General features: G+C 32.4%; 4 protein-coding genes and 1 non-coding gene across 16 annotated transcripts; 2 read left to right on the forward strand and 3 right to left on the reverse strand.

The window, feature by feature from the left end:
* The first annotated feature begins 10,363 nt into the window (after positions 1-10,363).
* LOC112757387 (uncharacterized) lies at positions 10,364-13,843 on the forward strand. The gene is made up of 7 exons (XM_025805974.1): positions 10,364-10,500; positions 10,700-10,856; positions 11,349-11,458; positions 11,693-12,116; positions 12,267-13,134; positions 13,224-13,595; positions 13,692-13,843. Exons 1-7 carry the CDS (start codon positions 10,364-10,366, stop codon positions 13,841-13,843), a joined length of 2,220 nt encoding a protein of 739 aa, XP_025661759.1.
* A 6,687-nt stretch (positions 13,844-20,530) lies between these two features.
* On the reverse strand, positions 20,531-23,561 carry LOC112754687 (structural maintenance of chromosomes protein 3). 9 transcript variants are annotated; one of them, XM_025802399.3, is made up of 7 exons: positions 23,291-23,561; positions 22,836-23,072; positions 22,620-22,709; positions 21,817-21,985; positions 21,238-21,384; positions 20,915-21,010; positions 20,531-20,800 (listed from the first exon to the last, which is right to left on the reverse strand). In XM_025802399.3, coding segments are annotated over exons 3-7 (498 nt in total). In that variant the 5' UTR covers positions 22,622-22,709; positions 22,836-23,072; positions 23,291-23,561; the 3' UTR covers positions 20,531-20,716. The 9 variants fall into 9 exon arrangements, with proteins under 9 accessions (XP_025658184.1, XP_025658189.1, XP_025658187.1 ...); XM_025802404.3 differs by having other exon boundaries at positions 20,531-20,835; XM_025802402.2 differs by having other exon boundaries at positions 22,620-22,676; positions 23,291-23,528.
* Positions 23,562-36,051: 12,490 nt separating this feature from the next.
* On the forward strand, positions 36,052-36,123 carry TRNAM-CAU (transfer RNA methionine (anticodon CAU)). Its single transcript has one exon. It is a non-coding gene; the product is annotated as a tRNA-Met (tRNA).
* Positions 36,124-40,582: 4,459 nt separating this feature from the next.
* On the reverse strand, positions 40,583-57,771 carry LOC112754688 (uncharacterized). 4 transcript variants are annotated; one of them, XM_072220957.1, is made up of 5 exons: positions 57,326-57,771; positions 56,272-56,338; positions 48,966-54,431; positions 48,630-48,702; positions 40,583-40,796 (listed from the first exon to the last, which is right to left on the reverse strand). In XM_072220957.1, exon 3 carries the CDS (start codon positions 52,159-52,161, stop codon positions 51,190-51,192), a length of 972 nt encoding a protein of 323 aa, XP_072077058.1. In that variant the 5' UTR covers positions 52,162-54,431; positions 56,272-56,338; positions 57,326-57,771; the 3' UTR covers positions 40,583-40,796; positions 48,630-48,702; positions 48,966-51,189. The 4 variants fall into 4 exon arrangements, with proteins under 4 accessions (XP_072077058.1, XP_072077056.1, XP_072077057.1 ...); XM_072220955.1 differs by having other exon boundaries at positions 48,954-54,431; XM_072220956.1 differs by lacking the exon at positions 40,583-40,796 and having other exon boundaries at positions 47,541-48,702.
* LOC140172853 (uncharacterized) lies at positions 47,570-48,298 on the reverse strand. The gene has a single exon (XM_072220613.1). It carries the CDS (start codon positions 48,296-48,298, stop codon positions 47,570-47,572), a length of 729 nt encoding a protein of 242 aa, XP_072076714.1.
* Positions 57,772-72,089: the final 14,318 nt, after the last annotated feature.

Here is a 72,089-nt window from a genome sequence, read left to right on the forward strand (position 1 = left end):
CGCGAAACCATCGTTCTTCCCTCTGCCGTGCTCATCTGTGTCGTCGTGGAGTCGCGTGGCTGCCCATCCGTCTTGGTGTTGTGGTCGTTGTCTTCTTCATCCTTCTCCCTTGCCCTATTGTGCGCTACTCGATCACCCTCTCCCTTCTCACTGGTTCGTTCCTCCCTTGCCCTGTTGTTCTAATTTCATCCCTTTGTCCCAATTTAATTTATTTGCTTGTTGTTCTACTAATTTTGCTCCAATTTCATCCCTTTATCTTCTGCCTTTTGTTCGACTTTATCCTGATTCAACCACTATTCTGTTTCAATCCCTATTCTTGGTCTAGAAACATCGATTGTGTTCCAACCTAGCCCTCTATTCGTGTAATATCTCTATCAATTTCTGTTATTGCAATTTCTTTTATCCATTTTCTATTTGCTGTTACTGAGTTTTGTCTTGTGAGTTGCGTTTGTTTTGTGTTAGTGATCTTACTCGTACCTGGACTCCCTGTGGTAGCTTTTCTTCTTCCCAGGTTTGCCTAATTGAATCGCTTTTAGTAATTCCACTTAGTTATTGGACGAAACAAGTTTATTTTATTGCCATGGTGTCATTTTCCATTTCATCCTTGGTGGTATATTTAGGAGGTTTGTTTACGAAACTTTATTTACCTTCATCCTGTTTAATATGGCTATGCAGCCTACATCTATTCATAACATATATTTTCAAGTTTAATTACATGTAAAATTGCATCAGTTGAAAGGGTTTATTCCTTTCACCAAAGCTGGTTATGAGACTTTAAAAATATTTGTAGTGTTTAGGATTTGAACATTTGTGTACGCTTGATATTTTTATATTCCCCCCTTTTAATGAGCATGGAATTATATGAGATGTTATATTTTGATACGTGTATTCCATGATGAAAACTTAAGTCTTTATTTATCTTTCCACCATGTAAAAAATTTTGGATGCAGATCTTGAAGGCAAGACAGATCTCAAGATTCTTACTTTAGAGGTTGTGGAAGAACTTAGAACTAAAAGCAGAGAAGCTTATTAGTTATCACCCTTAAATGCTAAGATCCATGTGTCTTGTCAGTATTGTAAACTCTGGATCATTGTTTGACCTTTTTTCTTTTGTTGATTTTCCTTTGTTATTAAACTATTAAGATAGTTGTCTGATCACTATTTTAGAGGAGCATACTAATAATTCTTTTGACTTTCTAACAATTTCCAAATAGTCCATGCTCCTGTTAGATGCCTTTAACAAAGACAAGGCATTTTTACCTCAACCTCTGCCAAATCCACCTCTTTTGGCTCCCATTCCTGTTGCTACTCCTGACCCTTGAACACAAGAGATGATAAATGAGAAGTTGAAGAAAGCCGAGGACCTTGGTAAGCCACTGATATGATATTCTTTAGCTCATTGGTAGACTGAGGAGAGATGCCCTCTTTAAGAAAAAAGCCCTTTAATTATTTTGGATTAATGAATAGGCGAGCAAGGAAAGGTTGATGAGGCGCAAAAAGCATTGGAAGAAGCCGAAGCACTGAAGAAGGTCCTTCACTTTTTTAATATGGTTTTGTTTGTCTTGCTATTGAAATCATTTCGGGTACTGTTTGCTTATTTAAATCGAAGAGTTCATATATACCTACTGTGATTTTTTCTTGTTAATTTTTATCTGTGTGTTAATAATCTGATTTTGTGTCAGCTTCCGACAAGGCAGGAGCCTGTAGTGGATAATTCAAATTCTTCAAAATATACAGCTACTGATGTGCGGATTGTGAGTAGATTTCCTGTGTTTTATAACTTTAATGAGATAATATGCACTCATATTTCGATTACATTTCAAATGATGCATCAAAATAAATAAAATGTGTAATGTCAAGTCTTTTTCCATATTCTTGCATCCAACCATTTCACTGCAACTTGTACTCATGAGCATTTTTCTTTTTTTTTTTTTTCGATGTGAATGGCTTTCCTTATATTATATCAATTGATTCTTATGTTTTCTTATTCATATATAACTACTCAGACTGATCAGAAGCTACACGTGTGTGACATATGTGGAGCATTTTTTAGTGTATATGACAGGTAACAACTGATCCTGTGCAATACATCTTTTTACCCATCTTTAAGTTTTGATAGGAATTTATGGAGTTAGAATTTAGGGTTTCAAGTGCTTCAGCTTTGCCTTAAAGTTTCTTGCCATTTCAACTAAATCCATGAATGAATTGCTTAATGTTTCTTTTTATCTTTTTTTTAAGAAAAACATAAAAGGAAACTCCATCTTCCAAATAAGAAAAGTGTGAAAGTTCATCCTTATCTTTAATTGAGGATTGAGTTTACATATGATTGTGCATCTGATCTATTATAACTTCAGGAAGAAAGCCAAGGGCCGCAAGGAATGAAAGGCACTTATTTTTTGTTGGTAAAATTTAATATTAAGACTGTAAGAAGTAGGAGAGTAAAGAAAGTGAGGAAGTAGATGCCTCAAAGACTTATTTGATGTTTCTCTCAGTATTTACTTTTTTATTTGACTACTCTTTGGTAGTAAGTGAGATTTCTTCAACAAGATAGTATGCTAGTACCACTTTCTTATCGATTCACTTGTTTAAAAATTCAATAAGTAACCAAAAGGCTTGTCACAGGAATCCATGATAGATCAGAAGATGGCATTACGGAAGAAGTGAAGATTTATGTTGGTGCAAATATGCTGAATTAAAAAAGCCACTGTATATATTGAAAGCGTTCAAGCTTCGGATGGTTCATAGTTTGCTACTCCCTTTTTGGAAACCACTATTTTCAAGTTTTTCTATTGTTATAGTTGAGTTATGCATGTTGTGATTTTGCTCTCTTGCTTTTAGCATGAATGGAACTTTGTTAGTTTAGTAGACCTTTAAACCACTCAAATCTGCTTAACATGTATGGTTCATGGGGAGTTTGCTTCACCTATGCCACATGGTTTGGGATAAATGAGTTGATTGCTTCTGGAAAGAGTTATAGTGATTCCCCAACCATTCGTAAAGCTTGTGAATTTTTGATGGAGTTGTTGCTGTCTCCAATCTCAAAAATTCTGGACATGGTGTGAGGTTGTCATCTGCTTAATTACTATTTACATAAATTTTTAACTTTCAGCTAAATCTGTTCCCGAGATTGATGATGTTGAACATTTTAGTGAACTTAATTGATTACTCTTATTTGAGTGAGACAAGATCCAGGAGGATATTTCTTCAACATTATTTATATTTATTTTTATGTGTGGCTTTGAAGTATTGATAACGTGACAGAGTTAATGAAAAATGGCCTAAACAATTTAATTAGTCATTTTTTAAAGCACATGTATGAAATTGTGGCGGTTTAAAACTGTGCATTTTTTTAAAAAACCTCACAGTTTTGGGGCGGTTTTAAAACCGCCGTAGTTTTTTTTAAATCCACTGACCAAATAGTGGCGGTTTCAAAATCGCTGCAAAATCAATTATCTGATTTGTAGCGGTTGTGCCAGCGGTTCCTTAGAACCGCCGCTAAATTATATAACCACCCCTAATAGGCGACGCTTAACGAACTACTGGAATTCCGTTTCGCGGTGGCTTAAAACCGCCGCAAATCACTCCAAAAAGCGTCGCAATTTTCCGTTTCCTTTGTAGCATGAAGAGCCCTCTGGTGTTAAGAAGTCAAAAAATGTAACCAAGTTGAAGAGAAAATACAAAGAATTCACATGTACTTACTGTGGTACGAGAGGACATACAAAAAGGAGTTGTGCTCATAAGAAGGCTGATGACCTTGCTAGCAGGTACAGACCCAACTTGTAGCATGAGGGGGCACTTGCCCCCACTGTATTTTCATTTTTTTTAAAATAGTTATATATAATATATTTTTATTTTAAATTTTAAATGACTCCATTACAAGTAAATTAAATTCAATTGGCCAAAATTTTAAATTTATTTTTTTTATTTTTTATTATTTTAACTATTATTTAATCTAATCAAATTTAGTTTTTAGGTCATCACTCTTTTATTTCTTTAAACCATTTTCTTATTTTTATATTTTTAACCTTCTTTTTCTATTCTTTGTTTAGTGGTTATCCTCTCTTTATCAAAAAGTAAATTTTAAATTCTTTATGTTTTTTTTATATAGCTCTCTATGACTCTATGTATTTTTCAATTTCATTGATTTGCTTTTTAAAATTTTTAATTGCAAATTTTAATTCAAACAATTATAATTTAGATATTAATCTAATATTTTATTTTCTTCATGACTTTATATATTTTATTTTATTCTCAATTTATTCATTCTTATTACTTATTTTATGTCTTTTGTTCTATTATATGTACCTATGTTGCATATAAAATTTTAAAATGAATTGATTAATTTACTAATTTTAGAATATATTTTTTATTTTTAGAAATAATAATAAAAAATATTTAAATTACAACACATAATTAAATAGATGCATAAAATCTTTCATCTAACATTATATCAAAATTAAATTAATTAAAAAATATAACAAATTTAATTATTTTAAAAAGAAAGAAAAAAAATTATAAATTATGTTTCTATTATTTTATATAAACATATTCTTTATATACAAATTTAATTTTTTCAGTATTCATTAATAATTCTAATTTTAAATTATAAATACTAGTGTATCATTAGCAGTTAATGTGCTAATTAATTTAATCTTTTATTATTAAATATGTATAAAAAATTAATTAAGATAGAAAATTTTTTATAATTTAATTAAATTATTTTTAAGTTCAAGTTTTAAAAATAAAAAAAAAATATTTTTTATAAATTATATATAATGAATAATATTTTAAAAATAAAAGTGTTCACTAACTTGTTTAATTTTTATATCTTTATATAATTAATAATATTTAACAAATTTTATTTTTGAATATATATTTTTTTTCTCACTTCTAAAATTTTCTGGGTCCGTCACTGCTTGCTAGTGTCCTTGCTAATGCAGCCACAGCTATTGTTACAAAAGAAAAAGGTTTCAAGGCTAGGGAGACTACAGACCCAGCAAATGTTACTACTGCTGACACACAAGCTGCTGAAATTAATAAAAATGCTCCATTAGCACCACCTTAAGCTGTTGATGATGCACACGCTTCAGAGATTGTACTCACCCAATCCACTTACTCATAGCCAGAAAATAAAAAAATAGATAGTGATTGGTTTCTAATATTTGATTAACTGTTGACTGATTTGTATTGGTTAATCGATTAAATGTTGGTTAGATCCAATTGATTGATACTATTTGCTTATATATTGATTGATTTTTATTGGGTTGTATTAGTTATTAATTCTGTTAATAATTTCATTAGGTCTTTCCATCAGACCTACCTCCACCTCCACAACAGGTGACAAGGCCTGACAAGCTGCAAACTAAGAGGAAAATAACTTTTAAGATGGACCTAATGCAAAGAGCAACTTCTGGAACAGCTACACACTTGGCAGTGTTCATAAAATTCATCCCGACCCCTGATTCAAACCACCAACAAAAAAATAGAAAATGCTTTGTAATGTTGCCTATCAGTTGTGTAGGACATATTTTGTAGAGAGCATTTGATCAGACTATGTTCTTTTGCTATTTTGATGTTTTGTTATGTAGGGTAATTTGTTTTGGCTTGGGTTTTTTTGAAACTATGTTATCTAGGATATTTAAAGTATATTACAGATACTGCTATTGCTAATGCTGTGATATTGATAATGATTAATGACTATAAATTACTAAATGAATGACTATCTTTTGTTTTTTAATAACTTATTTGGTCAAATTTTATACCTCCTCTTTTATATAATTTCAATTTTAAAAACTTTTACAGGATACATCATTACCCAAGAGAACATAAAATTCCATTTCTATTTTATCATTACATTCATAATAATGTTTCATTCACATAACTGATATCCAAATTACATATATTTCATCCCACCTAATTCATAAGCTACAATCACAAATCCAAAAATAATAACAAATACAAACAACATAATATTTCAAGTTTTTAAGATTCTAATTTCAGCTTTAACTGCAATAATTTTTTATCCAGAAAAAGTTTCCAATGGTCTTCACTAACTGAGATTTCATTTCTGCCAACTATGGATTCTTCTTCTTCAACATCTGTCTATTTAAAAAAATCGCACCATCTCTTACCAGCAGTCTACAATACCAAAAATAAAAAAAAATTGAGACAAAGAACGACTACAAAACCAACAAAAATTTGAGAAATAAGACACACAATCAACTTGTAGCAATTCAACCAACTCACATTATAGTTAGGGATTGGAATCCGTCCCAAACCACCGAATAATAGGACGCGACCCACAACCGCACCAATGCGGAACCTTTCCACCTCAGTTACGGTGTGCGTTTTTCACCCAGCCACCATGCGAACGAGCTCTGCTAGAACTACCTGAGTCTTGGCTGCTGCTCCCCAACATCTTTCCCAATTCTTGGAACGATTTTTACGATTTGAAAAAATTGGGGCTACGCTAGGTTTTATTTTCATACATTGTGAGGGGTAAATTTGAACCCTTGAAATATTTGGCCACGTCATCTAGCCGTTATAGTGTCAGGTGTAATTTAAAATTGTCAGGTCAGCTTTTCGGTGACAGAAAACGATGAAAATGCCAAATTAAGACACGGGTCAAATTTTCAGAGTACAATTAGAGTTAATTAAAATTTTGAGGGCTAAATTAAATTAGAGGGTCAAATTTCAAGGACTATTTTGAGTATTAACTCGCTTAAATACCCATAAATACAATTTGTGTTAGCCGCAATAATGTTAAAGTGCCGATTAATCTTCTAGGAACATAATATGTTAGTGAAACACTAACAATTAACTAACACATGATTGATAAAAAACTAACCTATAAAATATCATATAGGTAAAATATTAAAAATACACTCAAATAATTTTATTGTTGATAAAAATTTATTCAAATTTTGTTATTGACAAAACTTCTGTCAAATAATTTAAAATTGCGATAAAAATATCTAAAAAAATATTTTTTTTACAAATGATAAACTACTTTTATATTTGACAAATTACTTATGCATTTGATCCAAAATTCTATATGAATATTTAGATAACCGGATAAAAAATACACAAAAAAATATATATTTAGCAAAAAATTACTAAATTTTAAGGATAAAAATATCTTATTTTTTAAGTAATACTTGTAAAAAATTGTATCAAAATTCAATCTCTAAAACTTTTAAAAATACATATATAATGTTGGATATTTTTGTCGCGTTTTAAAATTATTTAAGGATACTTTTATCGATAATAAAATTTGGGTACATTTTTGTTAACGATAAAATTATTTAAGTATATTTTTTATGGTTTACCCATATATATATTTGATACTTAAAAATTTTAAAATTAAAATAGAATACTTTAAAAAAAAAACCAAATTGAAGTTTTAATCTTTTAAATAAATACGTGAGATAAGCTAATGAAGGTTGTGAGAGTGTGGAGGTTGTAAAGAAGAGCTGAAGAGGAGAGGTTATGGGAATGTGAAGAGAGGAAGCAGCATAACTGCATAAGCATGTGAGGAAACGGACAAACTCATTCAAAGGCACATGTATTTTATGCATAAGAATCCGCGCGTGCATTCCACCGAGGACCCTCTCCCACGTGCACCTGTTCTTTTTCTTCATTCCTTAGCTTCTTCCATAATCAACACATTCACAACACAACTAGGATTGAACAAAACCTAGTCCAATCTCCTCCTAGGATTCACCATCATCACTTCATCACCACTATTAAATAATATGATAATGGCGTGCTCTCTCATCTATATATTGTTCTCTCTTTTTCTCCGATTTTTTTTTTTTATATATTAGTTGTCAGTTGATGTAATGCATGATTATAGTGCAGTTGTATATTTTACTATAATATTAGAGGCTACAGTAATCACTTCCTGTGATTTGTATATAGTGGGAGAAAGACAAAAAATATCGCCAAAAAAAAAAAATAGAGGTAACTAGAAATATGGTAGCGCAATTTGATGTATGGTGGTTGGTGGATATAATTTGTGAGAAAGATAAAAAAAATTTTGAACTTCAGCGACTATAATTATGTCTCAAATTTTGTCATTTTTCTCATAAATCGATCCCAGTCTCCACCATACTTCTAGTTATCTCTTCCATTTTTTTCTTTTCTGTTATTTTTTTTTGTCTTCTTACTACTTCTTACTACTGTCTACAAATCTCAGGGAGCGATTTATGCTAATCTCTAATATTATAGTAAAACACACAACTGCATCATAATCACGCATTACACTAAATATCATCCAATATTAAAAAAATTTAACCTCTTTTTCTTTATCACGCTGAGTATATATTTCTGTTGATCTGTGATGCCATGTTGCATTAGTTCTAGGTATGCTATCTGTCTTAATATATTATTATTAATAATCTTTGGTATGAAGCCATTTGATAAATTAATTTCAAAGCCGTACCCTTGGCACGAATGTGGAGATTGATTATGATTTATACTTACAACTTGGAATAAACCAGTTTAGATTTCAACAAGATTTTGTTAGATATTTTATTGGCTCGCTCTTACCTTGTTGATTTTATTTTTCAATTCTTCCTATGTAGTTTTTTTTTCTAATTAATTATTAAAATTTCATACACATATACTGATGAAGTGATGATCATCAAAATTCATCAAAAAAAAAAAAGGTTGATAATTGAAGGTTCATAGATACCTGGTGAGGATAGTCGAATAGAAACAAAAAAGTCAACATTTCCAGAATAAATTACAACAAAATAAATACACAACCTAACTAAAATTTAAAATTTACATAAATACGTAATGTTATAGTACTTTACTTTTATTCTATTAGTACCAAATGTAAATAACATCACTTTAGAGAGAAAGGATTGCCTGCAAACTGCAATGTATGTGTCTACAACTTTTTCATTCTATTTTTAACAAATAAATGAAGAGATAAAGTCACACACTTGTCTAACTTGAGTGAGTTGGAGGCCACTCTTGTGTGTCAGGCATATGAGCACGAGTGTTAGCGGCTGGCGGCAGATACTAGAGATTCCCATTCTCATCAACACAAACCTTTTCGTCTCAAAATCATAGTCTTCAAAATATTAAATATTAATGTATTATATAAAATGGTATTGTACTTTATCATATGTATGACTGCGTCCATGAGGTGTATGAGTCCCATGGTTATACGAAATTTGAAGGTAAGTGTGATTGATGCAATGATGCTTCATAGTTTTTTAGGGAGGGAAAAAGACATATAATTCAGTTCTTGGATAATGTTATGATACATCTGATTAAATTTAATTAAGTATTATTAAAATAATCATTGTTTACCTAACTCTCCCCTATTAATAATATGTGTTAAAGTAATTTAATGAAAAATTTTAAATTATAATAATACTACTACTATTTTATGATTTAATAATATATAATTAAATTATTATAGCAGTATATAATAGCACACTATAATTATACATCTATGACATGCGTTTCTTAAACTATAGCTTGCAACTTTTGAAGTATGATTAATGTTTTATTGAAGAAATAGAATTAGGAATAGAAAATGCCTTATGGCAAATATTTTTTAATATGAGACCGTTATGGTTTTTTTTTTTTTTTAAATATGGGTATGTTTTGTTAAATTTAACAAATATGGAATTTGTTATAAGAAAAAACAAATCATTAGTGTTGTTTTGACTCACTATTTCATTTAAAATTAATTTCTAAATTTTTCTTTGAAAACAAATCACTAATAGCGATGAAAATAAAAAAGGTTTAATTACTCTGTTGGTTCCTATAGTTTCACCAAATTTTTAATTAGGTCCCTATACTTTTTTTCCTTTCAATTGGGTCCCCACACTGCTTTTAATTTTATAATTACATCCTTTTCATGTTAAAAATGTTAAAATTAACATAATATTTTTACCAAAATACATGCGGTCAAAAATTTAATCGAGTTTTTAATTATAAATACCTTCAATTTGCGAAGAAATGTTCAGTTAACTCTAATATTTTTTACACTAGGAAGGACTTAATTACAAAATTAAAACAGTGTAGGGACTCAATTGAAAGGAAAAAAAGTATAGGGACCTAATTAAAAATTTGGTGAAAGTATAGGGACTAACAGAGTAATTAAACCAATAAAAAATTATTGTTAGAAACAGGAGACTATTTGTGTATTATTGAATATATTCAAGTTGTTTGAAATGATACAATATAGAAGGGTATTTATAGGTGCTAAGAAAATCGTAATAATAAAGACGTAATATTCTATAATAAATATTCAGATATACTAAATAATTCTAATTGATCCTAATTGATCCTAATTATATTCTAACAATCGTAAATTTAAAACAATGAAGTGGTGATGATCATGGTTCTGAAAACCGGACCGGACCGGCCGGTTCAACCAGAAAAATCGGGAACCGATTACCTAGCCGGTCCGGGTAACCTCAAAAAACCGAATAGCAAAGAACCGATGGAAAAACCGGTCGAACCGGCAATTAACCGGTGAACCGTCTGGTTTTTTGGTGGTTCAGTGGTTTGGAAATTCAGAAGCCAAACGACGTCGTTTTGGCTATTTAAAAAAAAAAAAAAAGAAACTGGCGTACGCGTTAACCAACCTAACTCTAATCACTAATCAATCAGCCACCCACCAATCACCCAAGCTCCCAGCCTCCTCCCCTTTCTTCCCCCCTCATCCACCAAGGCCACCATTGCCACCGCCCACCAAGCTCCAGATTCCAGCAGCGCTCCTCATTCGCCACCCAGCAACGCTCCTCAGCAGCCGCGACCACCACCGCGTTGAGCCCGCCTCCTCGTCGCCGAACCTCGACGAGCTCGCCGAGCCCGCCTCTCATTCGCCGGTAAGACTGATTTTCTTGTCTTCTTGATTTTGAACATGCTTCCTTCTAGCTCGCCTGTTCTGTTTGAAAAAAAAAATAACAGGACATCTGAGTTAAAAAAAATAACATATAAATCCAGTTAAATATGCTCTATGCTGCCTGAATATGTTCTGATCTTAATTTTTGTTTTTGATTCTCTATGCTGCCTGTTCTGTTTGCTGATTCTGTTTGTTGGTTCATGAATATGCTCTATGCTTCTGTTTGCTCTATGCTCTACCATTCTGTTTGCTTCTGCTTTTTGTTGCTTCTGAATGAAAATAGTTTTAAATTTTTATTTTACCTGAATCAGTTGATTTCTGTGACTGTCAAGCTGCATGAAGTTGATCTATGCTGCCTGTTCTGTTTGCTGGAAATAGTTTTTTATTCTCTATGCTGCCTGTTCTGTTTGCTGCTTCATTATTTTCATGGTTTTTTGAAGTTGATTTCTTGTCTTTGATTTTCTGATTGTTATAGATGGAACAATCACAAAGTAACTCACAGCCACAAGATAATGCTGCTCAAAATTCTCAAACTGGTTCATCTAGAGGTAAATCTGATCCAGCTTGGCAGTATTTTACAGTGAAGTATGACAAAAATAACAAGGCTCAATATACATGTATTTTCTGCTTGAATACTTACAATGGAGGGGGGATATATAGAATGAAATATCATCTTGCAAAAATCGCTGGACAAATTAAAGTTTGTAACAAAGTAACTGAAGATGTTGAGCTTCAATTCAAAAGGCTTTTGGAGGAAAACAAAAAAAAAAATAAGGCAGAAAAAAGAAAATTTACATCTGATTGTTATGATGTGGAAAGTGAAAGAGAAGCGGAAGAAGAGGGTGAAGCGCCTAATCTTGTACAACCTCCGGCTCCTGCAACAATGGGAGACAAAGGAAAGAGAAGAGCGATTGCTGCTACTCCAATTGGAAGTTATTTTAAGGAAAGGACTACGCCAGGCTCTCAACCAGCTTTGAAAAGTGTCTTGGCCAGTAAACAAGTTAAACACAAGGTTAAGTTGGGGCTTGCAAGATGGATCATTGATGCACGGATTCCATTCAATGCAATTCAATCGCCTTACTTTCAACCTGCCTTGGACGGCGTTGCTGCAATTGGACCTGGTTTCAAGGGACCGTCGTATGACGAAATGAGAGTTCATTTGCTGGCCGATCTTAAGAAGGAGTGTCAGTTGCTTGTTGAAGGTTATAGGAGCTCCTGGAAAAGGACTGGTTGTACACTGATGGCAGATGGCTGGACTGATCAAAGGCAGCGTACGTTAATTAATTTTCTAGTTTATTGTCCTGCTGGTATGTCATTTGTTAAGTCTGTTGATGATTCTGATATGATAAAAACTGCCGATACCTTGTTTAAATTGTTTGCTGAGGTTATTTAGTGGGTTGGGTCTAGTAACATTGTGCATGTGGTTACTGATAATGCTGCGAATTATGTATCTGCTGGAAAACTCATTCATGAAAAGTATCCAAACATTTTTTGGTCTCCTTGTGCTGCTCATTGCATCAATCTTATCTTGAAAGACATAGCAAGTCTTCCTCACATAGCTGACCTTGCCTCTCGTGCTTCAAAAGTGACTGTGTTTGTTTACAATCATATGATTTTCTTGTCATGGCTTAGAAAAAGAAAAGAGTGGAAAGAAATTGTTCGACCAGGAGTAACACGTTTTGCTACTGTTTTCATTACTTTGAAAAGTATATATGATCATAAAGAAGACTTGCAATCATTGGTGATTGACAAATATTTCACTTCTCATAAATTATCCAAGAGTGTCAATGGGAAGATGGTTAGTTCAATTATCTTGGATAGTAAGTTTTGGGAGGATTGTTTTACTACTGTTATGTTTGTTGGTCCTCTAATTAAGTTATTGAGGCTTGTTGATGCTTATGAGAAACCTTCTCTGGGTATCGTGTATGCGGGCATGCAAAGAGCCAAAATTAATATCAAGACAATGTTTAGAAATAGGAAATCTGCATACACACCTTGTACAAGTATCTTGAAAATGCGGTGGGATAAGCATTTGAAGCGTGACCTCCATGCAGCAGCATACTTTTTGAATCCAGATTACTTCTATAGTGAGGGGTTTGTTGAGAAGGCAAATATCTTGAGGTCTTTGCTTGATTTATTTGATATTGAAACTCTTTGCGATGACTCGGTTGCCGCAATGCAAGAGATACAATTGTATCGAGATCGAAAAGGAAGTTTTGGAAGAGAAAGTGCATTGAAAGCAATTAAGAGACTTGAACCTGGTAAGTATTTATATTTCTATGTTCAATTTACTTTGAATTTTTTTTAAATATTGAATGAGAATTGATGGTTGAATTTTATATTTTGGTAGGTGAATGGTGGAGGCTACACGGTGGGAGTGCTCCTAACTTGCAAAAAATGGCAATTCGTCTTCTTCATCAAACATCTTCATCATCCGGCTGCGAGAGGAACTGGAGCCTCTTTGAACAAATCCATTCAAAGAGGAGGAACCGATTAGAGCATCAAAGGCTAAGTGACATTGTTTATGTCACTTATAATCTACGCCTTCAATCTAGAATGCATCGCAAGAAGAAGAATTATGATCCAATTGACATTCAAAGCATTAACACAGTAGATTTTTGGGTAATGCCGGATGAAGATGATCCTGAATTTACTAATGGAGACATCGAAGGCATTGAAAATTTAATTTATACGGATAATGCTATGCCTTCATATCCTACAGGTTATTGAAATAGCAAAACTTGTTTCATTTCCTCTCAATATCTGATGTAAAATTCTAACTTTAATTTTTTCTTGGTTTTCTATTTTATTTTATTAGATGGAGGAGATGTGGAACTTGATGTGGATTTTCCTAATGTTGCTGATTCTTCAAATACAGCTTCTTTTGGTGGTACTTCTGATGATGGTGGCTTTGGATTACCTGTTTATGATGGAGATGTTGGAACACTTAATGATAATTATGATTTTTGATGAGTTGCACCTTTGATTAGTTAAAAACTTGCTAGTAATTGTATCTTTTGAATGTAGAACATTATGGGTTTGTCATTATGTACGTTTTATTTTTTGTTTAGTTATAAACTTTGATGTTTGAAGTTGTTTGTAAACCTCTAATATTAAGTAATGGATAATTTATTATGTGAAATATTAAATTTTATTAAGTTAGAAATTATTGAATTTATATACTTAAGATTATTTTAAGTTTTTTAATAATTTTATTTAATATTTAATTAAACCGGTTGAACTCCGGTCGAACCCCAGTCGAACCAGTAAACCATTAAACCAGTGACTTTACCGATTTATTGACCAGTCCGGTTCTCGCAACCTTAGTGATGATAGACGATTTCATAAAAAAAAAAAAAAAAAAAAATAGAGCCATTGATCTCTTTTTCAAATCGTGACAAATGATCATATCATTGTGTGTACAAACCATAAATTTTTTTGAATAAATCGCTATATTTGAAATCAATATATTTCAAATAAATTTTCAATTAAAATATTCGTACGTTATCTTTTCTTCGCTGCTACCTCAGAGTGGCGAATATTTTCAATGCGGGTAATTTAAATTTTAAAGTGATCAACATTTAAAATATTGCTATATTCTAACCCTCTTGTAAAATTAAGTAATTAACTGCCAATGGTAAAGTGGGGCTATAATTTTTATTTTCTTATATAATATAATATATATAACATTAAAAATATATCTCTGATCTCAGATTTTATACTAAAGCTACAAGCCATACCTGGAAAGGGAAACTAATTCAAATGAATTAATTAATGAAGATGCTTTTGGCTCATAACCCAACTTGTTTACGTCATCTATCTTATTAATTTTCCTATTTTACAAGCTTCACACGGGTGTCTAAAATCAGTCCAACTATTTTGTGCGCATTAGATACGCCACTTTTTATGAACTATTAGATTTTATTAAATGAAAATCAAAGGTTATTATGAAAGAGGAGTACTGATAAACTTTATAAATATAGAATATATTAGTATATACATATATAAATACATTTTAATACATAATATTTTAAAAATGATAAATATAATTTTTTACTTTAAAATAAATATAAAATATATAAATACGTACAAAAATATTTTTTATTTATTAAGATTAATTATTATACAGTACTATTTTTAATTACATAATATAAAAATTAAATTATTTTATATTACTTGAAAGTAATTAAATTATTTTATATTATTTAAAAATAATTAAATTATTCATTAAAAAATATTTATTAGTAGTTAATTTTATTAAAAATATATTATTATATGACATAATTTTTTAATCAAATATTTGTAAACATACATTTTATTCAAAATAGTATATATAATATTATCTTAACAAATTAATTATTATATAATATTTGAAAAAAACGTGTAATATTTATATGTATTATATATAATTTAAAAAAAATTAATTTTAAAAATTTTAAACGTATAATATTTTCATATATTATATATCACAATAAATATAAAAACAATAAACATGTAATATCACAATCTATGAAGTACGGATTCTCCTATGGTGCCGGCGTATTCGTGTCGGACACAAATCCGACACCGACATTCGACGGATACTTCAAACGAGCGTATCAGTAACGTGTTTTTTTTGCGGTGCAGAATTTTAGTGAAGCTGTCACGAATCCGAACGAGTTCGACCCGATTTTGTGGTTTTATGGCCCAATTAACCGATTTTTTTTTTCATTTTAAAATATTTTAAAATAAAAACAAATCAAAATTTAAATTTAAAAATAAAATAATTAATAGAAGCAGAGTTGATGACAACAGTCCAAATCTGAGTGAGGTTTCGTATTTATCTTTAGATGAATCAAACATAGAAGCTGTGGTATTTGCGGATGATGGACTTGGAGGAGAAGAAATTGATACATTTTCTGTTAGCGAGATGGCAAGAGTAGATTAAAATTTTTTATTTTTTTTTAATAATTGCATAATTTTTAGACTTTTTTATGCAACTATATTTCCTCTTATATTTACAATATGATATTTTATTAATTTAATATATTATTTAAATTTTAATTCACAACGTATCCTAAACGTGTCGTATCCAATTTTTTATAAAAAGAACGTGTCGGCGTATCCGTGTTGTGTCGTGTCTGTATCGCGTGTCGTATCGGTGCTTCCTAGATCACAATAAAAATTTGAAAAAACAAAAAAAAAATTAATATTTTTATGTATAATATATAATATTTTAAATGAATTTTTTTATATATATTTTTAAAAAAATTATATTATATAATAATATATTTATATTTCTGTTACATTAAAAAATTACGTTAAACAATTTATATTACGTTAAAAAACTCTTTCTTTTCCAATTTATATTAAAATTATATTATATAATAATTTAATTATTTATTAAGTAATATAAAATAAAATTAATTATTTTATAAATTATATTATAGTTTAACATATTATTTTAATTTATTTTTAATATTAGAAAAAAATTTGCATAATAATTAATCCTAATAAATATAAAAGAAGAGAATTAATGGACTCTAATAAATACAGAATATCCTATTACATAGTTAAATACTTTAAATAATAATATTTTAATACACAATATTTTAAATAGCAACAGAATCTTTTATTTTTAAATAATTAAATATAAAATATATAAATATAAAATATATGAATGTTTTTTATTCATTAAGGTTAATTATTATGAAAAAACTTTTACAATATTAAAAAATTATATTAAAATAATATTTTAAACTGTAACTTAAAAATATAAAATAATTAAAATTTTATTTTATATTATTTGACAAATAATTAGATTATTATATTCAAAATTTATTATTTTATATTTTTATAATATAAAAATTATTTTATATTACTTGATAAATAATTAAATTATTATATAATAAAATTTTAATATAAATTGGAAAGAATGAAAATAGTTTTTAACGTAATATAAATTGAAATAGTTTAACGTAACAGAAATATAAATATATTATTATACAATATAATTTTTTTCCAAAATATTTATAAAAATAAAATTGATTTAAAATATTTTATATTCTATATAAAAATATGAACTTTTTTATTTTTTTAAATTTTTATTGTGATATTACACATTTATTGTTTTCATATTTATTGTGATATATAATACATAAAAATATTATACGTTTAAAATTTTTAAAATTAATTTTTTTCAGAATATATATAATACATATAAATATTATACTTTTTTTTTCAAATATTATATAATAATTAATTTTGTTAAAATAATATTATATATACTATTTTGAATAAAATGTATGTTTACAAATATTTGATTAAAAAAATTATGTTATATAATAATATATTTTTAATAAAATTAATTATTAATAAATAATTTTTAATGAATAATCTAATCATTTTTAAATAATATAAAATAATTTAATTATTTTAAAGTAATATAAAATAATTTAATTTTTTATACTATGTAATTAAATATAGTACTGTATAATAATTAATCTTAATAAATAAAAAATATTTTTTACATATTTATATGTTTTATATTTATTTTAAAGTAAAAGATTATACTTGTCATTTTTAAAATATTCTGCATTAAAATATATTTATGTATGTATATACTAATATATTCTATATTTATAAAGTCTATCATTACTCTTCTTTTATAACATTCTTTAATTTTCATTTAATAAAATTTAATAGTTCATCTAATACACATAAAATAGTTGGGCTGATTTTAGCCATACCCTCACACATGTAGCTTAATGTATGTATCTGGTATGAATCTTTCTTTATCGAATTAACAGGGGGTTTACAAAAGTTAGACAACTTAAATGGGCATGTCTACTCTTTGAATCCATTGACCCACTCATCTTTCTTAATTTATACCTTCGGGTTATTCAAATGCCAATAACTAGGCTTCTTATCAAACAATACTTCACACATTTAATGGGTACTGTAAATTTATTTTAATTAGGTACATCTACATCGTAGCATAAAATAAAATAAAATGTTTAAAAAATAATAAAAAATCAGTCTAAATTAAAGTAGTTTAAAATTATTTTATTTTGCGTTTTTTAATTATGGCTTACTTTTATCCTGGTCTTTTTCTTTTTCATTGACATTTTTAATTACCGCTTATCTTTATCCATGTTTTTCTCTCATTTGTTGACATTTTTTTCTTTTTTTTGGGGGGCTTGGATGCACCTGCCTATGAGTCTTTAAATTTAAGGAACAAATGTCATTGTATAATTTTTCCTATGCATTCATGAGTAAGAGGAATTACCGTCATTTTCAATAATCGTCTTTATACATAGTCTCTTGCTTGTAGATATTGTGACAAATTTCCTAAGTTAGGGGTTTAGAGACAATGGAATAAGGTTAGGATAGGAGCTTGGAGATAGTGGGTTTTTATTGGGATAGAGGTTTAGAAGAGAATGGATCCTTGATGATAGGTCAAACATGGGTTCGGAATTTTTTTTTAATAAAAGAATCATTTCGTTGCAAGTATAGTCCAAACCGACAATTTATTCTTACATTAAAATTTAATTTTGTTTATCATAGATGCAAACCAATAAAAATACCGAGAGTATTAGATTTCATGTCGTCTCTCAAAGGAATTGCAGTAAGATATGCATGTTATCGGTTATGAGATTTATGAGGTAGTTTGCAGATAAGAAGACAATAATCTAAATAACAAGAAATTAAAGCAAACAACTAAAGATAACAAATACTAAAGAGGCATTCATGGTAAGGATTAAGAATTAAGGTCTTCTATCCTAATCATTAATTATAACATAATAATTACCAATAGTTAAGCATATTACATTATCTCCAAATTGGGAGAAGATCAATTAAGCCTAGTTAACCCCAATCCATAAGTAGTATCAATGAAAACAAGATTAACTAACAACTCTAGATCACCAATTTAAGTTAGGTGTTAATGACTCAAGATTATCTAATTTCTCTTTCCAAGCTAAGAATGCTAAAAAAAACTACTCTAAAACTAAGCCAACCATTTTATCAAACACTTGGTATGCATAAAAAGAAAAGCATATTAAATTGCAATAATAATGAAATCTACTACTACCAAATGCAAGAAAATAACAACAATAACTCAAACAAGCATTAAAAGAACATAAAACATAAAATTGCATTAAAGGAAATTGAAATTAACAATAGTGTTTATAAACTAAAAAGTGGCACAAATAAAGAATTAACAAGATAAACTAAGAAAATTAAGGCAATAGAATAAGGAAAAGTAAAAGAAACTAGATCCAAACAAGAATTAAAGCCTAAATCTAAGAGGAAATTAAACTAAAAACCCTAAATTCCGGAGAGAAGAGGGAACTTTTCTCTCTAGAAAATGACCTAAAGCATAGTTACTAAGTTACACTAATTGCTCCCTCCTTGTTCCTTCATGAATTTGACCTCAAATACTTTAAAAATGAGTTGGATTTGGACTTGGATGAGTTCAGAAATCGCTAGCCATGATTTCTTTAATTGAGTCACGTGATGCATGTCATGCGTACTCACCATATTGCGATTTTCCAGGTTACGCGTATGCGCAAGGTCACGCATACGCGCCACATGACAGATTTCCAAAACTTCATTTCTTCATGAATTCTCCACTTTACATGTTTTTTTTTCACTCTTCGATCCCATCTTTGCCTTCTAAGCCTGAAATCACTGAGCAAGCACTTCAAGGTATCGAGTGGAATTAAAGTGAATTAAATTTAGCAATTTAAGAGCCTAAAAAGCATGTTTTAATCTTAAGCACAATTTAGGAGAAATTCTCAAAATCATGCTATTTCATTGAATAAACGTGAGATAAGTTGATAAAATTCACTAAATTCAACACAAGATAAATCCTAAAATTGTTTATCAACCTCTCCACACTTAAACAATAGCATGTCCTAATGGTAAACTCAAGAAAGACAAGAAAGGGGTATCAACATTTATTCAATGTAAACTATCTAAATGCAACATATCTACATGCATGCAACTACTTGGTCAAAATAAATCAATTCCCAAGAAAATATGTATAAACATAAGGGCTAAAGTAATCACAATCAAATCAAATCCACAATTGAATTGAATTATTAAAAAGAATTTAACAACTTGCACACTACTAGATAATTGACTTTTACTAACATTTAAAAAATGTTACCAAATCATATTAAAATGTTAGCTATGTATATTAGTAACATTTTAACAAATGTTAAATATACCCTATGTTACTAAATAGTTTCACTAATATTTTTCTAAAGATTTAATAACATTTAATAAAAATATTACAATAGATCTTCTATAGTAATATTATGAGAAATGTTACAATAGACATTTCTTAGTAACACTTAAAAAATGTTACGATAGATATATTTTGTAACACTTAGAAAAATGTTATCATAGATATTTTTTGTAACACTTAAAAAATGTTACAATAGATATTTTATATAACATTTAGAAAAATGTTACCATAGATATTTTTTGTAACACTTCAAAAAATATTACCATAGATATTTTTTGTAACACTTAAAAAATGTTACAAAAGATCTTTAATAACATTTTTTTAGTTATATTATACTATTTTTTATTTTTTATTTTATATTATATATAATATAAATATACTAAAATTAATTACTACAACATGAAATATTTCATTAAATTCATAAATTCACAAAATAAAATTTTTATAGCCACTTTCATTAATCAATAATCATTGTACAAATTTTCTTTATGATGTAAATAAAATGGAAAAAGAAAAAATACTTATAACACTTAAACTTTATAAACATTCCATATAAAAAAGAAAAGAAAAAATATACTATATACATAAAGAACTTAGTCCTTATACTAATCCTAGAAAAATGTATTTATCCGTTTGACTAGCTCATCGCTGTGATGACTTATTACTATTCCCTCAAACCAGTCAACCAAGTTCACCTGATGCACATCAAACAAAAAATTTGTACACTTGCCTGCAATGTTAGACCAATAAATGAACTGGCAAAAATATTTAAATCATAAGTAAAAAGGGCACAGCAGAAATGCACTTGCCTTCACTTTCACTCCAATGTACTTTTCTACTCTACCCTTTGGGTTTGCTTTACGAGGACCATCTTCATCATCCTCGTCATCATCGTGACCACCATCCTAAGGGAAAGGAATGGATACAAAATATCAGTTACAATAACCAAAAAAGAAAAAAATAACTTCAATTGAGATAGTTCACTTCTCACAAATTTCACATAAAAAATTGATAATCAAGCACCGAACAAGAGAAAGTAAGAAATCACTTTGAGATAAAAGCATGATCCTATATAACACGCTAGAAAGCAAGATCCTTTCACAAACCAGATAAAGATTTAACAATCACAAACCTTCTTCTTCATCATAACCAGATGACCATGACCCCTCGGTACGAGTTCAGAAAACACTTCTCGAAAATGCCTAGCAACACCTTTGAAAGTGCGCTCTATTGATTCATCCTTCCGTTGATCAAGTACAGATATTAGCTCTCTAATTTTCTGCAATTACTCAATACCAGTGACAGAGAACTAAAATAATTTAGTGATGCTGTATAGACCAGTGTCAAAAAAAAAATGCAAAAGCTGGGTTTGGATGTTTCACATTCAAAATGAACCTTAGTACTGGAATACAACTCCCATAAGAAAATAAAAGCAGTCAAAAATATAAAAAGGGAAAAAATTTATTTCATATATATGCAAGTGGTTAACAACACCTTTTTCATGGACAAATCAAAATATCACCACCATTTTCAGGGAGAAATAAAAATATCAACAATCAGATGCCATGAAAGATCAGTTGTACCAAATCTTTCAGATGCTATAGTGCAGAACAGGAACTAGCAATGTATATCAAGCATTTAGCTGTCAGGTAATCACCCACCTTAATGTGAATTATAAAGAACCATTTCAACCAAAAGGCCAGACAATTACCTCATCTCCTGCATCAAGTTCAGCTTGCCTTTTCTGAAGTTCCTCTCGTTGTTCTGTAAAATTTATATACCGGTCAAGCGCTTTCTTGTTTACATGACTGAACTGCTGCAGTTGATCATGGCACCTGTGCAACGCTTTATGCAATTCTTTGATATTCCTCCTTTTGTACCTAAGAAGGTGCAATAAAGTTAGCTAAAACAAAACTATAGAAATAATGACAAACTGCAAGGAAATAACCTATGACTGTAACATCACATATCTTCTGCATTATTTAAAATATGGCAGATTTCTTGATCATTTAAAAGAAAATTAAAAAAATAAAATAAAAACTTTATTTATGTCCCAAAATTGAAATAAAAAAGAAATGATCATCAAGAAAAGCCTTACGTCTCAAATGCATCTGATGTCAATGGGCCAGTTCCCTTATTTTCTTTGTATATTCCTCTTCTTTAGCAGAATATATATTTTTTTACTCACCTTAAGTACATTGCATTTCTCAGTAACAAAATAATGAAGAATTAATCACAATATTTTTTCTCTTAAAAGTTTAAAGATCTTTTTGGTATGAGAAACATACCAGGGCATTCAACAACTTCTTTACTAAACCCATACCTATTGAACAATGTACCCAGCCAACACAAAAATCAGATCTAGTATTGCACAGCCATTCAAAAGACACTTAAATGTATGTATCACACAAATATACAATTTAAAGGTTTTTTATCATCAAGTTGTATCAAAACTCAAGTATTCTGTATCAAAAGCTAATTGATAGACAAATTTTGAATTGTGTCCGCGCTTACATTACTAGAAGAGATTGTGGCCTTTTGATGCCAAGTCGGAATTCCTGTCACTGGATCCTAAAATCACCAAAAAATCAATAATGGAAGTTCCTGTGGAAATCACCAAATAAATAAAATAACTAAGCACACTCAATCCACAAATCAAAGAGAAAAGAAGGAGACTAAGTAATTATAGATATTTAATTAATAGTTTTAATTAATTAATTAATTAATTACCTGGTGCTTGTATATTCATAAAGCTTGCCAGTGTTGTAGAACACAATCAATCCAACTTCAGCATCAGAGAGAATGGATAATTCTTTACCTTTCTTCAGCAATCAATTTCTTCTCTTCGAAATGTTACTTGCCGGCTCGTTGAATTGTCGATCCTTCGAATCCCAATCTTTCCTCGCCCCATCGCAATCAATTTTAGGGTTCCTACCTCCTCAAATTAAACATCTCCTTTAATTTGACCTGCTAGATCACGAGTCAACAAATTCATTAAGATTAATTAGCTATTCAACTCTCACGGAGCTAATTGGATTAAAACTTCTACAGATTTGAAGAGAGAATTAGTTCATTTTTACTAAACTCAGACTCTTCCGATTTGAAGAGATTTGAAGAATCAGCTACAACTATGAAAATCAAACCCTAGGAATTTGAAGAGAATCACCTATGATTTCAAATCTTACCTTACTGGAATGAGATTGAGTCTGCGATTGAATCATGCATGAGATCGACGAGGCAGAGCGAGAGATCGAGAAGAGGCAAAAAAAAAATTGAGGAAGTAGAACAAGATCGAGAGATTCAGAGAACTGAGATATTGAGGAGGCAGAGCGAAATTGAAAAATTCAGAGCACTGAGAATGAGACTGAGAGTGATGGTGGATTCGATTTCAGAGTACTAAGAATTTTTTTTATTTATGAAATTAGGAATAGGTGACAGTTTTTGTAAACTTTTTATAAAAATTAAACTCATTTACTAACATTTTATTAAAAATGTTACTTAATATTTAATTTTATTATAATTACTAACATTTTAATAAATGTTAAAAGATAAATGTTACTAAATGTGTGAAATGTAGTAGTGGCAAGAAGGAGATGATAATCGGTAAAAACATAGAATTGAGCAATCGAATCCTCACCGGATGTGTATAAGCTCTAATCGCTCAAGTGTATAGGGTTGATTCTCTCAATTCTCTTCTAATCTTGTTTTCTAAGATTTGTTTTTCATCTAACAATCAACAATTATTCAATGCATACATACAAACATCATGAGGGCTTTTCAAGGGTTGTAACGAAGCTAGGATAAAGGTAAGGATGCATATGGTCAAGTGAGATTGAAATTTGAATCTTTGATTAACTTAAACTTCCAACCTAACCTATGACAACCTATTTAACTCTAATGCAAAACTAGCTACCCGTTATTCACTTTTTCACACATTAATGTATTCTTTTTAATTCACATCCCATATGCATTGTTCTTATTAATTTTCTTGGAGCATTTTATCTCTCCTTTTTATTGTTTTCTTTTTCCCTTTTTCTTTTTTTCTCTTCTTTTTATATTTTTTTCATTCCATTTTTTTCAATAACATAATATATACAAAATGATTAATGCATATGGTTTGACATTCAATGCATGAGTATGTACCCAAACTTCCAAGATTTTTAATGAAAACTCAAAAATACACTTTTATCTCAACCAATATTCCCAAACTTTTCACACTTAAATGATACACACTCTCACTAGCCTAAGCTAATCAAAGATCCAAATTAAGGACATTTATTATTTTTCACTTAGGGATAGTGATGTGCTAAAATTAAGAACAACATGGATTAAACAGGCCCAAAAATAGTTAACAAATGTGGATAAAAGGGTAAGGCTATTTGGATAGTGAGGTCAAATAAAATAAAGGCTTCAATCGTATAAATGCATTCATACACAAAATATAATGGACATAAAAAATTAAACAAATCAAATATTATAATCATAGAGAGAGAATAACACACAAGAAGAAAAATAGTGGTTATATGATATAACCACACATTAAAAGTTCAAAACTCATATGGTTGTGTGTTCTTGGCTCAAAAACATGTTCCACATTATATAATTCAAGCAAGTTTCAATGAAAAATTATTTTAATGGTAAATTCCTTGAAAAATTTTATTATTTTGACTAAGCTTATTATATATATGCAAACCAAGAAAATGCAACTAAAAATTCTAAAAGACCTAGTAATAAAAGAAAAATAAATGAAATGTGAAAGTGTTTAGATTAGAAATTTTTCACCCAAAAATCGATTGATTGGTCGGATGACTTCCCCACACATAAAAGTTTGCACCGTCCTCGGTGCATTCGAAGATGAGCAAGAGGGTACAGTGACTACACGGATTGCCACTTTCAACTGGTGGATCAACCAGCTGCTGTATGTTCTTTCTTCTGCTTCCCTTTTTGCTAATGGTGAATCATCCTGCAAGATAGAAAACAGGATAGTAAGATGAGTAAATGCAAAAGAAAGGAAGTATAGATTGTTGGAATGAGGTGATGATCATTAAAATGGAGTGAGTGAATCAGTGCATGACATGGATGAAAATAAGTGTGTGAATTTGATGGGTGAAAATTAGATTTCCACACAAACTCACCGGCAAGTGTACCGGGTCGCATCAAGTAGTAATAACTCACAAGAGTGAGGTCGATCCCACAGGAATTGATGGATCAAGTAACTTTAGTGAGTGATCAGTCTAGTCAAGCAGACAATGGTGAATTGAATGAAATTAAACTAATAGAGAGTGAATTGCAAGAATTATAAATTACAGAAAGTAAATTTGACAGAATCTTAAAGAGCAAGGAATGTAAATTGCAGTAAATGTAAAGGAAATTGCGTGCTGGAAAATTAAATAAAGCAGTAAATCAGAACTTAGAGCAATTACAGAAAATTAAACTTGCATGAAAGTAAATTAGAAGCAATAGGAACAGAAAGTTAAAATTGCAGGAAAGGAAATTGTAGCAGAGGATTTAAATTGCATAAACTGAATTCAATATAATTGAAATGTAAAAGTGTATCAACTATGCTAAGCTCTCTGGAGTTTCTAATCCTCCAAGAGAGATCTGGAGTCTCTAATCCTCCAGCCTGAGCTTCCTATTCTAATCCTACTCCTACTGTGCGCTCCTTCTTTCCTAACAGAACTAAAGCCTTTTTATAGGCATTTCTAAATTACAAATGAAATTCAAAATGGAAAACGAATTATAATTAAATGCAAAATTCCTATTCTAGATGATCCTTTTGCCTTTGAGTGATGTCAATTGGGCTCTGCTTGCTTTGAATTTCACTTGGGCTTGGAATCAGATAAATTGAGCAGAAGTGATGCTTCCAGGAGAGCGTAGCGTTCATTAAGTGAGCGGAACGCTTTTTCACCCACGCGTACGCGTCCTCTGTGCGTGCGCGTACTTTTTGCATTTTCTCCCATCGACGCGTACGCGTGACCTTCAAAAATTAGACTTCTGACGCATAAGCGTGCCATATGCCTGCACGTCCATATAGTGTTCACTTTGTGAACGTAGCGCTCGCTTTGACAACGCTGTCCCACGCGTATGCATCACCTATGCGTACGCGTGGTCTTCCAAAGTTGCACTTTCGACGCGTGCGCGTCAAGCACGCGTGCGCGTCGTGTGCAAAACTTTGCCTCCAAATTTTAACTTGCCCGAAAACGCTCAGTAAGTAAACGTAGCGCTTTCTTTGCAAATGAGCGCTCTCTTTGCTTTTTTTTTTCATGGGCCGCGCTTTTAAAAGCGTGGCCTAAGACATCAAAGTGTGCTCCAGCTTCAAAGTGTGCCCCATAATTCCTCTTTTCTCCTTTTTAGCTTATTTTGTGCTTTTTGCTTCTTTTTCTTCTTATTTCCTTCAAAGTTTATAAAATCAAAAGATCAAAGAAATATACCATTTAAGCACAAAAGCATTCAATATTTAAGCACTAATCATCACTTTCTTATATGAAAAAGCATTGAAAAACATGACATGATTGACATGTCATCACAATACCAAACTTAAACCTTGCTTGTCCCCAGGCAAGAAAAGAATCATGCAATAAAGATTGACAATCCAAGGTAAGAAGAATAGCAACTCAATGTTCATGGTTGGCTAGCTTTTCTATGCATGCTACAATCACAAAAGAGATGTAAATGATTGATGCTTCTATCTAGCTCATTTTATGAAATCTTTTTCTTTATATTTCTTCCTTGAAACAAGCTTTTGATTTTCTTATTAGCTTCTTCTTTTGGGTGCTTTGCCCCATGAGTTGATAACAAAGCTACGACTCTAAATGCTTTGTTTTTAAGTATTACCACTTGATACATAAGCACCACAAGCATTTAATTAGAGGACTTCCTTAAGCTCATTTGTTTATTTTCTTGACTCTCTAATCATTGATGCTCAGAGCCTTGAGCTTTGAGGAAGTGCTTTTGCACTTGAGCCTAGCCTTGACTCTAAGTGTTTTGTTTTCAAGCTTTTTGCTTGATACATAAACACCACAAGTATTTAACAATTGAATTGTCATTGGTACTCAGAGCCTTCAGCTTTCTCATTCTTTCCCTTTTGCTTTTCTTGCCTTTATTTGTAATTTTTTTCAAGGTTTTCATGATTTCAAAAATTTCATAAAATGTCCTAGATGAAAACTTCAATTAAATAAAATCTAATGCAATTGAGCAACAATTAACTATATTAGCCTTCCAATACTTATATGCCCATGCTAAGTTCTTCTTTAATGACCTTGTTTGTTTATGATCATGATGCTTTATTGCTTTTGAACTCACAAAATTCAAGTTGGTAGTTATAATGTCACACCAAGATGTTAAAAATTAGTAATCAAACTATGCTTATTCATAACACACATGCATACAGAGAAGATAAGGACAATCATGCAATTTACAGTGCTGGAAGTAAGTAGGGGGAGAAAGGAGCATTACCATCTTGTAGTTCATCTTCCTTGTTGTTGTCCTTTTCCTCCTATTCTTCCCATTCCCCTGCCAACTCAGAATGCTTGCTCATCCTCAAGCAACAATTAGAACAATGGTGGTGGGGTCTAAAATGGACCATGAAGTCTTACACAATAAAATGTTAGTAATACATGTGTTTAAGCAAGCAAAATTAAAGATAACAATCAAAGCACAGGAAACAGAGACATTGTGATTGCAAACATAAGAGGGTGTGCATGATACATTGCATAAAAAATATGTGGCACACCAAACTTAGTGTGACACTTTCACTTGGAATTGATGCAAGTATCCAGTATGGATTAGAAATAAATTTTGTTGCATAGCAACACCAAACTTAGAATGCAACCATATGTCAATTTATTTAAACTAAAACTAAACAAAGGGAACTGTTATATGTTAAATACAATCACCAAGCGAATAATCTGTCATGAATAGGGAATTCTTGGTGAGGTATTAACAAAAACAGTTAATGAAAGAAAGCATTAAAAACAGGGAAATGACTAAAACAAAGAGAAAACTAAAATTGTCTAACTAAAAGAAATATAACACTGCAAAGGCATTATGATTATGCAGACAAGTGGTGTTGCTGAATAAATTGCATAGAAAATAAGTGGCACACCAAACTTAGAATCTTAGTGTGACAATTTCATTTTTGATTTGATGCAATCATCCAGAAGGATTGAAAACAAATTGTTACAAGGCAACACCAAACTTAGAGTGTAATCATATGCCAATTTATTGAAATTAAACGAAGCAAACAGAGAAAGTAAACAAAGCAAAGAAATGAAATGTTACCTACGGTTGGGTTGCCTCCCAACAAGCGCTCTTTTAGTGTCATTAGCTTGACATGTTGTTCTTCATTTTCTTCCTCTTCTTCCAGTTTGTTAAGAGAAATGACCTCAAGGGGGGAGAAGATTCAGCTATTGTCCTTGTTTTGGTCTCTCCTCAGCAAGCTTCCTTTTGTATGTTGCTTGTTTGAGCTTGCTTGCTGGATCAGGGGTAGGATTGTTTGCAGTTGACCTTTTCTTGAATGTTGTCATTGGTATCTTGGTCACAATCCTCTTCTCGGTGCTCTTGTTAGTTTCCTTCACTCCTTGGATATCAAGACATGGTTGCTGTGTGATTGTTGGAGCTTTATCTTCATCAAAAGCCTTTTGAATTGGTGGTTCAATGAGCCCTTCTTCTGTGCAACTTTCTGCTTCACTTGAGTTTGGACTTTCTTGATTGTCTTTCTCACTTTCTTGTTTCTCTACTTCCTTTTTTGTACTCAACATTTGACGTAATAGCACTTTCATGGAGGAGGTTTGTTGTTCTTCCCAAGATTTCTTCATCTTCTCTTTATATTTTTCAATCACAGATTCAAGTGTTGAGAATCTTTGGTTTAGGAAAGTTTGTGGGGGTTGTGAGTTTTTATGTTCCCTTGTCATCTCAAGTGGCTTCTGTAGATATGCATTTTCAATTTCAAATACCTCCACCACCTCATTCTTCATTGAAATTTTGCTTGACACAGGTGCCTCTTCTTCTTGCTCTTCCACTTCCTCCTTCACATCCACCAACTGGTCTTCATCTTCCTTGCTCAGCAGTTCTAAGTTTCTCCTCATTTGCTCTAAGTACCCATCCATCTTCTTGAAGAGGATCTCTTGCTCTTTCCAGGATTGTTCTTGTCTTTCCCTAGAGTCTATGGCACTTTGCAGGCATTGTTCTGCTTGTAGCAAGAGAGAAACAGATTGGGGGTGGATTTTGTGGGTTTGTGGGTATTGCGGGGAAGTTGTGTTGAGGGATATGAAATGAATTTTGTGAGTAATCAGGTGTGTCTTGTGGTTGGTGAAATAAATTGTATGGATCTTAGAGGAAGCTGTGTGTTGAGGTATAGTCAAGTGATGAAGGATTTTCAAATGAAAAATGGAGAGGTGAAGTTGGACAACTTTGCATAAATGAGTCGAAGGTTTGCTCAAGTGATGATGGCTCTTGATTAATGGAGTATGACACATTGAGTGCTCTCTGGTTTTGATCCTCCCACCCACAACTTGAGTGATTGTTGAATTCATCACAGTGTGAATTATTTTGTGGCATGGAGGAACAATCTTTCATGTTTGTACTGGCAGCATAATCAAGTGATAATGTCTGTGAATGTGAATCCTTGAAATTCCCTTCCTAGCCATCATTTGTGTGCGTGTCATAACAGTTTGAGTCACTTTGTGACTCTGGGAAGTAGTTCATTTCACTTTATTGTTCATACTCTTTCATTCCTTGTTGATATTCCCAGTCACCATGAGGATAATGACCTAAATCATCTTGTGGTGGTGGGCAATATCTCATGAAATTGTCTTGATCATTTTCTGAAGCATATCCCCATTGATTGGGTTGCTCAGACTTTGTTAATTCTTGGTGATATTTCCAGCCACCATTAGGATACTGATATGAATAATTTTGTGGTGGTGGGTAGTATCCCATATGATTCTCTTGCTCATCTTTTGGTTCTGAATCATATCTCCATTGATTGGAGTGCTCAGAATTTGTAATTTCTTGGTGATATTTCCAGCCACCATTAGAATAGTCAATTGGTGATGGTGGGTAATATCCCATATGATTTGTTTGATCACAAGATGAGTTGAACTCCATTTAAATTTTGTAAAACACAACACCAGTGAAAACTGAAATTCATGTCAAAGAGAAGAATTTCTTAGTGAGGCAATAACACAAACACCTTGGTTTTAGCAGAAAACAGAAAATTAAAAGAGCAAAAACAAAGAAAAATGCTTAATCTAGACTTCTCACCCACTTAATCATTGTCGATCTATATCAATCCTCGGCAACGGCGCCAAAAATTAGATGAGGAGAAAATTAGATTTCCACACAAACTCACCAGCAAGTGTACCGGGTCACATCAAGTAGTAATAACTCACAAGAGTGAGGTCGATCCCACAGGGATTGATGGATCAAGCAACTTTAGTGAGTGATCAGTCTAGTCAAGCAGACAGTGGTGAATTGAATGAAATTAAACTAACAGAGAGTGAATTGCAAGAATTATAAATTGTAGAAAGTAAATTTGACAGAATCTTAAAGAGCAAGGAATGTAAATTGCAGTAAATGTAAAGGGAATTGGGTGCTGGAAAATTAAATGAAGCAGTAAATTAGAACTTAGAGCAATTGTAGAAAAATAAACTTGCATGAAAGTAAATTGGAAGCAATAGGAACAGAAAGTTAAAATTGCAGGAAAGGAAATTGTAGCAGAGGATTTAAATTGCATAAACTGAATTCAATATAACTGAAATGTAAAAGTGTATCAACTATGCTAAGCTCTCTGGAGTCTCTAATCCTCCAAGAGCTGGAGTCTCTAATCCTCCAGCCTAAGCTTCCTATTCTAATCCTACTCCTACTGTGCGCTCCTCCTTTCCTAACAGAACTAAAGTCTTTTTATAGGCATTCTTAAATTACAAATGAAATTCAAAATGGAAAACAAATTACAATTAAATGCAAAATTCCTATTCTAGATGATCTTTGTGCCTTTGAGTGATGTCAATTGGGCTCTTCTTGCTTTGAATTTCACTTGGGCTTGGAATCAGATAAATTGAGCAGAAGTAATGCTTCCAGGAGAGCGTAGCATTTATTAAGTGAGCGGAACGCTTTTTCACCCACGCGTATGCGTGACCTTCAAAAATTGGACTTCTGACGCGTAAGCGTGCCATATGCCCGCGCGTCCATACAGCATTCACTTTGTGAACGTAGCGCTCGCTTTGACAACGCTATCCCACACGTACGCGTCATCTATGCGTACGCGTGGTCTTCCAAAGTTGCACTTTCGACGCGTGTGCGTCAAGCACGCGTGAGCGTCATTTGCAAAACTTTGCCTCCAAATTTTAACTTTCCCGAAAACGCTCAGTAAGTAAACGTAGCGCTTTCTTTGCAAATGAGCGCTCTCTTTGCTTTTTTTATGGGCCACGCTTTTAAAAGCGTGGCCTAAGACATCAAAGTGTGTTCCAACTTCAAAGTGTACCCCATAATTCCTCTTTTCTCCTTTTTAGCTTATTTTGTGCTTTTTGCTTCTTTTTCTTCTTATTTCCTGCAAAGTTTATAAAATCAAAAGGTCAAAGAAATATACCATTTAAGCACAAAAACATTCAATATTTAAGCACTAATCATCACTTTCTTGTATGAAAAAGCATAAAAAAACATGACATGATTGACATGTCATCAGAATTCTAAGTTTGCGCGCGGTTTAGAATACACACAAACATTGAAAGCTATGTCACAATTACATAAAAAAAGCAGACACTTCGCTCATTTTAGTGTACTTGAGATATCTTAAAAAAAAACTTGTATGTTAAGACAAACAAACAAGCAACAAAGAAGTACTCAAGCACTCAAGCAAATAATCAAGCAATTATGAAATGGATAATTAATAGACATTGATTGATGTGCAAGAGAACTTAATGGATCAAATAAAATATGAAATTCACACATCAATTAATGATAGGTCAATAATAAGAACGATGTTTGGGTGGATAATAAGATCCTAAATATATACTCCAAAAACTCAAACCAAACACGGCTAGTAGGACATGCATACATCATATGCATTTATATGACATTGTTTAGGTGTGTATATTATACTTGGTTTGTCTATATGAATAACCATGTTTAATTGCTAACTACTTTACTTGAAGTAACTGCTTGATTGTGCTTGAACCTTACTTGTGTTTGTGATTGAAAATTGGGTGGATTGTGATGGATTGGCTGTGGATTGAGTTGTTTGGGCCTAGGGCCGTGGTTGATTATGAGATGGACCGAAGGCTATGTTTGGTTTGAGTTTTTGGTTTAAAAGAGTATGAAAAACTAAACTGTTTTAACGTAGACTTAATGAACCTATGCTTGGAACAGCTTGGTCATTCATACTGTTTAGGAAAAACTTTTAAAAAGGCTTTTGGATTTTTGAAGAATTAACAGTTTTCTCTTTTAAAAAGGATTTCAGATTTTTTATATTAAATCTTTGGTTTTGAAAAGATACATAAAGCGGCTACTAATCACTGTATTCTAGAAACAATTTTATTTTTATGTATCCTATTATAGTAATTCTCTAACCCTATAGTGAGAACCAGTGAGGACGATGTTCTCACTCCCTACAGGTATTTTCTTTTCAGATTATGGACGACGAAGTTCGGAAAAGCTTAGTTATTTTGTTTCTGTTTAAATGCTGTGCTGTGTTGTACTAGTTACTTTTTTCCTCGCCTTTATTCTTACACGTTTTTGTTAGAGATATAGGATTTTGATTATGTAATACTTGTAAAAATTAATATATATATATATATATATATATATATATATATATATATATATATATATATATATATATATATATATATCCTTTGTAAGTATTGATATTTGCATGGTAAGTATGGATATATGTTATCTATTAAAACGTCTTTTGAGTGGTTACATGGTTTAAGTTTTAAATAGTCTTATATTTTATTATTAAATAATTTAAGAGTCGTCGTAATACCCGAGCTATCAGAGTGGCGCAGCTGAAAACGTTTTTGATTTGATAGTTAGAGTGTTACAACATGCAAGTCAGACTTCTTTTTATTTCTATAAACTTCTTTTATAAATTACACATAATTATATTTTAGCAATAAATGTCATAATTTGTTTAAGCATATCATTTATCCAATTTATGTTTTAGAATAAATTATAAAATGGGATCCTAAAGTTTATATCGCCGACAAAAATAACATTAAATGATATGACTGATAAAAAGACTCTAAAGGATTTAAATGATAAATTGATCTTTTTGTTATTTTAAATTAAATTTTTAATATATTTGTTAAACAAATAAATTTTTAATAAATTTTATTATAAAATAGTTAAGTTCCCAAAAAAAATATGCTGTAAGACAAATTAGATTCCTTTAAAAAAAAAACAACAGAGAGACCAATCTATATGATGGGAGTAATAAATGAGGACTTCTAAAAAATAATTTTTTTTAAAAAAAAATATCCAATCTAAAATTCTTTAAAAATCAATTTAAATATTTATTCATATATAATAAATAACCAAAATCTAACACATCAAATTTTATTCGATAAAAATAAAATAAATTATAAAAAAATATATGTTATGAATAATATTCTTATAAAAAATTAATATTAATACTTTTATAATAATAAAATATGAAATGATAATACAAAATTTGAATTAATAATGTAAAAAAATCGCCCTATAAAAAAATCATAATACATTTGATAAAAATATTATATATATATATATATATATGAAAATTTTGATCCTAATGTTAATGTTGTATTTTTTTGACAGAATTAATAAAAATATTATAATTACTCACAAACTAATACATTATTAAACAAATTGTAATTTGTCTAATTACTTTTTTGGTTACATTTGAGTGTATTATTTTTTGCTTAGACTAAGAGCACTATATATTACAACAATTCCTTAAGATAACGACGGTTGTTTTGCGGCGGTTGTGTGAAACCGCCGCGAAACGACAACCTGCGGCGCATATAGCGGCGGTTAGGGGTTGGGGCTGCAATCAAACCGACATTTAGCGGCGATTTTTCTCGAACCGCCGCTATATTTCAATCAGGTTTGCATTTCGCGGCGTCTTTTCGAACTACTATAATACCAAGTATTATTATTAGAAAAATTTTACGATTTATTTTTAAATTAAGATCCTACGAACATGATGAAATTTTTTCTATTTACAAATATGGTCAAACATATTAGAAATATTCATTAGTCAAAAAATATCTTTTAAATGTTAATTTACAAGAAATTATAGTATTTTTCATTAATTTTGTTTAAAAATGAAGCATTGGTATTTTATATATATATATATATATATATATATATAATGATTTTTTTCATTTAAACTTTGTATTTTATGTTTAATATTTTGTTATTATAGATTTATGAATGTTATTTTTTTAGGAATGATTTTTTTAATATATATTTTTATATTTTGTTTTATTTTTATTTGATAAAATTTGATGTATTAGATTTTTGGTTATTTATTCGTAAATCGTGTTAGACTAGTAAATTTTATGTAGAGTTTTAAAAATTTATTATTATTATTATTATTATTATTATTATTATTATTATTATTATTATTATTATTATGTATTAATTGACAATACTAAATTTGAAAGTAATTAAATAGTAGTAGAATAACATAATTTATGTATTAAAAGACAATATAATAAACTTGGTAATTTGTGGTAATAAAATATGATTTATGAACAAATAGTACATTTATTACGTATCCTATAACAATTTATATAAATTATAAAAAAATATATATACTTGATAAATTTTGGTTTAAAACAATTTGATAAATATAGATTTTTTATTTTATTTTAGTAAAAAACCTAAATTATTTAATACATTCCTTTTTTAATCGTCGTCAAAACTATATATATTTATCTATCTTATATTTTAAAAATATATTTTAATAGTGTAATAATAATTTTTTATTTTTGTTATATTTAATATATTAAAAATATAAAAAATCAATATATTGAATGCAAGTTTGTGGCGCAGCAAATAAAGAATTGCTACAGCCTACAGAACTTTTTAAGCCAGTAACCATGTGTTTTAGTTGGTTTTTGTAGAAAAATTAACTCTTCAGTTAGGGTTATTTGGTCATTATAATAGTTGCTAAATGACAAAAATAAAATTGACAATCTTTTCATACCAATAAACATCATATTCCAATATTTGTTTTCCTATACATCAACTTTGAATGATTAGTAAAGTGGTCCAACCTAAGTAAAAAGGGCTAACTGTCAATATATAACAACATAATCCTCATATGCGTCAATCCTTTAATTAAAAGAGACGAAAATGTCACGTGTTTTACGTTAAGCAAAAGGAAAAGTTTCATAGGCTAAGGTTAATTGTTCAGAATTATTACATTGTTGTTAACATAGTTTGCTTATCTAAGTTGGCATTTCATTAACACATTGTTATTATAATTTGGATCTCATTCCATTATTCTCTTGCTAGTCTTCCTAGTAAATAATTTGTATTTTGTACATGCCTCTCTAAGCATTTATTGAGAACAAAACTATATATCTGACAACGTATAAGCCAATTTTATATCTCGTGTCTTGAATAATTGCATTGCTGTCTGACTTCGGTTTAAACAAAACAGAACTTTATTGGTAGCGCTGCACATAGTTTTCTTTTGCAAAGAACAATCGAATTTGTACTTGAGCTATTAAAATATATGCATAAACTACTGCAATTACTTTTGCCAATTTAAAAATAAAAAATCTAACATGGAAAAATTTACATGTTGGTAATTACGACAATTTTAAATTATCACAATAATAAAAACATAACCCGTTGAGTATATAAACTGATAATATTACAAGGACTTGTAATACAAGAGCCCAGCCCATACTTTTATTTGATATAAAATTTTAGATGTAATTTATACCAACAAATCAGAGTGGCGCAGCGGAAGCGTGGTGGGCCCATAACCCACAGGTCCCAGGATCGAAACCTGGCTCTGATAAAGAGTGGCTTCTGCATTTCTTTTTTCTTTTGTTTTATTTCACATTTCCATCACAAACAGATGAAGTATATATTATGTCAGTGTAATTATATAGACTTAGCTCATTCTTTTTTAAACTCTAACATGGTTGTTATTATAAACTTTAACGTGGTAAATTAAAATCTCAATTCTACTTACAAGTATGAATACAAATCTACACTAAACTTTGCCTCAATATACAACATTAATTCTTTTTGTTGGTTATTTTCTTGGTTCTTGCTATGCTACACAATATTTTGATGGATTTTTACTTTTTTACATTTTAGTGGGTATGACTAAAATAAACACAATAATTATGCATGTATTGGATGCGTTATATTTATATACACCATTAGATTTCATTAAATAAAAATCAAAGGTTAATATAAAAGAAGAATATTAATGGATTCTAATAAATACAGAATATGCCCAATGTCCCTGCTGCAATATGATGAGAGGCTATTCCCCCGGAATAAAAGGATCAAAACCTTCTACACCCCATGTGGGATTTACGGATTGAACCCTTTCGGTTAGACCATAAGGATCGGACCCCATATCCCAAGATCATACTATCCTGTTACATGAAATGCGTCAAAACCAAAACATATCCTAATATATAAATAAATATCTTTTAATATACAATATTTTAAATGACAACATAATCTTTTATTTTTAGATAAATAAATATAAAATATATAAATATAAAAAATATAAATAGTTTTTATTCATTAAAATTAATTATTATGCAAAAAAGATTATCATATTAAAAATTATATTAAAAAGATATTTTAAACTACAACATAAAAATATAAAATATATAAATTTTTTTATATTAATTGACGAATAATTAGATTATTATATTCAAAATTTATTAACTAACTATTTTGTTAAAAATATTATTATATAATAGGTTTTTTTATCAAAATATTTGTAAAAATATAATTTATTTAAAAATTATATATAATACATAAAAATATTAATTTTTTTTAAATATTTTAGAAAAATAAATAAATAATATGTATCAATTACGTATATGTATCATATGTATATATATAATAGTGACTGGTATATATTCTTTTATTTTTCAAACTCTCTAATATATATGCTATCTCATGACTCTCTCTCCTAATATTTCTTATTCTTATTTATTTTTTGATAATATTAAATAAATAATAATTTAAAATTATTTTTTAAATTTAATATTTATAGTTTTATATATAATATTTATAATTAAATATTTATTACATTTAATATCATCCCATTATTTCAGTTATAATTAAAAAATATAAAATAAGACCATAATTTATTTTCTATTATTTCCAATTTTTTTATTTTGCTAGTTAAACTTTTTATTCTTTAACTCGACTAAACTTTTATTTATATATATATATATATATATATTTATTGGTGTACAAATATTTTTTATAAAATATTTTTTATTATATATAATTTATTAAAAATATATTTTATTAAATCTAAGAGTAAAACATAATATATTATCTGATTTAATATTATTATATTATTATTATAATTATTTAATATATAAAAAATTAATAGATATTATACTTGTTAGAAAGATTATCACCTATTTTATTATACGAAGGTAAAAAACTTTTGTTTCAAAAATTATATAAATTCAAAAAATATATTAAAATAATATTTTAAATTATAACATAAAAATATAAAATAATTAAATTTTATTTTATATTATTTAATAAATAATTAAATTATTATTTTTAAAAGTTTATTAACTAACTACTTTTATTAAATATATTATTATATAATATATTTTTTTAATAAAATATTTGTAAAAATATAATTTATTTAAAAAATTATATATAATACACAGAAATATTAATTTTTTTTCCAATGTTTTTTTAGAAAAGCTAAACAAATAATATAATTTGTTTTTTTTTTCAATTTTTTTAGATAACTTCATATATATAAGTATAATTACATACAATAACTGATTTGTATTTTAATTCAGATAGTATATAGCATATAATATATATATTATTTTAGAAAATGTATAAAAAAACCAATATATTTGTGTAATTATATTTTTTTAATGGCCTAACTTTGTATATAATTTTTGATATTTTTAATTACATAAATTTTATTAATTTAAATCCTACTAATATAAGTGAATATAATTAATAAACATCCATTTAAAAATGTATTATTTATTCAGTTTTTTTAAAAATATTGAAAAAACAAAAGAAATTTAATATTTCTATGTATTATATATAATTCTTAAATAAATTATATTTTTTACAATATTTTGATAGAAAATTATATTATATAATAATATATTTAACAAAAATAATTAGTTAATAAATTAGAATATAATAATATAATTATTCTTCAAATAATATAAAATAAAATTGATGTATTTTATATTTTTATGTTGCTGTTTAAAAAAAATTAATATCTTTTAATATAATTTTTAATATTATAAAACTTTTCTTGCATAATATTTAATTTTAAGGTAAACTACCAAAAATTCATTTGAATAATTTTATCGCTAACAAAAATACACTCAAATTTTTCTATCGACCAAAATACCCTTAAATAATTTAAAACACGATAAAAAATCTAACTTTAAATATATTTTTTTCAAAAAATACTTTAGAGATTGAATTTTGATGCGAATTTTTACAAGTATGATTAAAAAAATGAGATATTTTTATTCTTTAAATTTGGTGATTTTTTGTTAAGTATATATTTTTTGTGATTTTTAAAAAGTATTATTGGTTGTTGACAAAAAAGTCACAAAAAATATATATATTTAACGAAAAATTACCAAATTTTAAAAATAAAAATATCTCATTTTTTAATCATACTTGAAAAAACTCACATCAAGATTTAATCTCTAAAACATTTTTTGAAGATACATATTTAATATTAGATATTTTTGTCGATAACAAAATTCGAATGTATTTGTGTCAACGACAAAATTATTCAGGTACATTTTTGACAGTTTATCTTAATTTTAATAAATAAAAAATACTTATCTTTTTATATTTATATATTTTATATTTATTTATTTAAAAATAAAAAATTATATTATTATTTAACGTATTATAAATTAAAAAATATTTATTTATGTACTAAAATATTTTGTACTTATTAAATTTTATCAATATTTTTTTTATATTAATCTTTAATTTTTATTTAATAAAATCTAATGATGTATATAATTATTTAATAAAATCTAATAATATATAATACAGATAAATATTGTGCTCATTTTGGACTTATTCTATTTTAGCAATGGACGCTAGCTAACGTATCGTTCAGGAATCAGTTTACAAAAGCGATTTACTTTTAATCGTTTATGTATTTATTTTTTTTTTCCTAAATAAAGATCTTTCATTTTTGTGTCAATTACCCCACTTATTAATAAACCATTATCTAATTGTATTTTGTTTAACTACAAAATATATATGAACTAAAGTTTGATATAATAATTGAATCATATATTGATTTATATTTTTTACACATTTGTTTTGGGTGTGCAAGGGGAAAAAAAACAAATAAGACTGCGTCTATATCTCAAATTGCTAAATGGCAGCATTAACGTACGTTAAAGAAAGATCAGTTTAAAAAATTTACAGGTTAAAGCATAACATTTATTATAAATATAGTTCTAAACTGGTAACTAACACTATTAAAATTTAATAAAAAAGATCACAATTCAAATTAAATATTAAAAATTTAATATTAAATTATTTTTTTTAGACTTGCAATAAAATGTACATCATTAGTTATAAAAATTGGAATTTGAACGCAATTACAAAAATGTAAATCGACCAAAATTAAAAGAGCAAGTAACATATAAATTATAAAAAAATAAAATTAATGAGCAAGTAAATAATAAACTAAGCAAATATGAAATAAAAGACAACAATTAAAACAACAACTACACTATAAAGTAACTAAAGTGAGATAGAAATGATTAAGACAATGAACTAAGAAAGGGGTGAAATTCAAGTTCTTAAAGGGTCTTAGCTAGAGTCCAGAGTTAAAGATTTCTATGCTTGTCATTAACTATAAATATGACGATTATTAAGAGTTAATTCCACTTCATCAACCTCTAAATATTGAAAAAAGTCAAGTAGGCATAATTAATCTTAATTTACAAATTCTAACTAACTTACTAATTGAGTTTAGCAAAAGGTTAGCATTAATAAAAATAAAATCAACTAACAACTCTACATTATCAATTAATATTGGACATTAATGACTTAAAGTCATCTAATTTCTCAACCTATTGAACCTTGTAACATCCTAACTACCAAAACTCACACTTCCGGCTGTGCGACTCTGATAGCTCGGACATTACGACGACACTTATAATATTTAATACTAACATATGAGCCTGTTTGAAACTTTAAACCGCAGTACCGCTCCCAAAAATACTTTCGTTCGATAATGTACATCCATAAATACCATACAACTTACAACAACTCATACAAAGTACATCCATATATATACATATACATATATAATATTACAAGCATTAACCAATACAATTCCTATCCCTCTTGCAGAATATATCAAGATAAAGGCGAGGGTACAAAAAAATATACTAAAGCAATACAAGCATCTCATCAACAACTAAATAAACTCTTCGTAACTTCTGCGCCCATATCCTGAAAGGGGAAAAATGTAGGGGGGTGAGAACATCATCCTCGAAAGGGTTCTCAGTAGAGGGTTTTTGGGAATTACTGTAATAGGATACTTGAAGATAAACCGTACCAGTGATTAATAACCGTCTCATGCCTCTTTTCAAAAACATCGGTTTACAATAAAAGTAAAGTCGGAAATCTTTTCTGAAAGAGGAACCATTCAATTCTCAAAAACTCAAAAGTCTTTCAAAACGGTTTATCTATGCTGAAACAAAATAGCATTTCATATTTTATTCCAAATCAGAAACATAAAACTGAAACCAACCATCGGTTCATCTCATTCCAACCACGGCCCTAGGCCCAAACAATCCAACCACGGCCCTAGGCCCAAACAATCCAACCATCAACCAAATCACCATAATCCAACAGAGTCCCAGTTGCAAACACAGATAGGAAGTTCAACCACAAACAACAGTTATAGCAAGTAGAACAATTAGCAGTTAATCACATAGGCAAACCAAGTATAATATGCACACCCAACCAAAGTCACACAAATGCATATGATGCATGCCTGTCCCTAGTGGCTGATGATATCATCTGTCGGTTATATAGCCAACCCGACACGTCCTGGTAGCTAACCATGGACAGAAACACCCATCGCGGAGCAAGTAAGTTTGAGCTACAACCCCCTTGCTACTACCCGCTCAACCCAGAGCCAGTGGAATAACTACTACTGCGGCTACTACCCAGGCGGGTGTTTAAAAGCTCAACCTGGAGCGAGTGGATTCACCACTACTACCGCTACTACCCAGGCGTCACATTCTCTGACCTGGAGCAAGTGGGACGAACCACAACCCTTGCTACTGCCCAGGTATCTCAAACATATATTCATTCAGTCCCAGCCATGGATCAACATCCATCTCAGCAATCCGGCTTAAATTCATAATTCATAGTCAGCCTTACGGCCCATAATTCATTCGACAATCAGCCATAAATCAATATCATACACAGCCATTCCGGCTCACGGTTCAATCCAAAACCAGTCAATGTTCATAATCATACATAGCCACTCCGGCCCATAATAAAACAGCACTTCCACCATCCAACATCATCAATTTCATAAAACCGGCATTTAAGCCATAAATCACTTTTCTCAAGCCATTTCACTTTGAAATCAAATTTTAACTCTTTTCAGCCTTGGCTTTAAAGATCTCATTTCTCAAATCATCTCAGGCTCATAAGCCAAATTTTCTAAAAGTGAGTTCCCTTTTTAAAACAAAGCCACTCTCGGCATTCTCTTTTCAAAACTTCCAAAACCATGGAAAGTTAAAGATTCATTTTGCGAACATTCAAAATCACCCATCCAACAATGGAATTTTATAACAAAAGTTCCTCGCCAGAGTCCCAAGTCTTTAGGGAAGGTCAACTTATATAAATTCCTTAACATTCATTGAAACTCTTAAAATCATAGATTCTCGGTTCAAGTAAATAAAACTGGCTTTATTATGAAACCGATCATACAAAATCACAAGTTCCAACCCGGTCCAAAAATCAACTCATTTGAAACAGAACCGGTTCATTGGAATCAACCCACTTTCAGGTTTCTTTTTGGAACCCATTTTTCTAACTCTTCCAAAATGCATCAAACTTGATTACTCAATCAAAAGTCTAGATTCTTTTAAAATCACTAAAAGCTCCTTTTTATATTGAAATCAATATTAGAGCGTCATTCTTTCCTTCAGTGATTCAAACTGTACAAATAGTTCATTTCTAAATAAGCCGAACTCAACGCATAAAGTTCATTAAATAAATTAAGCTTGAAAACATAAATATTCTCTTAATAAATCAAATAATACAATTTCTCAAATCCAACCCATTTTAAACAACTTACAAACAAGTGTAGGATTTTGTAGAAATTTCGGCAGCACCTCCCCTAAAACTTGGACTTTTGCCACCCGGTTCGGGTCCCAACTAAACCGTTTCTCATTCCTTTTCAACAGCTCAAAACCAGAAATCAATTCAAGGCAAGCTAAATCCAACAGTCGCCTCAGTGGCATATTTCAAGAAAACCATTTCAAAATCAACTCAATATCAACCGATTTAACTCATTTCCAAAGCTTTAAAGAAACGGCTCAATAACAAATCATTTGTCTAAAACCAAATCAATTAAAGTAAACCAGGCTGAATTTAAAAGTGCATTCGACTTTGCAAATCATCAAAACGATTAACTCAAATCAAATCAATCCTCAGCGGATTAAACTCAGATTTCAAATCTTTAAAGAATCAACTTTAAAATATTACATTTCACAAAGCCGCACAACAATTCAGCCAAACCAACATCCATAATCATTCGAGTCAGTCAAATAATACATAAGACAGATAAAATCACCAAATACACAATATCTCACATCAGTATCCATATGTAATAATTCCAATACATAAAACTTAGTTTTTGGAAAGCGCCCCTACCTCAAAACGCAATTCCATAACCCAAACGCCCCATCAAGTCCTTTCCGCCTCAACCCGAACTGACGGCAACCAAAATCTCAGCTCCAAGCCACTTTCGCAACAGTCTCAACAACTCGAATCGCAACATACAACAACCAAAACTCAATCCTATAGCAATTAACGCCACAAACCTCAGCGTATGATAACAGAACGGTAACTAAAAGGCTTTCAAATCTAAACGCTTACCGAACCGAAGAAGGAACGGCTGAACCGAAACAGCGGCGGTCTCCGAACCGATTTGGCGGCAGCCCGGCAGCCACCTCAAGCGGCAGCGATGACCTGAACCATATGCAGTGACAGTGAGGTTTCCAGAAACTCAACGGAAAGGGGAACCAACTTAAGACCCTTACCGATAGACTTTTCCGGCGACGGCAAGGGCAGCCAGAAGCTCTGGCGGCCAGAACAGCGGCACGACCTCTCCTTCCTTCTTTCACGGTTCCCATGACAGCAACCACCCAGCTCCGGTGATGGCGCGCTTACAGCAACAGTGCCCAAGCACGCCGCGATGTCACAAGGCAGCGTCCCTTCCTCACCACCAGCAAAACCCACGACGGTGACCATGGCGAGGCGACTTGGCCGGTCAGTGGCGGCAACGAGAATGCACGGCGGCGGCTGGTTCGCAGCAACAGCGCCCCTGACGGCCAACCTTCCAGTGTGACCTCTCTCCCCTCGAGTGCATCACGGCGGCGACAACCAGCGTGGACGCAGTAGTGACGATGGTGCGGCGGCTCCAAGCTCGCGACCACCCCCACTCGCGAGCCAACCCCATGTCGATTCTGCTCTTTCTGGCGATGGCGCGGTGGTGGCGGCGAACTCGTGACAGGCGCGACGCCCTCCCTCTCTCTCTCTCTCGCCTTCGTGATACTCCTCCAGCGACGGAACAGTTGATGGGTGACAGAAACGCGGCTGGGCAAGGATGCGTTGGCGATGGTGGTACCAGGCCGGCATGGACTGCAGAGGCGGCGCAACGCGGTGAGCTGCCCTCTGTCACTCGCGCGGTTCTAGCGGCGGCGGAGCCCAGCGCGCGGCGCAACGAGCTTCCCTCCTCCTCTCCTCATCCGCGACTCAGCCCCTCTCTCTCTGTTCTGTTTCCATTGGAGGGGTTTGTGTGTTTGCTGCTGTTTTGGGGAAGGAGGGATGAAAGGGGTTGTCTGCTGCTGCGGCTGTGTGTGTGAAGGGAACCGGGTCGGGTACGGGTCATTGGGTTAGGGTTTCAAGGTTAGGGTTTTTGAATAAAATTAGGGTTAGGGGCATTTTGGTAATTTCACATAAAATTGGGAATAATATAATAATTGAAATCCAAATTAAATCCAACACTAATTATATATAGAAAATACTACTTGCTCATCAATTTCACAAATTATTTTCAATACAAATGCCCAAATCTAAAAATTAGAAATAATATACTTAATTTCTTCATTTTTCAAAATAGTAATATCAATATTCTAAAATATTAATTATTTAGTCCAAAATCATATAAAAATCATTTTTATTTCACAACTACCAACTATATGATTTAAATATAGAAAATAATCCAATAATTGTAAAATTGGATAATAACCATAACTTATCTCAAATTCAATAAATCAAAACTTGCCTTAATTATCTTTAATAAAATAATTTCTGAAATTGAGGCTGTAAATAACTATATGATTTGAGACTTGATCATAAAAAGACTTTTCAAAGTCCTGGGTCTTACAAACCTCAGCTAAGAAAGAGAAAATCTACTCCATAATCAATATAAATATTTTATTAAACCCTTAGTTAACATGAATGAAAATCATCATAAATTACAAGAATTAATAAAGAACACAACTAATTAATACAAGAAACTAATACTAATAACTTAAACAAGCATATATAAAACTTAAAACATTGACTACATTTATGAAAATTAAGAATTTACATAGTCATCAAAATGAAAAATGAAACAAAATAAACTTAACAAGAAATCCAAACCAAATAGTGTAAAAAAAGAAAAAAGTAAATAAACTCAAAATTACAAATTAATAAGATTGAAATTCAAAACTAAAAACAAAATTGAATTAAATCCTAGAAAAATTTAAAGAGAAGTGGGAGCTTTTCTCACTAATATTATGAACAAAAACTAAGAAAAATGTAAAGAAATGGTATGAATGTGTGTGTTCTCTCTGTCCCTTCATCTTTGCTTTAAAATAGTTTCAGAAAATGGCTATTGCGGTTTTTGGAAAGCCCAAAACATGAGGATGTACGTGTTTCATTAACTCAGCACGTGGGGACTTGTGTAACATCCTAACTTTTAGCACCTCATGATCGCACTAAAAGTTCGAGCGCTACTTACCTCAATTCTTTTAATTGTATACTATGTTTATTTAATATTGAGTTTTCGTGAATACAAATTGAAACTTCAGTTAAGAAAATGGAAAGTTTTCACTTTAATTACTTAATCACAAAGATATATATTCACATAGCATTATTTACATAGACTTATTTCAAGATACTCGAATACAAGTCCTATCCCCTCTAAAACTAAAAACAATAAATGACGAGGGAAAAAATAAAATCTAAGAACTTAACTCACAAACTCAATCTTCTATGCTCTTGTAATTCCGCACTAATCCTTCACACCTGTAGTTGAAAGGGGTGGAGATAGGGGTAAGAACTAGGAAGTTCTTAGTAGGGTTGGGGTTAGAAGTTAAGCTCATTTTATATAGACTTGGTCAGCAATAACAGTCAACAAGAGACAATTCAATTCAATAATTATAGAACACATAATTCAAACAGCCATTTAGCACACCCACAATCACAGGAAACACACTCACAAACAAATATGCGCAAACAAGTATGATGCATGTCTATTCCTATTGCAGGTAATGAGCTCATTTGTCGGTTTCGACCTGCACCCGACGCAATCCAACTCGTAATCGGATAAGGCATTCCAGCGACATAACCTCTTCAAGTTTCTACTTCATGCAGGCGTTGATTCTCCAGCTGAAGTATGTCGAACATGATCTCTGCAAGTACTTACAGGCGCTGATTCCCCAGCTGAAGCATGTGACCCTTTTTCCTGAAAGCCATTCTATATTTACGGGCGTCCTCGCACAATAATTCACACACAAGGCCCACGGCTTCCAGTGAGCGTTACGTATCGCCGTCCTCACTAGACACTTGGCACTAAGGCCCAACAATACTCAATATCTTTTCAGTTTCTGCTCTCTGCTCTTCTGTGGCAAAGGTCCTTTTACTTAATAAACCGAGTTCAAGACATAACTTGAAACAAAATCCATTCTCAAAAACTGAATGTTAAACCTTATATTTTCTTAATAAATAAAGCTAAAAATAAGATTTTCTGTAATAAATTGAAATCAAATAGTTTTTAGTAATTAAAAAATTTTCTTTGAAGCTCAGCCACTTTTTATTTTAATAAAATTAAGACCTTTCAAATATTGTGTTATTAAGTCAGACAAAAAATTATTAACAAATCAAATCAATAATTTCTCAAAAATAAGCTTATAAATCAGATTTTTAAAATGAAATCACTTTTCATATATTTTTACAAAAATTGGACAGTATTTTCCCTTAAAGTTGGACTTTGTCATCCTTTTCGGGTCCCAACCGAACCATTTTCAAAGTAAATTGAACATAGAAATATAACAACTTACCAGGTTCAAGTCTCTTAATTGCTTTCAAAGCACTTTTCCTTCCGAAACTTCCTTTTCGATCTCGATACAACTGTATCTCTTGCATTGCGGTAACTGAGTCATCGCAAAGAGTTTCAATATTAAATAAATCAAGCAAAGACTTCAAGATATTTGGCTTCTCAACAAACCCCTCACTATAGAAGAAATCTGGATTAAAAAAGTATGCTGCTGCATGGAGGTCACGCTTCAAATGCTTATCCCACCACATTTTTAAGATACTTGTATAAGGTGTGTATGCAGATTTTCTATTTCTAAACATTATCTTGATAGCAATTTTGGCTCTTTGCATGCCCTCATACACGATACCCAGAGAAGGTTTCTCATCAGCATCAACAAGCCTCAATAACTTAATAAGAGGACCAACAAGCATAACAGTAGTAATACAATCCTCCAAAAACTTACTATCCAAGATAATTGAGCTAACCATCTTCCCATTGACACTCTTGGATAATTTATGAAAAGTGAAATATTTGTCCACCACCAATGATTGCAAGTCTTCTTTATGATCATATATACTTTTCAAAGTAATGAAAATAGTAGCAAAACGTGTAACTCCTGGTCGAACAATTTCTTTCCAATCTTTTCTTTTTCTAAGCCATGACAAGAAAATCATTGATTGTAAACAAACACAGTCACTTTTGAAGCACGAGAGGCAAGATCAGCTATGTGAGGAATACTTGCTATGTCTTTCAAAATAAGATTTATGCAGTGAGCAGCACAAGGAGACCAAAAAATGTTTGGATACTTTTCATGAATAAGTTTTCTAGCAGATACATAATTTGCAGCATTATCAGTAACCACATGCACAATGTTACTAGACCCAACCCACTCAATAACCTCAGCAAACAATTTAAACAAGGTATCGACAGTTTTTATCATATTAGAAGCATCAACAGACTTAACGAATGACATACCAGCAGGACAATAAACTAGAAAATTAATTAACGTACGCTGCCTTTGATCGGTCCAGCTATCTACTATCAGTGTACAACCAGTGCTTTTCCACGAGCTCCTATAACCTTCAACAAGCAACTGACACTCCTTCTTAAGATCGGCCAGCAAATGAACTTTCATTTCATCATATGACAGTCCCTTGAAACCAGGTCCAATTGTAGCAACGCCGTCCAAGGCAGGTTGAAAGTAAGGCGATTGAAATGCATTGAATGGAATCCGTGCATCAATGATCCATCTTGCAAGCCCCAACTTAACCTTGTGCACAACTTGTTTACTGGCCAAGACACTTTTCAAAGTTGGTTGAGAGCCTGGCATAGTCCTTCCCTTAAAATAACTTCTAATTGGAGTAGCAGCAATCGCTCTTCTCTTTCCTTTGTCTCCCATTGTTGCAGGAGCCGGAGGTTGTACAGGATTAGGCGTTTCACACTCTTCTTCCACTTGTGTTTCACTTTCCACATCATAACAATCAGCTATAAATTTTCTTTTTTCTGTCTTATTTTTTTGTTTTCCTCTAAAAGCCTTTTGAATTGAAGTTTAACATCTTCAGTTACTTTGTTACAAACTTTAATTTGTCCAAGAATTTTTGCAAGATGATATTTCATTCTATATATCCCCCCTCCATTGTAAGTATTCAAGCAGAAAATACATGTATATTGAGCCTTGTTATTTTTGTCATACTTCACTATAAAATATTGCCAAGCTAGATCAGATTTACCTCTAGATGAACCAGTTTGAGAATCTTGAACAGCATTATCTTGTGGCTGTGGGTTACTTTGTGATTGTTTCATCTGTAATAATCAGAAAATCAAAGACCAGAAAATAACTTCAGAAAACTATGAACAAATAAATAATTCAGCAACCAAAATCATGAAGCAGCAAACAAATTCATCATGAACAAATAACCTCAGAAAATCAAAAATCAAAATCATGAATCCAGCAAACAAACAAATCATGAACAGATAACAAATAAATCAAAATCGCAAACAAATAAATCATAAAATCAAGCACAGAAAATCAGAAGGCAGTGAGGAGGAATAACCGAGAATATTACTGGCGGCGAGTAACGGCGACAAAAGAGGAGGCGAGCTCGGCGACGACGAAAGAGGAGGCAAGCTCGGCGACGACCAACGAGGAGGAGGTGGTGGTTGCGGTGGTCAACGCCGTCGTTGCTGTGGCTGCGGGATGCGGTGGCGATGGCGGTGGCTGCTCGATTGGTGGTGGTGGCAATGCGATTGCGAAGAGGAGAGAGCTAGTTGCTGTGGGTGCTGAACTGCTGATTCCTCTTCTGGCTTCGAGGTGATTTCTGATTACTGATTAGGGCTTCGTTAGGCGTTTAACCTTTCTTTTCTTTCTTTCTTTTTTTAAGAGACAAAACGACGCCGTTTAGCACTTTTACTTTCAAACAAAAAATTGCTAAAAAATCGGACGGTTCTCCCGGTTCACCGGTTAACCGCCGATTCACCCAGTTTTTTTACCGGTTTTTTGCCAGGCAGTTTCTGAGCTTACCCGGACGGCTAGGTGACCGGTTTCCGATTATTCTGGTTAAATCGACCGGTCCAGTTCGGTTTTTAGAACCATGATATCACCTTGTCCCTAGGAAAAAAAATCCTCTGTAGGGATCTTCTTATTCTTCCATCCCTTTGGTGTCTTCTTTCCAACTCTTTTCCCTTCTTCAAGTAATACTCCAGTGCCAGTGTCATGAGGGTCCTTCTTTCTTGTCTCATGTGAGAGTTGTGACCCTAATTCCTCCTTAATTTCCTTAGTCTGTAACGTCACCTTTACTTCTTCCTTCTCTTTTAGGTGTGACTTCAGATTCTCTGGGGATGGTTCAATGGGTGCTTCTTTCAGGTTTGTATCACTAAGATCATCCTTCATGCATTCCTTCTCTTGATCTAGATCATGTGAGGGTTTGAAGACATGGAAGGTGAATTGCTCATCATGTATCCTCAATATCAACTCGCCTTGCTCAACATCTATAAGTGCTCTGCCAGTTGCCAAAAAAGGTCTCCCCAGAATGATTAGATGGAGGTAGCTTTCTTCCATCTCAAGAACAACAAAATCTGTAGGAAGGAAGTACTTCCCAACCTTTACCATTATATTTTCCACTACTCCTAGTGCTTGTTTCTAGGTCTTGTCAGCCAATTGAAGGATCACATTTGTGGGTTTCAACTCATTAATTTGCAGCATCTTCATGAGAGATAAAGGCATTACATTTATGCTGCTCCCAGATCACAAAATCCTCTGTCAATCATTATATCTCCTATGGTACAGGGAATATGAAAACTTCCTGGATCCTTTTTCTTTGTAGGCATGTTCTTCTGGATGAGAGCACTACATTCCTTATTCAGCACTACTGTCTGTCCTCCCTTCAGGGTACTCTTCTTAGTCAGAAACTCTTTCATACATTTAATGTATGTGGGCATCTGTTGAAGGGCCTCAAGGAAGGGAATATTGACCTGAAGAGACTTAAATACATCCAGGAATCTAGTGTATGTTTTCTCCTTCTCACCATCCCTGAGTCTTTGAGGGAATGGTGCTTTTGGCACATAAGGTTGAAGGACTTCTTTCTCTTTTGATTCCTTTTTTTGTTCAGGGCTAGTCATTTGTTCTGCCTCTTCCATCTTCCCTTCTGGAACTCCTTGGGTATGCTCTGATGGCCTGCTAATTTCTTCCTCCATATCATCTTCACTTGCAAGGGTAGTTGCCTTGTATTCTTCCCATCTCACTTTTTTTGTTTTTCCTCTTGGATTCTTCTCAGTGTCACTTGGAAAGCTGTCAGTGGGCTTAGGGATTTGTTGAAACAAATATCCTACTTGGGATTCAAGATTCTTGATAGTCTCTCATCGACTTTTCATACTAGCCCTTACTTCCTCCTTGAATGTTCTGTTGTCTTGAACGTCTTTACAAAGATTTTCCAACAAGGCTTCAATCTTGGACAGCCTATCCTCTAATGGTGGTGGTGGGTTAGAATTTGGGGGTTGAGAGTGACTATTTTGGACTTGATATGGAGGCTGGGGATAGGTGTTTTATGAGGGTTGGTATGATCTCTGGTTGGGTTGTTGGTAGGTTGAGTTGTTGTGGTAGTTGGAGTTGTGAGGTCTTTGGTCTTGGCTCTAGTTATATTGGTTTTTCCACCCAAAGTTTGGGTAGTTCTTCCAACCAGGGTTGTAGGTTTTTGAGTATGGGTCATGGGGTTGTCTTGATGAATTTCCAATGTAGTTGGCTTGCTCCCAATCTTCCCCTTCCTCTGCATTGAGCTCTTCTTGTGTTGATGGTCAAGTGTGGATTGCTGTAGCTTGATTCTTCTCTATTTGCTTGGTTAGATAAGCTAGTTGCTTAGCAATCATCTTGTTTTGAGCCAGAATTGCATCCATGTTATTCAGCTCCATCACTCCTCTATTGTTTCTTCTTTCAGAGGCATAGAGATACTCAGTATTAGCCACTGTTTCAATGACATCAATAGCCTCTTCAATGGTCTTCTTCTTATTGAGAGAGCCTCCAGAAGAATGGTCTAGAGCATTTTTCGACTCATATGACAGTCCCTCATATAAAATATGTAGTTGCACCCACTCATTGAACATATCCGGGGGACACTTCCTTGTCAAGTCTTTATATCTTTCCCATGCTTCATAAAGCGTCTCCCCATCTTGTTGTCTGAATGTTTGAACCTCTGCTCTCAGCCTATTAAATCTTTGTGGGGGATAAAATCTTGCCAAGAACTTGTTTACCACATCTTTCCAAGTTGTGAGGCTCTCCTTAGAAAATGACTCTAGCCACTTAGATGCCTTGTCCCTGAGAGAGAATGGGAACAAGAGCAATCTATAGGTGTTAAGATGAACACCATTAGACTTCATAGTATCACATATTCTCAGGAAGGTGGTTAGATATTGGTTGGGGTCTTCTTGGACACTCCCTCCGAAAGAACAATTGTTTTGAACTAGGGTGATGAGTTGTGGCTTTAATTCAAAATTGTTGGCATGGATGGTTGGCTTTAGAATGCTGCTCCCACAATTCCCAGGGTTGGGGTTAATGTATGAGCCTAGCACTCTCCTCTCTTGTGGTGCATGATTACCAGCACCTTCTCCAGCATGGTTATGAACCTCTTCCTCCATAACAATGTCTAGATCTTCTTCCAACTCTTCTTCTCCAACTACTCCCTTGCCTCTTGCTTCCCTCCTTAATCTAAGGAAGGTTCTTTCGGGTACACTGTCAAAAGATGTTGAAGTCTCACCTCGTCTACCTGTCATGCACTCAGCAAACAAAGGCAAACAGCAAGTGGAAAACTCATAGTTAATAAAAAATGTGGTTAGAGTAATTAATCAAACAGTTAGTGGAGTTAGTGAATTAGTTGAGCTGAAAAGTAAAAGAACAAAGAAAAATAAATGAAAGTGCAAAAGGAAATTGTAAACAACAAAAGAAAAGAAAATTGCTCAATCTAGTTATCCTCCAATTTAATCATTGTCAATACAAAATCAATTCCCGGCAATGACGTCATAAACTTGATGCTCAAAAACTTGTCTCTCGACAAATTTCCACTGGCAAGTACACCGGATTGTCGTCAAGTAAAAACTCACAATAGAGTGAGGTCGAATCCCACAGGGATTGATTGGTTGATCAACTTTAATTGGAGGAGTGTTCTAGTTGAACTAGGCAGATTTGAATATGGAATTGCTGAAAAATAAATGGCGGGAAAAGTAAATTGCAAAGAATGTAATTGACTAAAAGTAAACTGCAGAAGGTAGAGAGAAGAAATTAAAGTGCAGAAAAATAAATGGGAATGGGGTGATTAAACATAAAAATGAATAACAGAAATTAAAGAGAATGGGTAGATCAGAGATGGAGAATTCATTGGGCTTAGGAGATGTTGCATTCTCCGGATCAAGTTCATCTTCATCTCTTCCTCAATCAAGACACTCATTGATTTTCTTGGCAATCTTAGGTAATTGGATTCTAATGTCTTGCCTCACCAATCTCTCTAAGCTTGAACAATTGCCCAATGTCTTGGTTTAATTGTTCATGGGAAGAGATGAAGTATGGTCACTGATTATACCACATGTTTTTCTAGATCAAAGTATTGGTAGGATTACATGCACTATATCCATCCAACCCCCAATCCAGTCCAACATGAGAAAGCATTTCTAGCATGATTTCCTCATCCCTCTCTCGAGGCTCAAAGAAAATCCAAATATGAACAGCTTCTACGTCGAGCCAACTGCTCAATTGAATTAAGACCGAAAGCTTTCTAGCAAAATCAAGAGAAAAGAAAGAAGAAAAAGAATGGAAACTACTATTGATCCATTGAAGTACAACAGAGCTCCCTAACCCAATGAAAGGGGTTTAGTTGTTCATAGCTCTGGGAATGGAAGTTGGAATGAAAAAGTACATTCAAAGTAAACTAAAATTTGCAGAATAAAATTGGGCAGAGTTACAGCACTCAGTGTGTAAGCACCCCCCTTTCTAACTTAAACTCTAATCTATTTATACACTTTCTTCATTCAATCTTCAAGTACTTGGACTGGGCCCTTTGGACTCTGTTGAAGCTAGTTGAGAGTGGCCTTTAGTGACGTTTGATGAGGACGTTTAAAAGTTAACGTTCATACTCTCCCTGGGTGCGTTTTTGTATTGAAGTTGGGTTGACGTTGGAGTTCAAGGTTTGAGCTCAAACGTTGGGTCAAACTTTGCCAAACAAGGCTGGGACGTTGGCCCTGAAGTTTAACCCAGCGTTTGACTCAACGTTGGACCTCATGTTGGAGTTCAACGTTTGCTTATCCACACGTACGCGTCGCCTACGCATGCACGTCAATTGGCAAAATTACTCATCCACGCGTACTCGTGAACCACGCGTACGCGTCCCTTCACAATTTGGTTTGGAAGTTTATTGAGCACGTTGGACTCCATGTTGGCCCCAACATTGGACCACCAACATCTGCCTATCCACGCGTACGCGTGACCTACGCGTGCGTGCCGATTGGCTAAAAAGCACATCCACGCGTACGCGTCGTTGCACATTTTCCCACTCTCCAAAACTTGAAATTTTTCGAGCACGTTGGAGGTAACATTGGACCACCAATGTTTCCTCCAACGTTGGCACCTTTCTACCTCAATGTTGGACCCATAGTTGGAGTCCAACTTTGGCTCCAACTATGCACCCTTCTCTTGGCCAACATTTGAGGTAGCGTTTGAGGTCCAACTTCGGGCTCAAATGTTGCCTTCTTGCTTATAGTTTGAGGCATAGTTGGAGTCCAACTTTGGCTCCAACTATGCACTTTTCTTGGCCAACGTTTGGGGCAAAGTTGGAAGCCAACTTTGGCTCCAACTTTGCACCTCTTTAAGCATGGACGTTGGACCTAACGTTGGAGCACCAACTTTGGCTCCAACGTTGGTCTCTTCTTCTTTCCTCAACGTTTGAGGCAACGTTGGTGAGCCAGCTTTGGCCACCAATGTTGCTTCCCTTTGATCCTTTCTATGGCCCCTTTTTGTTGCTTGTTTGCTCTCCCTTCCTTAGCTTCCTTTTCACCTATCATCAATCAAACACTTGCATCAAAGTTTGCTATACTTCACAAGATATTTGCATCATTCAATCATCAAGCAAAATTTGCATAAAAACCTTATGAAAAGCACATAAACAACCAAGTTTGATTGAATCAAGAGATGCATGAAATTCATATCCAAATACTTACTTATGACTCAAGAAAGAGCATAAAACCTAATGAAAACAAAAAAAGGCTAGTGAAACTAGACTAAGATGCCTTGGCATCAATTGGATACTTAGTATTGGCGATGGGAGTCACGGAACTGCACTAGATATGTGCCAAAAGATTGTTATACCAGACGACATCTTGGTTAAAGACTGGGATGACCCTATTGAGGCTATTTGTAAGGTAACTTATCCTGAACTTTTTGATGGAACCATTATTGATGAAAAACTTGAAGACCGAGCAATACTTACACCAACATTGGAATTAGTAGATGAAATAAACCAATTCATAGGTAGCGTTTGGTGGAGAGACAGAGACGGAAAGACTGAGATTGAGAGATAGAGACTAAGAGACAGGGATTGAAATAAATCTCAGTATTCTGTTTGGTATAAAATGGGAGACAGGAATTGAAATAAGAATGAAACTCTAATTTAATTTGCACAAAGGGTAAAATTGGAATTAATTAATTGAAATGAAAGTATTTTAGGTATAAAATGTTATTAAAGTTTCAGTCTCCATCTCTAAAAATTTCAGTCCCCTGTGTCCCTACTTTTTGGAGGTACTGAAATATTGAAATTTTGGAGACAGAGACAGAAATTTTAGTACCCGTCTCTGAACTAACAGACACGATACTGAGTCTCAGTCTCTCAGTCTCTGTCTCAGTACCTCAAACAAACGCTACCATAATGAGTTTAAATCCGGCTGAAGCACAAACATACTATAGTTTAAACAAGGCATGCCCAACCGAGTCTTATAATGACCTATTGGCATCCATTCACACTCCTAAATTTTTGAATACAATTAGATGTTCAGGAGTGCCTAATCATGAGTTGACATTAAAGGTCGGAACTCCTATCATGCTTTTAAGAAACATTGACCACGCAATAGAATTGTACAATGGTACATGCTTAGTTGTGACTAAGCTTGGGAAACACATAATAAAAGCACATAGCAGTGTTGGAAGGAACAAAGGTCAGAAGGTTTTTATTCCCAGAATGACTCTAAGCCCATCCGATCATCGAATACCATTCAGGTTCCAACGAAGACAGTTTTTTATAATTGTATCATATGTGATGACTATCAACAAAAGTCAAGGTCAATCACTATCAAAGGTTGGTTTAATACTTAAAAAACCTGTATTCACACATGATCAACTATATGTTGCAGCATCTAGGATGACACAGAGGGCAGGGCTTAAGATACTTTTATGTCATGGTGAGAAAAATCGTACAGAGACAGATAACGTTGTTTTTAAAGAGGTGTTTAGAAATGTTATATGAACAAGTATACTTAAGCTGCAGTATCAACTACATTCTCATATTCTGCACATTTTTTGCAATAAAGCCGATTTGATCCAGGTAATACCTTTTCTGCTAGCTCTGCTTTTTCTTTTTCTTTTTTCTTTATTTTATGACATCAACACATACTAATTGGAAGTAATAGATAATTTATTTAATATAAAAAGGTATTACTAAATCAGTTGCCAATAAGCACACTTCTTCAAAAAAGCTATGATATATGAAAAAAACTAACACAGCAGATAAGCAAAAAATAACATTGTTCTATAGGACATCATGTTGATTTATAAATGAGTGTCAAATGAGCTAGAAGAATTAATTACAAACATAAGAGTATTTGCTCATAACTAAAAAAACTCACCTCGGCATGTGACGACAAGTTCTCCTGATTAGGAGCTAATATGAATCTTCACTAAAACCTTTAAGTCCTAATAAATACCAATACAAATGAAGGTCTGTAAAAATCATTGAATCTGAAATTTATAAATGAGGTAACTACAAAGCAAACAAAAAAATGCCAACCAGAGACAGTAATTATATTTTTAACACCTATATCTACAATAAAGTTCAATATTGGTTTTACCTGTTAAAAAATACTAAAAACTAAAGAATATCAATATATTCCAAGATTGTATATGCGTAAGATGCTACCATACAGCCACAAACAACACATATATATAAATTTTATCATGTGAAGAGATCAGCATTGTTTAAGTTTAAACAAGAAAATCACAATAGGTTTAATCCGATCAAATTGTATTAATAATCAAAGCGTAATCAACTGCGAAAACAAAAAACATAGCTTCTTCATTTGTCTCTATCTACATTTGAGTTATCTATCAATTTATTACTGTTAACTTATGACAGGTAAAACCAAGTTCAAGTTCCATAAGAAAAATCATTCAAGAGTCTAACCCTACATAAAGCCAGTTTATGCTCCCTATTGATTGCCGATTTAACCAATGTTTAACATACTAAATGGGACTGTTCTCATTACACTGAAGGTTATGGTTGTTATTTGTGATATTCATTTCAACTTAGTTTACAGCTACGAAAGGAATGAGCAAGTTAATCATTCAGAATATATACATCAATTGTCACAATAGATTCCATATTCTATAAATTTTTTTTCTTTTACTATCCATAAATAGATGTATCTCAAAACATGGCATATCGTTATTTCAATTAATTTAATAGAATGGAACACAAAGACAAATTTATTTACTCAATCGATTTTGATGCCCAGATCTCTAAAGAGGTAAAATTAGACATTGAGAGAAGGGAAAGTTAACACATTTTGAAATAGAAATCCCTAAAATCAGATTAACATGGATTCATGTTTCAGTGAAAAATAAAGTAATAAGATTTAACAAACACTTTTAGCTTAATCAAACATGTTTATTATTTTCATTTACCTTTTTATTCATAGATTTGCATTCTTTTGAGTTGGAACAGCTTCACTTGTGATGAATTTGGGGCTATCCATAGAGGAATCTAATCAACCATCCCAAGGTGTGCAGAATCAGAGGACCTCACCATCAATCAGGTGTCAATCTTTGGAACAATGCTTCTTGCCACGGTGAATCACCTCCATTTAAAGAGCTACTGCTTAATGGAATACTTTGTATAACTTAAGGCAATCAGCAGAGGCAGTTATTTTGTTTGTTGTAATTTTGAATTACAAACTTGAGTCATTTTTTTTCTTCACCTTATACAGTTGGTGAACCCGCTAAGTGCCAGTTGAATGATGTTGCTACATGGTAAAGGTGTTGGTGAAGCTTTATTTTAATATGAACCTAATCTTATTCAATGCACAATACGGTGGTTGGTATTATTTGCCAGAATTAGAAGAGTCGGTTATATTATTACACTAATGGAGTAGGTATTGTAATAATGAACATAATGAAAATGGTTTGACTTTTTTCTTTAGGTGTTGCACGTAAAACTAAATAATAGATAGGTGCATCATTAATTAGATATTTATATACACTTTTTATGTCATTACAGGTAGATTTTAAAACATTAAGGCTCATAATATTTTTTAAGAATTTTAGATTATTGGAGTGATTCATGTGTTAAAGTTCTAATATCAAGTTTCATATTTAGGTGAAAGAGCCCAATTGATAATCATTCCAATTCTTTTGTCACACTTTTACTAAAGAAGTAATTTACCAATAGCACATGAGATTTTTTTTAACGTCCTTGAATAGCATGTTTTGGTGTGTGTGGGCCTAAGAGTAATATTGCATGTTTCAATAAAAGATTATTAATAAAATTTTTTAGACATCAGGTCTACATGTGGGTTCCATTCACTACATACATACAAATGGATAATAAAATGGTGACATTTGTTATATTTAAATCAATGGATATTATTATTAACCTTCCCATTGTTATTAACCTTACCAAGGGAAGAATAAAGATTATCTTTTTGAACGGATTGACATTTGGCGATATAGAGGAATGGAAGGAAGGCATTTATGTACATTTTTTGGAAGGAATTTACGATATAGAGGAAGGAAGGCATTTACGATATACGAATTACATTATTTATGTACATTTTTTGGAAATTTTAGAAAAAATATATCACCAATTGTTCATACCGATAAACTCTTATTTATTTGGAACCTATCATGTATATACCATATACAACAAAAAGAGTAACTGTCTTTAACGAGTAATTTACAGAAAAAATAGATTGAGAAAATATAGCTTCTCAACTTGTATAAAAGATAGAATCCCGCTAGAGAATCAAGAGGGATTTAGCCAACAATAAGTCAATAAATTTTTTTGAATTATATTCTATACTAATTAATAACATTAATTGTCATTAATTAATGGTTATTTAATTTTTTTTAAAAGATACAAAATTAATAATTATTAATTGCCTCTTCTTACTCTAATTTACTTTTTACCGTTTATTACGCAAACACTAATTTCTCTTTCCAAAAAAACTTCAAAACTTCAAAAGCAAAAAGCACCAAAATATAAGATAAAGAATCATTCAAATTTTAAGAAAAAAACATACAAAACATAGAAAAAAGAATCATCCAAAACTAATAAAAAGAATCATCTAAATCCTAAGAAAAAAATATACAAAACATAGGAAAAAATCATCCAAAAATTAATAAAAAGAATCATTCGAAATATAGAAAAAAGAAACATAAAAAACTAGTTAAAAAAATATTCAAAACCAAATAGGAGGAGAAGAAGAAGAGCCGCAGGGTGGCCGGCGACGACGTCTTGGACGGCGTTGCGTGGACAGTGGGGGGACTCGCGGTGGCGTGTTGCGACGAGTGGAGGAGTCGCCATGGATTGTAGTAGTTGATCGCACGTCGCAAATGGGGACCTGGTGGTGGTTGCGTCGTGACAGATGGAGAGTCGTGGGGTGCGAGTGGCGAGCAATGGGGAGTCGCGAGCGGCAAGGGTGTGTCGGGCGAGCGATAGGGAGTTGCGATGGGATGCGAGGAGGGTGAAGTAGAAGCATGATGGTGGCTGTTTTTTCTGCGCGAACGACAGATGAGTTGGCGGAGAACGATGCAAGGACGACCAGCGATGGCGCGCGAGGACAAAACCGCAGCAGTGTGGGACATTGGGAAGAGGGATTATGATTTGTGGTTTTGTAGTGAATGGTGAGTGGAAGTGAAAATAAATTAGGGTAAGTTTTGATTCAAAAATGTCATTAATGTCAATTAATCAAATTTTAAATTTAAAAAAATAATTTAAAATTAATCATTATTAATTGAGTTGTTCAATTCTTAGCTTGTGGACACTTGGCTCCCTATACTTTTCCTAGTTTCAAAACATGAGAGACACGCAATCACTACTTGAATATTGTACATGTTATGCATGTTGTGTTACACTAACTACTGAATTGGTATGAGCTAATATAAGTAAAAAAAAAATGTTATTCCATTGCCTTCGGCCCTTCCGGGTACGAAACACCGGATTTTTTCTATTGTAAAATTAAAAGCAAAACCTTTATTTTTCAAAAAAATTATTAAAACTTTAATTTTCGAGATTCATTTTTTTTAGGTGGAAGCAAATTTGTCACACCCCCGACGAACTTCAAATTCCTAAGCTTCACAATCGCCTCTATACTTTTAATTTGGAAAAAATATATACTATGATCAAAACTCTTAATTTTGAAAAATTCTAATTTGGTTTAATTTGAGTGAGAAAGAAAGTTAGAGAGTTGAATACTAGACAGATAATAAGTATGGCTTCTTTAACATCGTCGACGGCTATGACAATCATTATCATCATCTCCAAGAGTACAGAGGAGTACATAAAAATACACAGGAATAAGCTGTAATACCCTACCACACATAGCTTTACGATTAAGCCGTAAAACAGAGGTGATGTGGTATTACGACATCTAAAATAAAATATACTTACATATAATCATTGAAAGGATATAATATTCGAGGAGTCTTGAAAGTTGGTTTAATCAATTCGTGAAAAATAAAAGCGCAACGCTCAAGATAACGGTTACTTGCGTACGAAGAAAGAAGGACTTAAGCATATACTAAGGTCGGAGTGTTAAGGATACAAAATATTTAAGCTCCAGGCTCAACTTGCAAAACTAAGGCTGGTCGGAGAATATTTACATACATATACACAATCCCAAGTTCCATAATACTCAAAATGAACCCTAATTCTCCGTCAAGCCTTTGTGAGGCACAAAAGTGAAGCATATAAAATGAAAAGTCTAAGCATATATATACACATACATAACAAAACACAAAAAATCCAAATTCCCATCTTCACTGCAACAGGAACTTTAGACGCCTAACGAGGTGCCTTTCGACCTACATTTGAAAATCACAAATATATGTATGGAATGAGAACTAGGAATTCTCAGCATGGTAATAGTACCCACATACATAATATATAAGTCCCAGAAAAGGCAGAGGCGATCCTAGAACTTTGATACCCAGATTTAAAACTTAAAGTTATAATTTAAAGCCATAACAAGGTAATCTATCTAAGGCGCTTAGATTCTAATCCAATTTCTAACTTAACCCCTCAACGTTCAGCCATTCCTCCTGATGAGCGGATATTTTATACGCTTTTTGGCATCACTTTCATATAGTTTTTTGTAGCTTTTATTTAGTTTTTATTAAGTTTTTATAGGTTTTAGTATTAAATTCACATTTTTGGATTCTAATATGAGTTTTTGTGTTTTTGTACAATTTCAGGTATTATCTGGCTAAAATTGGGGAGCTAGATCAGAAGTCTGATTCAGAGACAGAGAAAGCACTACAGATGCTGTCTAAATCTGACCTGCCTGCATTTGTAAGAGCTTTTTTGGAGTTACAGAAGTTCAAATGGAGCACTCACAATGGCTATGGAAAGCTGACTTCCAGAGATTTCCAGTAATATATAATACTCTATACTTTTCTTCAGATTATAAGGCCCAAAACTGGCATCCAAAGCCAGCTTCCTGCCCCCTTCCAGGTGTCCAGCGCCCAAAGAGCAGAGCCCAGCGTCCAAAGGCCCAAAGAGGACCCCCTAGCTGGCATTCCACCCCTAATGAGCCTCATCGCACGTGGATCTCATCAAAGCTCAGCCCAAATACTCACCAAATAGGCCCAAGAAGTGGATTTTAGCATTAAATAGACTGTTTCACCCTTACTAGTCATCTATTTAGTATTTAAGTGTTTAAATCTATGTAACTTACATCACTTTTTTCATCATTCACGCTTTTTCCATTGTCTTCTACCTCAGTATGAGTTTCTAAACCTCCTAGGTTGAGGGGAGGAGTCCTGCTGAGTCCTATGAATTAATAAAAGTACTATTGTTTCTTCTTCGATCCGTGCGTGATTAATTCTAAGATGTTTATTCGTACTTCATCGTGGTGAATATGATGATCTAACCAATCAGCTCTATTCATCACATTAAGACGAACGTGCCTGACAAACACCCGCGTCTACTTGGATTCAGAACGCGTCTTTCACCGGACAGTGACGAACAACAGCTTGAATATACATCTCTCAGACGGCTAATCCGCGACTTCGTTGGGGACTTCTCGAGACATCAGTTCAGCCGATTTCCGGGGAGATTAGGGTCTCTGTGGTAGAGGCTAGAACCCAAATATAGCATTCTCTGATCCGAAAGATCCGACCTTGTCTGTGGCGTTTTGAGTAGGATCATAAAGGAGAATGGACTGTACGCGCTTCACCCTCAAGTAGAGATGGATCCACACTAAACCTGGGGTTCAGATCCGGAGGAGTATTGGCAGCTGCTGAAACCAGTGTCAATCACATACAACCTACCATTGAAGAAATCACTCACAAGCAAAGAAGATTGTAGTACCAGAGTTACTTCAGAAGACAAAGCAACTCCAACTCTCAACCCTGTTCCCATTATTGCATCCAAGCATTTATGACATATAAAGTGTTCAAAGTTTATCCAACATAAACCTTCTGATTCTACCTGACTAAGACCTGCAAGACAAAACATAAGCTTGCTTCAAGCCACAATCCTTGTGGGATCGACCCTGACTCGCTCAGGTATTACTTGGACGACCCAGTGCACTTGCTGGTATTGATTGCCGTACGAAAAGGTGTGGGGATTTTGCGTACGCACGCACCAAATTTTTGGCGCCGTTGCCGGGGATTGTTAGTTTGGACAAACTGAAGGATTGTCTTGCTCCCTAGATCAGGTATTTTATTTTATTTTATTTGAATCCTTTATTTTTGTTTTCTTCTTCCTCTAATTTTCGAAAAAAATTAAAAAATTCTTCAAAAATATTTTTTATTTTCCTTGATTAATTTGTTTTCTTTGTTTAGTCTTTGTTCTTGGTTAGAGTCTTTTGTTTTCTTTTCAAAAATCTTTCAAAAATATTTTCTTTTTGGCATTAATCTTGATCTTTTTATCCAAGTCTTTTTGTTTATATTCTTGGTAAATTTTTGTTTCTTTGAGTCCTTGTTTTTGCCCATTATTGCAATTTTCGATTTTTTGGTATCTTCCTTTCAAAAATTCTTCAAATATAATTTTTCTTTGTTTAAATCTTGTTTTTAATCTTTAAGTTTGGTATCTTCTTGTTTATTTTCTTTAATTTTTCAAAAATTTATGTTTGGTTTTCTAAAAATTTAAAGTTTGGTGTTCTTTATGTGTTCTTGGGTTCTTTAAATTTCTTTGAGTATTGTTCTTCGTGTTCTTGTTAGTCTTTAAAGTGTTCTTGTGTTTTATTTGTGTTTTGATCTTAAAATTTTTAAGTTTGGTGTCCCATTGTATTTTCCCTCCAAATTTTCAAAAATTGGGTACACTAGATCTAAAAATTTTAAGTTTGGTATCTTTTACTTGTTTTTCTCTCTCTTCATCAAATTCAAAAATCAAAAAAATATCTTTTCTATTTTTATTTTTTATTAAATTTTCGAAATTTTATAAAAAAATTCATATTTTAATTTTAAAATTTTTTATCTTATCTTATCTTAATTTTAAAATTCAAAAATCAAATCATTTCAAAAATAAAAATCATATCTTTTTTTTTTAAAATCTTATCTTTTTCAAAATCTTATCATATCTTCTTCAAAATTCAAAAATTTTATCTTATCTTTTTCAAAATTTTAAATTTCAAAATTAACATTTCAAATTTTAAAATGAAATCTTTTTCAAAATCAAATTTCAAAATCTTATCTTTTTAAAATATTTCTCAAATCTTTTAAATTTCTCATCTTATCTTCTCTAACTTCCAATTTTAAAATTCAATCTTTTTCAAATCTTTTAAATTTCTTATCTTATTTTTTTCTAATTTCAAATTTTGATTTCAAATCTTTTCTTATCTTATCTTCTATTTTATTTTTAAATTAAAAATTTTTCTTAATTAATATCTTATCTTCTCTCTCTTCTTTTTCAAAACCACCTAACTAACTCTCTTCTCTCTTAAATTTTCGAAAATTTCTCTCTCTTCTCTCTTTTCTATTTTCAAAAATTCACTAACCAATTTTAAAATCTTTTTAAATTATTAACCATATTTTCAAAAATTAATTAATTAATTAAATAAATAAAAACAAAAATATTTTAATTCTTATTCACTTTTTATTTCTTCTCTTCTCATCTCTATTCATTCAACTCCACTTCTTTCAACTCTTTGCCTACAATTCGTTATCTTCTCCCCTTTCTTCTTCACATCTCACTGGAAGCTCTTTGATCCAAGTGGATCAAAAAGCTTTCTTGAGATTTCTTTTTCTATCCTCTCCTTCTTCATCTTCTACATTTCTTAATCATAAACCAAAGTGGGAATGAAGAGTTCAAGAGAACTCTGGAATCTTATACAACTCCCACTACTGACTTCTATGGAAGAAGTATTAGCATACCTCAAATCAGAGCTAGTAGCTTTGAATTAAATCCTCAACTAATTACTCTACTGCAGTAGAACTGCCAGTATTCTGGGCTTCCTCAGGAAGAACCTACAGAATTCCTTGCAGATTTCTTAAGGATAGCTGATACATTACATAGTGAGGGAGTAGACCAAGAGGTTTACAGGTTATTGCTCTTTTCTTTTGCTTTAAAGGATCAAGCAAAAAGGTGGTTGGATAACCAGCCTAAAGCTAGTTTAAAAACTTGGAAACAGTTAGGGGACAAGTTTTTAAACCAATACTTTTCCCCAAGAAAGATGAACCAGGTGAGACTGAACATCCAAGGCTTCAAACAAAGAGATGGTGAATCTCTTTATGATGCCTGGGAGAGGTATAAGAGGATGCTAAGAAAATGTCCCACTGAAATGTTTTTAGAATGGGTACAGTTAGACATCTTCTACTATGGGCTTTCAGACATGGACAGAATATCTTTGGACCACTCTGCTGGTGGCTCCATACACATGAGAAAGACCATAGGAGAGGCTCAAGAGCTTATTGAGACAGTTGCCACTAATCAGCATCTGTACTCATCTAATGAGGCCTCTATAAAAGGAGAGGTTAAGGCAGTAGTTGCTGAACCTAACCCTCCAGAGTAGGATGGCCCATTGACTCAGCAACTGCACACCCTTGCCCAGCAAATGCTGGAACTGCAAGAGGCTCTAAGAGAAACTCAAGCTTCTAATAGAAATGTAGAAGCCCAATTGAGACAAACACATCAACAGTTAACTAAGCAGATAACAGATGAGTGCCAGGCTATCTAACTGAGGAGTGGGAAAACTTTAAAAACCCAACCTCAGTATAATAAAAACGAAAAGTCCATAGAGGATAGCCAGGTCTCTGCGCAACAGGACTCTGTGAGTTTAAATGCCCAGAAAGGTATCCCTCTTGGTGTTGCACGCCAGGAAAGGGCAGAGATTCGGCATCCAAACCTCCAAGGGGATAGCAGCAGGGGCGTTGAACGCCCAAGCAAGGGCGGCCAGTCACATAATTATAACAACCCTCCTAAGCAAGCTAGTAACCCCCCTTCCAATACACAAGGTACTCGGCCTTCATCAACCAAGATTAATGAGTACAAGACCAAGTTACCATACCCTCAACGACTCTAGAAAGCAAAAAAGGATAGGCAATTTACCAAATTCTCAAAAGCTTTTAAGAAGCTGGAGATCAAAATTCCCTTTGCAGAGGCTCTTGAACAAATGCCTTCATACGCTAAGTTCATGAAGGAAATACTGAACAACAAGAGAGACTGGAGGGAAGTAGAGACAATAGCTCTCACTAAGGAGTGCAATGCAGTCATTCAAAGGAACCTTCCTCAGAAACTGCAAAGACACCCTAACACTCTTCTCAGAGCCACAGAAGTGAATCCAAGAGAAGAGTGTCTGACCCTCATTAGTACCGAGGAGGCCGAACCTCAGAAGCATGCTACTGATGGACTTAAGGCAATCAAGGACCAGGAGGATCCTGAGAATGCCAGGGAGCATGCCCGTACAGAGGTCAAAGAACCTCAGGAGCTATCTCTCCTAGGCATGCAAACAGAACCAGAAGATGAGCAACTGGCTCATCTCCAAGCAGCATCCAAAAGGATGCAAGTCAATATCTCTTTTACAGAGGTATTGGGAAAAAGGACCCCCTATACGACCTGTCTAAAAGCACTACAAAAAAAGGTCCTATGGTCACGGTTTGGTAAAAAACTGTGACCATAGCTAGTGAAAAGGGTAACCATAGATCTATGGTCACAGTTTTGGACCTATGGTCACGGTTTTTTACCATGGCCTATTCTGGCGTGGCCATAGGTCTATGGTCACCTTTTTTTATCTATGGTCACGATTACAATTTTCAAATTCTGACACTTTAGGCCACGGTTTTTAACCGCGACCATAGGTTAATCTATGGTCACGGCGAAAATCGTGACCATAGCCTTATCTATGGTCACGGTTTTCACCGTGACTATAGCCTCTATGGTCACCCCACCTTAAAACTGTGACCATAGCCTCTATGGTCACCCTTCCTTAAAACCGTGACCATAACCTTATCTATGGTCACAGTTTTGGCCTACCCCACCTTAAAACCATGATCATAGCCTTATCTATGGTCACCTTTCCTGAAAATCGTGACCATAGTCTTATCTATGGTCACCCTTCCTTAAAACCGTGACCATAGCCTTATCTATGGTCATGGTTTTCACCATGACCATAGCCTCTATGGTCACCCCTCCTTAAAACCGTGACCATAGCCTTATCTATGGTCACCCCTCATTAAAACCGTGACCATAGCATTATCTATGGTCATGGTCATGGTTTTTTCCGTGACCAAGCCTTATCTATGGTCACGGTTTTTACCGTGACCATAGCCTCTATAGTCACCCCTCTTTAAAACCGTGACCATAGCCTTATCTATGGTCACAGTTTTTACCGTGACCGTAGCCTTATATATGGTCACCCTTCATTAAAATCGTGACCATAGCCTTATCTATGGTCACCCTATTTTAAAATGTATTTTAAAATGGTGACTATAGCCTGCTTTATTTTATGAGATTTAATTTTTTTAAAGTATAATCACATCACAAAAGATGATAATCACAAAATAAATCTAAAAATAAGAAATTCAAGAAATCTAAATCATAAAAATTTCATTATAAGCTAGATATGTTTAATTTTTAATCTAAACAACACAAATCAAAATAGAGTGTAATTTATCCAATTACATATAATACGGAGTAAAGTCTCTTTTCAAAAAGTAGCTAAAACACATCAAAATATTGCATTTAGATAACGAAGGTCATTGTAAGACCCATCCCATGTCATATTTGATTTGGAACATATTTTCTTCATCACATCATGTCTTCTTGCTAGCAAAAGAAATAAACATGTTAGAACAGAGCAAAAATGCTTTTGATGATGTAGTACATATACAACAAAATAAGGCTATAAGAGAAACTATGTTTATTTAGTTTCTTGCTTTTGGAACTTTGCAAGTTATACTTGCTGCAGTAACTCATTGAGTTTCTTCATTGATCAAAATAAATAAATAATAGAAAAGAACTCATTTCCATTGTTAATACAGGGGGAAGATAAAAAACACGCATGACCAGTGAGACATCCACATACATCACAAATTGAAAGGCCAAGCAATTGTTTTCACTATGAAAAGCCTAGTCTTGTCTTGAGTATGTGTTTGTTTCAATTTTACAGCCGGTTTCCATATATAAGTATACATGATTCACAATCCTAGAACCTTAAATATAACTCAAAACCATGATCATTTATCAAAAGCATACTATTAATTTAACTGCTAATTTTGAACAGTACTTACTTCCATATCCTTTGATACATGGTTCGATCCAAGTGAAGGAGGAATGCTTCACCGCGCATCATTTGGTGCACTACTCATGTCAGGCAGAGATTGTTGGGCGACTTCTATTATTACTTGTACTTGTATTAAGTTAGCATAGTTATTCTATACTTTTCACATGACAAAAGAGTTATAATATTTATATTGTAACTTCATATTTTAAAAACATGTCTTCAAGTTTTTCTAAATCTTGAGAAGAAGTTGAATCAAAGACATTTAATAATTTTAACTCATTTTGGTTCTTAGTGTAAAATTAAATTTATGTGGGAAATTTTTTATATTTTGTGTCATCACTTTCATAAACAAAACTGAAACAGAGAAAAGATTGAGAATAACATAATCATATATCATGATTAAACTTTCAAGTGCAACGAGACAGATTCTATCAAAAATTATGGTAAAATTTTTATTATAATCAAACTAATTACAAAAATTAATTTCATTGAGTTATTCAAACCAAATCTATCAACTACTTATAAGTTCAACCCATCAGCTCACACAACCAGTAAGATCAAACTAAGTTTACCACAATTACTGGATTCAAACTAAATCCACAAAATCAGTAAACTCCAAAAAATGAAATTTAATAAGGTAGTCATACTCCTTGGCAGACAAGAACTCTACATAGAAAGACTCTATAGTAACAGATACAATATCATCAAATTTTAATAATAAAACAAATTAGAGCACATAATAAAATGAGTTTAGTTTCTATGCATTAGCATTCAATTAACAGTTGTCATTAGACAAAAGAAACCATTTTAATCTACCTACCAGCACCCAATTGGATTAGTGCATACAAATTAAACTATAACATAATAGATCATTCAAATGCATTTAAAATAATAACAAAAAATAATAAAAGCAAAAAGATTTACTGAATACCTAAGGCATGAAAAAATGAGAATGCTTCAAGTGGAGAAAAAGTTGTACAGAGTAGAAAGTACCTGACATTGGTTGCCATGAGATCTGGACAACACGTGTTGGATCAATGCTATTTGGATTAACTGAGTGGCCTAACCCTAACATATAATGTGATGATGCATTTTTCTTCTTCAACAATAGCAACCCCTGCTTCTCCCACATTAAATACATCAGAAACAACAACTAAGTTGAATCCAATTCCAAACTCATAATCCAAATTAAATTGAATTCAGAATCACATCAACATTCAACAAATTAAATAAATAATTCAATTCGAAACCCAGAACAAAAATTCAAAATCTTAAAAATTCTCAAAATCTTAAAAATTAATTGACAGGAAGCAACGCTTCTGCTGGTGAGCTCGCGGTGAGACAGAAAAAGTGAGGTGAAATGAAACCAGATATGTACCTAGAGGGCAAACTTGACGGGTCTTGAGCAATCTGCTTATGCAACGGAAGTAAAAAGCATGGTTGCAAACTCTTGCATAAGATATCAGCCAAATCAAGCAACAGTTTGAGTAATCCTAAACGGCTAAGCCAGACAGTGACAACAAGAGAAGAACATGAAACTAGAGAAAGGGCTAGTGAATATCCTTTATAATCTTGACTAAAGTACAACATATATCCAATTTCTCAAATAGAAACAAACCAAATGTTCTATCTACCTCTTGAAGAAATTACCTATGCACTATGTCCTATGCCAAACAAAAAGAATTAAGAACCACGATATTATTAAGTATCAAGTAGTTAAGCAATCAAAAATATTCTAGTAATGCCAAAATCTTTATGGAGCAAAAATTATGGCTCTATAAATACATACTTTGACACAACAAATTAAATCATGATCTATTATTTCCCTTGCTTTAAATGAAAAATATTGGCTCCATATGGTTTAAGTGAAATAAATAGCTACAAGCACAGAACAACATATCCCAAATAGCACAAGTTAGACCTTAGGGTTTGAAGTTGATAAAAAAGTCCCTAAAATTTCAGCCAACAATACTAACTCATACACCCTATATGACACTAAGTTCTAACCAATAATAAGCTTCACAGTGGCATAAACACCTTAGGAGCTCGGCGATGGTGGAGTTTTTGCCTTCGGCGATGGTGGGGGATGTGAGGAAGGGAAACGGCACAGTGAAGAGAGACTGAGTTGAGCTCGGCGATGGTGGGGTTTCTACCTTCGACGACGGTTGGGGGTGGGGGGAACAGAAACGGCGCAGTGAAGAAAGACTGAGTTGAGCTCAGCGATGGTGGGGTGATAAACCACTATTTTATGGTTTATCTTGTGCTCAATTGAGTGGTTTTTATCTACTCTTTACCCACTTATTCATACTATTTGCATGGTTTTACATTTGCCTTCCTAATTATGTGCTTTAACTGAAAACATGTTTCTTTGGACTTATCTTTGCTAATATTAATCCTCTCTTATTACCATTAGATGCCTTGATATGTGTGTTAAGTGATTTCAGAGATTACAGGGCAGGAATGGCTCAGAGGATGGAAAGGAAGCATGCAAAAGTGGAAGGAATACAAGAAGTTGGAGAAACTGCTAAGCTGTCCAGCCTGACCTCTTTGCACTCAAACAGCTATAACTTTAGCTACAGAGGTCCAAACAACGCGGTTCCAATTGCATTGGAAAGCTAACATCCGGGGCTTCAATTTGATATATAATATGCCATAGTTGCCCTAACGCTAGGCGACGCGACCGCGTGATCCATGCGGCCGCGTCGCAGTGACAAAAAAATCAGCGTGGCAGATTTCGCAACCAGCGAATTCTGGGCTGTTTCTGACCCAGTTTGTGACCCAGAAAACACAGATTAGAGGCTATAAAGTGAGGGAATGCATCCATTCATCGACAGGCTCTCATATTCACAATTTTAGGAGAAGATGTAGTTTTTAGAGAGAGAGGTTCTCTCCTCTCTCTTAGGATTAGGATTTAGGACTTAGTTTTAGGAGTGACTCTCAATCCCAGGTTCAATGTTCTTTTTATTTATTTTCTCAATTTTGTTTATGACTCTTTATGTTTAGATTGATTTTCTATTTAATTTATTTTGAGGTATTTTAGACTTATGATTGCTCTCTTTAATTTATGTTACTGTTACATCTGAAGGCATTTTTATTCCAGCAAATTTACTTTTTTTTTCTTTTGGTCTTGGTTAAGAAATCAGTAACTCATGAGTTATCTTAGCTCAACATAATTGATAACTGTTATCTTTGCTAATTGAATTGACTTTCAATAATCCCAATCTTTTCTTAAGAAATAAATAGGATTCGAAGGTCAAACTAATTAATCCCTTGACTTTCCTTTGCTTTAGCAAAGGTTAACTAAGTGGAATTAAGATTCAATCTTCTTTATTATTGAGAAGGGTAACTAATTTGAACTTCTAATTTCTCGTACCTTGCCAAAAATTTATTTTACAGTTATTTATTCATTTTATTTGTCATTTAAATATATCTGTGCTCATTGCCCAAGCTCCAAAACCCCTAATTTACAAGACTCATAATCAATAATAAGAACATACCTCCCTGCAATTCCTTGAGAAGACGACCCGAGGTTTAAATACTCGGTTATTAATTTTAATGGGGTTTGTTACTTGTGACAACCAAAACGTTTATATAAAAGGACTTTTGAAGGTTTAGAAACTATACTTGTAACGAGGATTTATCCGCAATTTTCTAGACCACGCAAAAGTTCCTCTCATCAAAATGGCGCCGTTGCCGGGGAATTGCAAACGTGTGCCTTATTATTGGTTATTGTAAATATTTTATTTTTGCTTGTTTATTTGTTTTTATTTTTGTTTTTATTTTTGCTTTTTCTTAAGTTAAGAGGTTATTGGTTTTTATTTTAAAATTTTTATTTTATCTTATCTTATTTCAAAAATCAAATTTCAAAATTCAAATTTAAAAATTTAAAAATTTCAAATTTCGAAAATTCAAAATTCAAAAATTTAAAATTCAAAATTTCAAAATTTAATTTTCAAATTCAAAATTTAAATAACCTTTTAATTTAAATTTGTTTTTATTTTCATTTTTAATTTTTATTTGATACTATGAACTCTCACCCCTTTGGCTATGAGTATAGTTACAATTATGTTGTAGGAAGAAGAAATTACAATGAGAACAGGCATCAAAGTTGGAACAATCAAAGATGGGAGGAGCCACAAGGATTTGATCAACCCTCATGGCAACAACCACCTCCAATGGACTATCAACAACCACCACCATATGCCTATAAACCCTCTCCTCAACATGACTTTGGACCACCATACTCACAAGCCCCTCACCACCAAACACCACCATATGACCCTAACCCACATCCACCATACCAACCACCCTATGAACCAAATGAACCATACATAGATCCACCCCAACCTCCATTGGATAATAATACACTCATCTCTAACATCATTGGTCTCACCTCTACATTCCAAAATCTTATATCCCGCATGAACCAACCCTCTACCTCTAATATTCAACCCTCAAGCTCTAGTGCACTTCCTTTTCAACCACATAATGATTTTTTCATCCCATCA

The sequence above is a fragment of the Arachis hypogaea genome, chromosome 16 (genome assembly GCF_003086295.3).
Source record: "Arachis hypogaea cultivar Tifrunner chromosome 16, arahy.Tifrunner.gnm2.J5K5, whole genome shotgun sequence".
Classification (NCBI taxonomy): domain Eukaryota; kingdom Viridiplantae; phylum Streptophyta; class Magnoliopsida; order Fabales; family Fabaceae; genus Arachis; species Arachis hypogaea.

What these genes read in the sequence shown, in the direction of transcription:
- LOC112757387 (XM_025805974.1), top strand. Translation starts at nt 10,364, where the DNA reads ATGGTTCTGAAAACCGGACCGGACCGGCCGGTTCAACCAGAAAAATCG. An exon ending in GTCGAACCGGCAATTAACCG is followed by an intron (nt 10,501 to 10,699) that starts GTGAACCGTCTG and finishes TCATCCACCAAG; the next exon opens with GCCACCATTGCCACCGCCCA. An exon ending in TATGCCTTCATATCCTACAG is followed by an intron (nt 13,596 to 13,691) that starts GTTATTGAAATA and finishes TTATTTTATTAG; the next exon opens with ATGGAGGAGATGTGGAACTT.
- LOC112754687 (XM_025802399.3), bottom strand. An exon ending in TGGTTATGATGAAGAAGAAG is followed by an intron (nt 21,011 to 21,237) that starts GTTTGTGATTGT and finishes CCTTTCCCTTAG; the next exon opens with GATGGTGGTCACGATGATGA. An exon ending in ACATTGGAGTGAAAGTGAAG is followed by an intron (nt 20,801 to 20,914) that starts GCAAGTGCATTT and finishes GATGTGCATCAG; the next exon opens with GTGAACTTGGTTGACTGGTT.
- LOC140172853 (XM_072220613.1), bottom strand. Translation starts at nt 48,298, where the DNA reads ATGGGAGACAAAGGAAAGAGAAGAGCGATTGCTGCTACTCCAATTAGA.
- LOC112754688 (XM_072220957.1), bottom strand. Translation starts at nt 52,161, where the DNA reads ATGACAGGTAGACGAGGTGAGACTTCAACATCTTTTGACAGTGTACCC.